General features: G+C 45.7%; 3 protein-coding genes across 3 annotated transcripts in view; 2 read left to right on the top strand and 1 right to left on the bottom strand.

Annotated features, from left to right (window-relative positions):
- Positions 1-24,716, top strand: part of pex5lb (peroxisomal biogenesis factor 5-like b) — a 41,279-nt gene extending 16,563 nt beyond the window's left edge. Inside the window, exons 2-13 of the mRNA XM_030751040.1 lie at positions 2,416-2,530; positions 4,105-4,323; positions 6,592-6,712; positions 7,139-7,226; positions 7,745-7,843; positions 14,666-14,785; positions 15,786-15,929; positions 16,396-16,466; positions 20,211-20,423; positions 20,645-20,810; positions 20,986-21,143; positions 21,230-24,716. Of these exons, the coding sequence (XP_030606900.1) occupies positions 2,416-2,530; positions 4,105-4,323; positions 6,592-6,712; positions 7,139-7,226; positions 7,745-7,843; positions 14,666-14,785; positions 15,786-15,929; positions 16,396-16,466; positions 20,211-20,423; positions 20,645-20,810; positions 20,986-21,143; positions 21,230-21,428 (1,713 nt within the window). The 3' untranslated portion in view covers positions 21,429-24,716. The remainder of the gene's footprint in view (positions 1-2,415; positions 2,531-4,104; positions 4,324-6,591; positions 6,713-7,138; positions 7,227-7,744; positions 7,844-14,665; positions 14,786-15,785; positions 15,930-16,395; positions 16,467-20,210; positions 20,424-20,644; positions 20,811-20,985; positions 21,144-21,229) is intronic.
- Positions 24,717-27,345: 2,629 nt separating this feature from the next.
- Positions 27,346-48,193, bottom strand: LOC115795283 (mitofusin-1). The gene is given in 18 exon segments (XM_075074435.1): positions 27,346-28,790; positions 29,634-29,768; positions 29,850-30,046; positions 30,478-30,579; positions 30,665-30,922; positions 30,979-31,068; positions 31,452-31,556; positions 36,092-36,218; positions 36,710-36,831; positions 36,952-37,019; positions 37,691-37,844; positions 39,785-39,910; positions 39,989-40,097; positions 43,883-44,007; positions 44,156-44,318; positions 46,539-46,674; positions 47,799-47,918; positions 48,082-48,193. Coding segments are annotated over 17 exon segments (2,199 nt in total). The 5' UTR covers positions 47,914-47,918; positions 48,082-48,193; the 3' UTR covers positions 27,346-28,723.
- Positions 48,194-57,964: 9,771 nt separating this feature from the next.
- On the top strand, positions 57,965-65,441 carry LOC115795243 (erythroferrone). The gene is made up of 8 exons (XM_030751073.1): positions 57,965-58,484; positions 58,666-58,782; positions 59,061-59,175; positions 61,376-61,503; positions 61,679-61,790; positions 63,137-63,218; positions 63,472-63,550; positions 64,709-65,441. Exons 1-8 carry the CDS (start codon positions 58,287-58,289, stop codon positions 64,805-64,807), a joined length of 930 nt encoding a protein of 309 aa, XP_030606933.1. The 5' UTR covers positions 57,965-58,286; the 3' UTR covers positions 64,808-65,441.
- Positions 65,442-70,893: the final 5,452 nt, after the last annotated feature.

Below are 70,893 nucleotides of genomic sequence, written 5' to 3'. Positions count from 1 at the left end.
CTCATTTCCACACCTTCATACACACCTGGGGAGCCGTCATCATCCACGCTGTCATTGGCTGTTTAAGCCAGCACCAAAGTCATTGAGCTCCGGCTGCTTTCCTTGTTCGTCGAATCGGAGGCGCTGAGAAAGCTCAGAGGAGCAGTCTGCTGCTGTCAGAGGCTTCCTGAAGTTTAGCACGTTTTACTGGATGTCCACTGTAACCTTTGGACCGATGTCAGCAAAAACAAAGATGATTTAGTGATGTCAGCGTGTTTGTTGTGTTTTCAGTCTTCAAAAAGCTGAAAGACTCTTAAACAGGTCAGAGAAGAAGATTTCCTCCTTTTCCTGGGCACAAAGAGGGAAATGAATATCAGGCTGGAATTTCACAGTCCAAACGTTCCTGCTGACGTTTGGAAGCATTTTTTTGTGTTGGACTTTTTGAGACTTTGTCCTCTCAGACGCTGAAACCAATAAAGCTAAAGCAGCTGAATTAACTGTGTTCATGTTTCCACCCAAGAAGATTCATGACTGCCCACACAAGTTAGTCTGAGAAACGTTCGTGCCCGCGCTGCTGTGAGCCAGCAACAGGAAAGCGATGGAGGTGGATGGAAGCGATGTGCGATGGTGTCGGGCTGTAACCTCTGGTTAGATTCATGTCTAACAATAAATGTAATAAAACACATTGACAAAGAAAATGAAGATCGTAAACGCTGAAACGGGAAACTGTCAGTGTGTGTCTTTGCTGGTCGCACACAGCGGTGTGTTCAGTAAATCTGGTGTGTGATGATAAAGATTCGTCTCTTATGAACGTTGAATCCAGCTCATCTCCGGATAACTTCCTCTTATTCCCAAATCCCTCCCATCTCATTCTGGATTTATGAAGTGTTCTGGATCCACGCTGCGTTCATCTCCAGCTTCTGTTTCATATTCTCGTTTCCTTTGTTAGGTCTTTTATTTTGAAGTGACCCTCCTCTCTGTGACCGCTGGTTTTCCTCCTCAGTGGGACTCTGGGCAGCGGTGCTGCTGTTCTCTTCACAGGATTAAACACGAGCGTATTCCAGCTAACATGTGGGCGCACACAGCGCTGTGGATTAGGATTAGCAAGGTGCATACACTGATCTGTGATCAGGATAAATCTGGCATCGGACACGGAATTAAAGCCTGTGCTTTGTCCTTCATTTCCCAGAATGCCTCAGAGCTGGTGGCCACAGGAGAGGGCTGTTCAGCAGTCTGTCCATCCATCCATCCAGCTGTTTTTCTGGATTCTTCAGCAGTGTTTCAACACAAAGACGCAGCAGCTCAACTCCGAGCTCCTCTGGAAGTCTCTAACAGAGTCCAGACTCCCATCAGATTAGGATCCAGTTCTTCCAGCCTCTCCCAAAGCTCAGGACCAGATGAGGGCTTTGCCTTCAGGCTCAGCTCCCTCTGACCCCCTACAGCACCTCCCTGACTGCTGATGCTGCACTGACATGCAAACCCAGGCAGCGTTGAAGGTTTGATAACACCACTAGAAAATCTCTGCTGAAATCCAGGTCCACTGAAACACACTGAAGTGCACGTGTGTGTGTGTGTGAGGTTAAATTTCTTGGAGTTTGGCGATGTCTTTGGAGGGTCTGAAAGTTTGTGGGCTGTTTCCAGAGCTCTCTTTTTGGTTCGGCCCCCTCAGCAGCAGCAGCTCGATGAATGAAACATTTAAAGGGATTGTAACGGTGGAATCAGCGGCAGCTGTGAACATGAATGGATTTAAGAATTCATTTGTATCACTGCTGCTCTGAAGAGGCTTCGCCGCCGCCACACAACGATGCTGCGGCTTTTAACTATACATGAAATGAATTTGAGGAGGATTACATGCTTGTGCTTCATTTAGAAACATTCATTACCTTTGGACCAGTTGCCACATTATGCTTTTATAATGTGACAGGCACGTTCTGCTTATTTCTGCCTCTGCAGCCGTTTTTCACCAGCTTCATTTAATCCGATTCACTTCAGGACCCACGAACGGGGTTCAGCCTCCTGCTGCTTTGTTCTTTCACTCTGAGTGACGTGCACGGATGCATTCATTTAAAAAAACATCCGTCATAACTTTCCAAAAACCTGCCAGTCTGTTGATAAAGACGCTTGCATCGTGACTTTAGGCTCCTGCAGCCAAGAGCTGCTCGCTCAGCTGCTCTGAAAGGCGACTGCTGTTCGGGTGGGCGGGTGCATGGTCGATATTTCTGCATCTGAAAGAAACAGGTGCCTGAAGGGTTGATTGTTGAGTGCAGCCCTGTTTTTTCTGGCAGTGAGCAGCTTTGGTGTGATTTTTATTTTCCCAGGAGCAGCAGAGTACAGATTCTAATGCATCACCTGTTAAGTCAGAGGTCGGTTGCTGTGAAACGCTTTTATTCGTTCCTCCTCTTCAGTCTGGTCTAACTGGGTGTTTCTGCCCTCCAGCTGGTCGGGGAGCAGCAGGAGAGCCGGCCCCTGCTGAGCCCCTCCATCGATGACTTCCTGTTGGAGAGCCGGAGCGACGCCCCCTCCGCCCGACCGCTCACCTCTAACACAGCAGGTAGACTCCCTCTAATTATCGCCTCCTCCCGTCCTTCCCCTCCCCTCGTCTTCCACAGCTCAGCGGGGTCCTCCTCCTCCTCCTCCTGCTCAGGAAGTTAGATGTCTTTTATTCAGACATCTGAGGAGGAACACATGGAAAACATTATTGATCAAATTATTCATGTTTTATTAATTTCTGTCCTGTTTCTGTTCTGTTATCATTTTCCAATTTTGACTCTGAGCTGTGAAAAGGCAGAAGGACAGAAACCTGCCCCCCCCCACCTCGTCCTGCACGTTCTCTCTGACTCTTTAACTTCCTGTCCCTTTGTCTCCTCTTCATCTCCCCCTTTCCTCTGTTTTCTCCCAAACCTCTTTGTTCTCCTCTCTTTTCCTGCCCTCCTCTAACTTTCCGTCCTTGGCCGTCCTCCTTCCTCCTCTGCTAACCATCTGTCACCTCCGACTCAGCAGGTACACCGGCCATTAATTAGCACCTCTGACCTCCTCTGTCCTCCTGTCTGCTCCGTCCTCCTCCTCACATTCATTAAGCTCTCGGGCTGCTGTGCTGCTTGTTTCTGTATTTACATAAAAACTGTCCACATGTCAGGAAGAGGAGCCACAGCTGAAATTTCATCTGCAGACCGGATCAGACTGCAGGATCAGGGCTTCAGAGAGAGACGCTTAAAGGTCACAGAGAGTCAAACATTTTGTCCACTTATTCTGTTATTGATTATTGAGCTGTGACACGGCAGCAGCGGGCCCTAGTCTTTGCCACACTGAGAGAATCCATTCAAACTTTATTAGTGTGTGAGTGCAGCAACGAGCACAGGGCTGAACTCTAAAGAAGCAAAGGGAGAAACGCTGCTGCTGAACCTGCTGAAGCTCCCAAACCCGCTGTAAGATGATGGGCTGGGCGCTCATTTGGTGGTTAGGTAGCTTAACTTTACAGTCAAAGCCTAGATTATACTCCCTGCTGAGTGTGGACACAGACAGCTGCAGCCATCACGAGGCCTCCCTCTCCTCCCAGCCACCTACTCCAGCTCTTCTCTGGGGACCCTGTGGTAAACAGAGAGACATGACCTCTCCAGCGTGTCCCGGGGCTGGCCCAGGGTCTCAGTCCCAGCTGGACATGCATCAAACACCTCACGTAGGAGGTCTCTGTGGAAGGAGGAGCAGCAGTGGCTCTACTCTCACCCCCCTACAAATTCTGTCCATAAAAACACAAAGAAGGACACAAGCAGATTTTTGATGGAAGAGGAGGGCAGGTGGGTATCCACATGCAGCACTGCACTCACCTTCTGATGACCAAATTGACCTCACTGTGAACTGAGCAGACCCTCAAATGGTCTGAGATTGGAGAGGAGTTTAACCATCATGAATCACTGAGCCATGTGTTTCTGGTATTTTGCTTGTTGTTTATGATGAGAATAATTAAATAACAGGAAAGCCTCTCTGGCCACGTGAGTTTCTCTCAGATGGAGGTTGAATCTGGATTTTCAGGTTAACTTGAGGCAGACCTCCAGTTGAGGTCTCCCACAGACACACTGAACTGTTACTGGTTAGGTTTAACGGGTCCACCTGTCCCACTGTCTGCAGTTCTGTCCACAGCTCTGGATCTGGTGGACCTCAGCGAGCTGGGGGAGAGCAGCGGGGGGGGCAACAAGGACCGGAGGAAGAGGAGCCCTCTGAGGAGGAAGGGCAGCTCGAAGAGTCCCCGACGCCGAGTCAAACCCGAGGAGACGGAGCTGATCCAGGTGCAGGTGGAACACCTGCCTGCTAGTCCCAGAACACCTGAGAGAATCTCACTGGACTCAGGTGAGTCACAGGGAGCTGCCTGATAATGAAGCGAGGAGCAGCTCTGCCTGCACGCTGCTGCAGCCTCTGCTCTGTGTTACTACATTTAGACTGAGAATCCAACCACGGTCATCTGATCTGATTCGAGTTTGGACAAAGCTCAGCAGTTAACACTGATTGGATTAAATCTGATTCTAAATTGCCCAAAGATGTGAATGGTCGTCCGTCTCTGTGTGTTGGCCCTGCGACAGGCTGGTGACCTGTACAGAATAGAAGAGAATCATCCGAGTGACCAAAAAAATGAAACCCGTCCTCCACAGTTTCATCTGTTTTTGGCCATACTGTATGTCTCAGGTATTTTCAGAGTCAACATGAGTAAACTGAGTATTCAGATGAGCCGTTCAGCTTCATCAGCGCTCGCCGTCTTTGGATTTAGCGTTTAGGATGTTTGGCCGGCTCGTCTCTGCCGAAGCGCTTTAATTCAGTCTGTTGATTAAAGCCTTTAACCAAAGCATTCACATTTGGTTCAAACCAGAACTTTCACGAAGAACTCTCTCTGTGTTTCTTTGGAGCTCCTCGGGTCTGGATTTGCTCCTCCTGCACACTGAAAGCTTCTCACACTGATCCAGGTGCTGAACCATAAATGAACCCATCACTCTGCTCACTCGTGGTCTTTGCCTCACCACGTTCAGGACCTGAAATTATTAGGAGAAAGAAAAGTGATTTTTATCAGACGAGAGGGCGAGTCAGCAGAGGCGTGTTAGGTCTGCTTCAGCCTGCTTCTGATTGATGCTCCACAGCAGAACTGCACGCAATCCCGATTCAAAGAAGCCCTGCGAGAAAAGCTGATTACAACATGTAGTTGGATTTATTACTGAAAGTGCGCGCTGTCATCCGCAACTGCAGCAACATCTGGTTCTGAGAGTGCCGAGGTCAGAGGTCGCAGTTCAGACTGTGACAGTGGGGAGGAGCTGTACTGAAGATGGTTTTTAAAGATGCGACTAAAAAGATGTGAAATGCTGCTGAAGAGTAACATCACAAGCTCGAATGTGTCTGCTGCTGGTCTGCTGTGGCCCAAGAAAGTCATTTTTGTGTCGTAAAAGCTTCCAAATCGACAGAATATGAAGAAAAACTGCTGCAGCTTTGTCATTATTTCTGCAGGTATTGAGCTGGAGTCACAAACACAAACAAACCAAAGGCTGAAAAACTGTGTGTGTGTGTGTGTGTGTGTGTGTGTGTGTGTGTGTGTGTGTGTGTGTGTGTGTGTGTGTGTGTGTGTGTATCTCCTCATGCTGGACCTTTAAAATCAGGAGGATAGTTCTGAACTTTCACTGCTGAGCAGCTCACAGTATGAGCCTGTTTTTGCCCTCAGAGGTTCTCAGAGTTACCCAGAGGTGCAGTTTTTAAGCCTGAAGGCTGCATTTGTGTAGCCTGAACCTGCAGGTACGTTTCAGTGTCTCAGGTGGTGTCAAACATCCACAGAGCAGCAGCTTACTGTGCCCACTGGTTTTTAGTCTGCTGCTAATGAATAAATCCAATCAAATCAGTCACATTAAACTAAAGCAGCGCTGCCTCTGATCTAAAATGAACTAAAGCTCCATAAATGCTCACTCAGGCCCTCATCGCTTTGTTTTTCACTGCTTCATTTCATTAAAAGCTCTGAAGTCACGAGTCGTGAGAAAAAGCGACTTTAATCTGAGCTTTTACTGCGATGAGCGTCGGACTTCCTGTTTACCTTTAACACCCGGCTGCAGCTGCACTTTCCATTTTATAAATGTGTGTTTTTAGTGCCTGAAGCTTAAAAATGTCACTTTCATCAGTGATGATCGCACACACAGACCTGAGAGGGAGCAGCTCAGCCTGTGGGAGGGTTTGTATCCATATGAATATGTTTAATATAAAAGGAAAAAGGGTGCTTCTGCTTTATGATGATGGAAAGATGAAAATGATGAAGCTGGTGTTTGGGTGGAGATGTTTAAAGCAAATACAGAACTGTGTTGATACTGCTGATGGATGATGTATGGCTCTTTGTAAGAACAATGATGTTGTATCATATATAATGATAGCAGTAAACGCTCTCAGAGGAATCCAGCACACACCCACAGAAATGAATTCTTTTTGCTCGTGTTTGCATTTAAAGCCACTGAAAGCCTCATCATGCTTCGGGGGGGGGGGGAGCTTTGTGCCTGCTCTTTTGCTGACCTCCTCCTTTGAACCTGAAACATCTGGAACAGCTGCAGCTGTCAGACTGCTGTGAGTTCAGGTGTTGTGTTGTTGCTGTGTTTGCAGTCAGTCTGTCGTCTCCTTTGGACAAATGGGACGAGGTGAGCCTAGACGTGGAGGACGGGGGACGGAGGAGGAGATACGAGAAGAGATGCACCTCCCATCACTCGTCCAGTGAACTGCTGTGGTAATGAGAGCTTCACTCACACCGAGCTCATCCTCCTCATCATCACTCTTCACATTAGATTCAGCAGCTAGCAGCACAAAGTCTCTTTTCTGCGAGCGGAGACGCCGCCATCGATAAAACTTCCAGCATTTATTTAAATTCAAACTTTAGCTTTGCATGATTCACAGCTAATCTGTCTCACACTGGGCTTCCGTCTCACAGCTCATCATCACTGAAACAAGCTGCTGTAGCTCCTCCCACTTTGAACCACCTGTAGGTCGGTGGGCGGGGTTTCTGTACCTGAGATATCGACAGAAGGATATCTCCTCTCTTTGACATCATACAGATCCAAGAGTGGAAAACAGCAGCTGGAGCTTCTGGCTCACCTGAAGTGGCAGAAAATAAGGAACAGCAGGTCCCCGTTAACACTGTGCTGTTCTTCTTCAGGTCTGCCGAGTTCAAAACCGATCCACTGACGAAGAACAACTTCGACATCCGCAGCTTCGACGATCTCGACTTCATTTCTTCAACACAGGTCAGCTGCTGACTCGTACTGCAGGACTGCTGCACGTACTACTCCAAATACTGCACTACTATCCAGTGTCAGAATAAAACCTATCAGTCAGAAATATGCATGCTTGTTCTGCCCTGGAAAAGAATGAATCCAGAGTCAGATGGTGATTTTTGGCCCTGAGGCGGCCCACATGCTGTAAGTCAGTCCACCTAATCCTGCTGTAAAAACCTCATGGCTGCTGAACCATGTCTAGCCTACATGCCAGCTCTCTGAGCAGTAAGTGCCAAAAGTAACTGAGATCAGGCCCAGATGTGCCTGCCATCTGTAGTGACAGTGTCAGTTCAGGGAGCCTGGGAGAAAGGAGTGTTGTCTGCAGACAGCTGGAGGTTAGTTGAGAAGTTTTTTAGATACAGCTTTGACTTTGTTCACAAGTTTTTTGGCGTGCGTTGGTTTGTTTTCCTTCATGCTGACGGCTGCTGGCTGACCTTTCCGTGTGTGTGTGTGTGTGTGTGTGTGTGTGTGTGTGTGTGTGCTTTCAGGACTGTGGGCCATCCAGACAGCGCAGACGGACTCGCTCTCTGCTGGTCAGAAACGAGTCTCTGGAGGACGAGTTTGTCAGAGCGAAGGCTGCTGTCGAGGTAAAAACACGCTGACAAAAATGTCCTCTTCTCACAAAAGTCAAGAACAAAGTCTTCACACTAACTCCGTCTCAGCGTCTCCTCTTCTGATCTGCTGACAGTAAGAAACTCTCAGCTGTTCGTCCTCGTGTTTGCAGCTCAGCGTTTATCTGATGTTCAGAAACAGATCCATGCTTCCTGTCACCTGAGCATCCTCAGGTGTGCTCAGATCAGTTTTCATGTCTGATGCTGAACTTCGTCAGACCCAGCTGGAGTTTCAGCTGCAGCTTCATCAGCACATGTGGTCCTGGAAGTGCTAACATGCTCGTACTTGTACGTCCAGGTTTGTTAGTGAGTCCGTTTCCACTGAGGCTGAGGATGATGATGGTGTGATGATGATGATGATTTTTAGTGGGACTCTGCAGGTACTGAGGCGGACTAACCTCCCGGTGATTAAAGTGCAGATTTTCTCTGTCAGATATTTAATTTCGAGGCAGCGTGTCGATGACTTTCTGCCGCTCTGCTCTTCAATCCTGTCAGCTCGGCTCACTGAACCAATCACGGTGTCTCAGATTGACGAGGCGCTGATTAAATGCTCTTCCTCGTCACAGCTTCTGAATTTGGCTGCAGCTGTTCAAAAGCACGCAGAGGTCAGCGAAGCTCCGACGCACTGGTGTGCGGTCAGAGGGCAGACGTGGTGAGCTGCTTACTGAAACAGGAGTGCTCTGAATCGCTGATAAAAGCTAAAAAAGAAGAAGAAACATCAGCTGAGGCCTTCGACGTTTCCCCTCAGAGCAGCGTGACCTCACAGCCTGGTGCGGGTCGGGGCGCTCCAGTCCTTTTAGTGTCTCAGGGCGAAACCTCAGAATTAACTGGCCAACAGACACAGTGTTTAACATTGCAGATGTCTTTAGATTGGGTCTCAACCTTAAGTGCGGGGCCCAGCGGTGGGACATAAAGCTCCTGTAGGAGGACGTGGCTGACCGGGGGGGGAAACTATGGAGTGAAAGTAAGCTGTTCCTCACAGTGATAGCGAGGTTATTCAGGGGTGGGTGGAGGTGTGGATTGTGTTTCATAGAAAAAGTCAAAAGACAAGCAAAACTTTTCTTTGAAGTCATGTTTTGAAAAATGGCCACAAAATTACACAGAAATTCAGAATAAGGGACTTCCTGTTGGGTTTAAGGTTTGGAGGCTCTGTTGTGCATCATGTGTGTACATGTGTGAGCTCCATACATGCAGGTGAGACACGGTGCCGCTGCCGTTTGTTTCTTGGGGGGTGCCACCCATGTAGGAAAGCCATAAAATTATTACCACTTCTGACATGTGTGCAGACTGTAGTTGGAATAAAAAAGATCAGTTACAGAATTCCAGCTCAGTCACAGAACAGGAAAAACCTCCTCGTAACTGGGAACAATGAATGTGAATGCACTGAATTCTTCTTCTTTGGCTGCTCCCTTTAGGGGTCACAACAGCAGATCATCTGCCTCCATCTCCCCCATCCCAGCATCCTCCTCTGTCACCCCAACCCTCTGCACGTCTCTCTGGCTCTGAGCCGTCCCTCTGGTGCCCTCATTACTAATCCCATCCATCCTGATACATCCATGAACCTGCATCCTGTCTTTGAGTCAGAGCCACCATCTCCAAACCATCCATCACAGCAGGTCTCACTAGCATTCAGTAAACCTTCCCTTTCACTCTGGCCGCTCTCCTTCACTCTTTTCACATTTAGTGACCGACGCACCAAAGAAAAGCTTTGAAGACCGCAGCTGACTGCGAGCGGTCGCAGGGCTGATCCCCGTCTTTCAATGCACATGATGGCAGTTATTCTGGTCATGCTGCAGTCTGCAACCACTGTTTTCCCTACTGTGGCTGTAGCATTAACAGCCTTAAGTTGTGTCACATGCCACACAGTTGCAGGAGCATCTGAACAGCTGAACAACAGCCCTGAAAGAAGCAGTTTGGTGGGAGCCTCGCTCGTGGTGACCTCCACAGTGCAGCAGAAAGCACAGATAACTCAGTGCTTGTAACAAAATGTCTCAAACAGGTCTGAGTGAAGTTAAAAGCATTCATCTTAGGACATTGTTTGCATTCACAGTGTTGAATCTTCCATCATCCAGACTAAGAGCAGCTCAGCTTTTTGTCCTGCGGTGACACTGACGTCCCTCCTGCGGGACGCTCCACATGCTAACGGCCGCGCTGTCGGTTTCTGCTGCGCCGCCTCCTCTTTGAAGCTGATTGGCTCTGACAGCACTGATGTTTACAGCGGCTAGAGATGCTCCGGTCCGACAAACAGCACAGAGAGATGCAGCTTTTATATTCGTGGCCCAAGACTGAGCTGGGAGCTGATTTTGTGAGTCTTTAATGATGGAAGCTGTTGAAGGTCCTGATCCAGTATTTATAGGATGTTGCACTCTGAATGAGACTCAGCACAGACAACACTAAATATCTACCTGTGATCTGTAAAAACAGGACTAAGACTCTCATAATGTGGAGAATCTCCCCATTTATCTCACTTTTCTCTTTATTGGTTTATTTCTGTATTATTGTCTCTTTGCATTTGCTGCCTATTTCTGTCTGTTTTAATTCTTTTACTTATGGATTTCTAGTTTATTATGCAAATGAGGCTGCTGGTATTCATCTGTTGGTCAGGCAGCATCAGACTCACAACAGAAATGCCTGCAGCGAGGCGGGCGGGGAGCCCATCAGGTTTCAGGTCACACTCAGTCAGTTCTCTTTAAGGTGAGTTCAGACACGATTCAATGAGCGTGAATAATGACGGCGTGCGTCGTTCTCATTCAGGGGTTAAAGTGGCGAAAGTGTTTGACCTCGCAGTAACCTGTGGGCTCACCTGTACCGTGAGCTTGCATGTGATTGGCTGAGCTGTGCTGCTGCTGTGTCCTTTGAGCCGTCATGGCTGCTTTCCAAAGCGCTCTCTGTAGTATAAAAGAGGAATTTAGCATGCGATACCAAAGAACATCATCAGCTTACATTTAAAGTGTGACCTTTGACCTGCCTGTGAGCATAAATACCACAGCTGCTCTGCACACATTACTGTAACCCACCATTCTGCAACATACAGTAAACAGCCTCTGAATAACACACAGATGATAGTTATTGATTTTATTCTTTTTTTACAACTTTATCATTTTTGCATATTAAAAACATTGACTTCAGTAGTTAAGTATTTCTTACACGTTGTAAACCCCCCATCTCCCGTCCAAGTGCCATCCCCATAAGCGCACACACACACACACACACACACACACACACACACACACACACACACACACACACACACACACACACACACACACACACACACACACACACACATCAAAAAGGCACCAGCAAAATGACAAAATAAATAAATAAATAAAATGAAAAGCACAAAAATTAAAAATAAATAAAAATAAAGACTCAAACTAATCTTGACCACTATGATCATAGCACCAATGACAGTCTTGGCATTAAAGGCACCAGGACATCACTCAAAGACAGGCAAAGGGCAGGCTCCTGATGTGAGTTATGAACTGTGACCAAGTTTTGTCATATTTATCCTCCAACCCACATATTGTATACCTAAGTGTTTTTTTTAGGTCCAATCCCAACATCACCTCCCTAATCCAATATATGTAGGCAGGGGGGTTCTTCCCCTTCAGTTGAACAATATCAGACGGCGGGCCTGCAGTCAAGCATAAGCGATTGCACTTCTATGGGAGCAGGAGAAGTTCAGCTCAACCCCAACTATGCCAGAGATAGATGTTAAAGGGTTAGGCTGCAGTATTTCAACAGGTATTGCTGAGAGTGATTGGAAGACTGAAGCCCAGAAACCGTACAAGGACGTGACCAAAACACACGTCCTAAGCTGACAGGTGAATACTGACATCTAGGACAATGTGAAGCAACATCAGGGTACAATTTAGACAGCCTGTCACTGGAGTAATGCAATCTGTGGACAACCTTAAATTGAGTCAAGCCATGTCTGATACAGAAGGAAGACGTGTGTGTACGCTGTTTAATATTTTTCCAGGTATCTTCTGATATCGTTTCACAGACTTCTCCCTCCCATCCTGCCTTGGCTTTACTCCAGATATGAGAACAACTATTCAGAATGAGTGTGTATATTTTGGATATTGAGAACCGAATATATTAGATCCATGGAGGGTAAGGATGGATAGTTTGGAAAGTGTTTGGAGGCAACACTCCGAACCTGAAGCTACCTGAAATAATGAGAATTTGGCACATTATGATTTTATTGATTTTATTCTTAAAGGCAATAAAAAAATCAGAATTAACCTGCTAACTTTTAACATCACATCATGTTCACGACAGCGGGACTCCAATATTTATATTGATGAAATATCTAAAACCTCATCTCTCTGTGATCATCACACCTCAGGTCACCTCACCGCTGCTAATTAGCAAAAGTCTTCATCAAGAATTTAGGATCAATATTTCTAAAATAGAAACATCCTTTCTCAGAGTGATGCTGAAAAGCTAATTCATGCATTTATTACTTCTAGGCTGGACTATTGTCATTCATTATTATCAGGCTGTCCTAAAAGCTCCCTGAAAAGCCTTCAGCTGATCAGTGTTAATTTTGACAGCAAATTTTGATTTTGTTTTAGTCATAATTTATTCATCTGAATAGTTTTAGTTTTAGTCGATGAATTATCGTAAGAATATAGTCGACTGAATCTACAGTCGATTTAGTCGACTAAAATATAAAGGGTGTAAAATGTAAATGCTTTTTCTTCACTTCCCTTGAATTAGTCATTATACACACTTACACAAAATTAAAATTTTTTAAAAGTTATGGAATATTATTAATAATATTAACATTAGCATTTCACCTGCTTCCCACACACCTGATCATTAACACCACCTCACTGAGATAATCCGAGTGTTTTACAGCAGGATGCTCTGAAAGGTACAGGGCAGTGTTCAGGACTGAGATTATAAAGGCTAATCCACCGCGGTGTGGAGATTTTCTCTAAACACAAACTGGGAAAAACACTTTACCCTGCGTGACATTAAAATGCTGACCTTTTCATGGAGATCCGGGTGACTGGTTTGCAGATGTTGTCGTGTTTTTACCCGAGATAGTCGTCCCACATGGTTTACACATCGTTTTGTTTGTCACGGTATCAAAGGACAAATGTGTCCATAGATCGGCTCTTCTGTTTCTCCCTGTTTACATAACTTAGTTCTATTGGAAGTAAAGACAAATCACAGGCTAGTTTGTCCTTCCCGGGTTTAGAGCAAATTTGCACAACTGTGCGTTTGATTGGATGTTTTCCTAACTTGTCCCGCCCTGTCACAAAATTAAATAAGTTCTGATTGGATTTCGTCCCCGCCAAGCATTTTCGTCTCATTTTAATTCATTTCAGTTCGTCTGCCTGTATTTTATTTAGAAGTCCCACAGGATCTTAGCTCTGTTATTCTTGACCACCCTTGGAGGTGTATCCCAGTTTGACCTCGGGACTTCCAGGTCATACTCGGCACAGATGTTTCTGTATACTCTGCCGGCCACTTGGTTATGTATGCCCTGCCTGCTAGCATCTTGCACCCTGCTGTTAGGTGCTGGATTGTCTCAGGGGCATCTCTGCATAGCCTGCACCTGGGGTCTTGCCTTGTGTGGTAGACCCCAGCCTCTATCGATCTTGTGCTCAGAGCTTGTTCCTGTGCTGCCATGATTAGTGTCTCTGTGCTGTCTGTCAGTCCAGCTTTGTCCAGCCATTGTGGGATTTTGCTACATCAGCGACTTCTTCTATCTGCCGGTGGTAAATGCCGTGCAGAGGCCTGTCCTTCCATGATGGTTCCTGTTCTTCCTCCTCTTCTTTCTCAGGTTTCTGCTGCCTGAGGTACTCACTAAGCACATCAATTGTTGTCTTCTTCCTGATGTATTCATGGATCTTTTGTTGTTTCATCTAGGATAGTGGTTCTGACACTCACTCGTCCTTGGCCACCTTCCTTCCGCTTAGCGTACAGTCTCAGGGTGCTGGATTTGGGGTGAAACACTCCATCCATGGTGAGGAGCTTTCTTGTCCTGACATCAGTGGCTTCTATCTCCTCCTTTGGCCGGCTTATTATCCCAGCAGGGTATCTGATGACTGGCAGGGCGTAGGTGTTGATGGCCCAGATCTTGTTCTTTCCATTCAGCTGACTCTTCAGGACTTACTCTTTGCAGATACTTGGCAGTTGCAGCTTTCCTAGCGGCCTCTTCATGATTCCCATTTGCCGGTGGGATCCCAAGGTACTTGTAGTCTTCTAGTCCCCTGTTGGGGATGAGTTTAAGTACCTCAGGGTTTAGGTCACAGTTGAGGGGAGGAGGGAGCAGGACACACATTGATTGGTGCAGTGCCTGCAGTGATGTTCACACTGTATCAGTCTGTTGTGGAGAAGAGAGAGCTGAGCATTAAAGCGAGGCTGTTGATTTATAGGTCGATCTGTTCCTGCCCTTACCTGTGATCAAGAGCTCTGGGTTAGAGACCAAAAGAATGAGTTTGTGGATACAAGCATCAGAGATGAGCTTCCTCTGAAGGGTGGGCTGACCTGTTCCCTAGAGATAGGATGAGGAGCTCAGAGTAGCACTGTTACTCATCCACATCAAAATGAGATAGTTGAAGTGGTTCGAGAGTCTGATTACAATGTTCCTACAAGGAGGAGGCCCTGAGACAGACCCAGGACACACTGGAGAAGTTATGTCTCTTGGCTGGCTTCAAAAGCTTCTGTATCTCCCTGGAAGAGCTGGAGGAGGAGGCTGGAGTCATTTATTTTTGATTTGGTGGTTTTAGGCCAATTTATAGATTTAGTTTTTATTGTCTGTTTGCTGTGTGACAGTCAGACACCGAGTTCTGGGACAAGATGCAGGCAGAGTGGGAGGAGCTCGCTCGGAGGAACTGGCTGGAGGACTCTGAGGACCAGCGGCCAATCCCGCCCACCGTCTCACCTGCAGAGAAGGTGAGCTCAGAACAAACAATGAAGCCTGTTTTTGTTTTTTTTTTTAATAGAAAGAAACTATTAAATATGTACTAAACTCATCAGCATGAAGTCAGACATGAAACATTTTACTGCAGCTTTGGAGAGACTCACTAATGTGACATCCACAGACACACATCCTGTGTCCAGCCTCCACACCAGCTCAGGGGTGGAGGCTTGGGGGGTTTGGGGGGGGGGGGGGGGGGGGGGGGGTGGTGGAGGCTGACGGTTTTTAATATTGTGGCTGATTCAGTTCAGTAGACTTGAATTAATGGTGGATATCTTCTTAATCATTTCTGTTTAAATGCTCTGAGGCTGTTTCTTGACGGGCTCTGACATCAGTGAAGGAGCCGCGGCTCCAGCTGAAAGTTTTCCTTCTGAATCAAAGCTGAAGGAAAACCAGCGAAGAAGAAAATGGCAGCAAACATCTGCGACGTGTTCCGCATGTGTGAGCGGATGTCTGATAACGTGTCGGCATCACCTCCATCGCCATGGTGATGTAACACCTGAGCGGAGGAATTAGCGTAGGATTACCGAGGTGCCCACATCTGATCTCAGGCCAGCTGCAGATTAAAGCTGCAGATTAAAGCTGCCAAACATCCATCACAGCAGTAATCCGACATTATTAATAACTGCCTCAGTGCATGCTGGGAAAGTGTTTTCAATAAAACGACAGGCAGGAAAGTGAAATGTTAGAGGGGCGCGTGTTAATATGCTGGCCCAGAAAGTGCAGCTCGCAGGTCTGCAGCAATGCAAGCGTCACTGGTACTTGCATGGGCTCAATTATTATGGTAATTTATTATTAATCATCAGTTAAACACTGATTGTGACTGGACGCTCACAGGAAGTGCTGGGATTCACCAAAGCCTTACTGTACTCAGCACCACAAGCATTAAAACCTGCAGGAGAATCCGAGTTCACACATCCTCAAACCTCTGAGTGATCCAGCTAAACTCAGTCTGCTCTCATATGTCTGCTGCAGGGTTACTATTTCAATACCAACAACCCGTACAGAGACTGGCCCAACGCCTTCGCTGAGGGTCAGGAGAAAGCTCGGGAGGGAGACCTGAACGCTGCCGTGCTGCTGCTGGAGGCCGCCATCTTACAGGACCCACAGGACTCAGAGGTGAGACGATATATCCAGCTGTTAATAATCTCGGGCAGTCGGGTCTGCAGCAGCAAACTGTCCCTGAATAATGTTTCAATAATCTCTGTTTGTCCCGGAAAACCTGGAATTCTCAGTCCTGGAGTTCTGCTCCTGACAGAAACAGTTTTGCAGAGGGTCCTGGAATTAGGAAACTAGACCCCAGAAACACTCTTACTGTGGCAGGTTTGGAGTTTGTCAGCCAACTCACTGTGTTGGACTTTGGTTATGTTAACAAGTAGATTGTGGTGCTGTGACTGGGGGGAAGCCACCAGGTAATTGCATCACGTGAAGGTTGTATTTTAATCCATCTCTGGAGTCTCAGCCTCTCTTGCTGTCATCTTCTTTGGTTTTTATTTCTGTTGAGGCTCAAATCTGTGAGTAACCAGCGACTGTGGGGCTGCACGTCATGTTTTTCACATAGTTTCTCTTCTTCATGTGTTTTCAGGCCTGGCAACTTCTGGGAATGACTCAGGCCGAGAATGAGAACGAACAGGCCGCCATCGTGTCGCTGCAGAGGTCAGACCTGCATTCATGCTGGAGAACATCCGGCTGCACGTCCTCTTCCTAATTTATTCATTATTATTGGCTTTATAATTAATCCTCTCTGAACTGGATAATTTAAGGCTTCATGTGTTCACTTCCTGTCAGGTTAATGGTCTTCATAAAGTCGGCACTGACATGAGATAAGCTTAGTGTTTATTTGTCACATGCACAGTTATACACAGAACAGTGCACAGTGAAATGTATTTTGTACCTGCATCCAATAATAAATAGAATATATAAATAAGTACTTCACACTATACAGAATATAATAATTTACATTGTGCATAATAGTGCATTTTAGGGCTCAGAGTTGAGCAGACGGATGGCTTGTGGATATAAATGAGTATAAACTGCTCCCATCAGGTCAGCATTACTGGCCTGATGGGATCCAGGGAGAAGAGAGAGTGTCCAGGGTGGCTGAGCTGTTTCAGGATCTTCATAGCCGTTAACCTGCTGTCCTGGTCTTGGACCCAGGATTTTTCTGTTTAATAATTTTTAATAAATCAAAGACATAAAAATACAATGTGCAAGACACGTACCTGCGCATGCTTCATCAGGAGCTTTAAATTTTCTCTTTCTTTCTTTCTTTCTTTCTTTCTTTCTTTCTTTCTTTCTTTCTTTTTTTCTTTCTTTCTTTCTTTCTTTCTTTTTTTCTTTCTTTCTCTTATCTTTTTAAAGCACACGCACCCACAGTAATAAAAAATAAAACAAACAAAAAAAGAAAAAAGAAACATATACGAAAGATAAAATGAAAATCAAAACAAGATCAACTACTGAACAATAATAAAATGATACTCAACAATCAGAAATCGTGGGGATTCAAATTTTATAAAGGGAATGTAATTAATGTACAATAAAACTAAAGACAAGGGAAGGAGGATTGGGACGGGAGTGGGGGGGGGGGTGTGAGGGGGTGGGTACCGGACTGGCTTCAAGCCGGTGCAAAAAAGTCCAGGAAACCTTGTCAGTTACAATTAAATTGGTTTGGTGAGCCACATCTTGAGTATCCAGGTTTCTCTATTTTCAGAAATGACATAACTTCATTAATCCAGTGTGCAGTGGAGGGGGGGGGGGGGGGGGGGTTTGGGCCGACCTCCAGTGCAAAAGCAAGTGGCGTCTAGCTGTTAGAGATGTAAATGCAATGACCTCCGATTGTAACACTGAGTACTGGGAATAATTAACAGGCAGACCAAAGACTGCTACATGCGGAGAGACATCAGCAGATTCAGAGAACACTTCAGACACTGTATCTAAATAAGCCTGCCAGACATCTACTAGAGCTGGACAGGAGAAGAGCGTGTGTGAGGTGACCGGGAGAACCACCACACTGGTCACAAATATCCACAGAGTCTGGACATATCTTTGACAATTTAGCCTTAGAATAATGGCATCTAAAAAGAACTTTGAACTGAATAAGCGTCAGACGAGCACATATGGAGGTCTTGTGGATGGTGCTTACGGGCGAATCCCACCAGCCATCAGCCAGAGTCAGACCCAGCTCTCGCTCCCAAGTGTCTTTAATCCTTGTAGTGTGATGAGCATCATAGGATGAAATTTTAGAGATGAGTGATTGCTGTTTCGGGTCTAGTTTGAGAAGATCATCCAGATTTGATTCATTGAGTTGAGGGAAGTTTGGAAACAGGGATTTAGCACAGTTCCTCACTTGAAAATATGGAAAAACATGAGAGGCATATTCCCTTGTAAGGTCTGCAAAGGTGCAAAAAGTGCCATGCATGTAGAGATCTCTGAAACATTTGATTCCCTTACTGTGCCACTGAGTAAAGGTCAGGTCAGAAAATGCTGGCTGGAACAAGTGGTTTTTTAAGCAGAGGAGTAAGAGGTGAGGCTGATGTGAACCTAAAGTGTTTTCTGAACTGGAACTTGCATCTTTCCAGTACTGTCCTGTGAATTCTGGGTACTTTACATTTCCATAAAAATTCTGATGTTATTACATTAATTGATTTAAAGAATGGCTGGGTTAAAGAAAAACAGGCAGGCACTGGAACAGGAACAAAAACTTGGGTAGAACTTAATCTTAATAACATTAATCTTAATCTTAATAACATTAATCCTTCCAAAGAAGGATAAGAGAAGGGAACTCCATCTTATAAAGTCTACTTTGACCTCAGCCAATAATGGAGAAAAGTTAGCGTAGGGGAGGCACTTCCAGGTCCTAGTTAAACCCCCAGATATCTGAACCCGGAGGTACTCAGTTTAAAAGTGATATCAGATTACAAGAGGTTATCAGATGAAGTGTTAACAGGGAAGCATTTGCTCTTAGCAATGTTGACCATTCCCAGGATTTTTGAGTTTGTGGTCATTTGAGGTTTTGTTGCTTTGTTAACCTTGGTTTTGCTTTTCAGTCCTTTGTATGATTATCACATTTAGTTCCTCCTTTTGTGTTGTCTTATGTGCCCGCCTCCCCTCGTTGTCAAGTTTGCATTTCTGTTTCCCTGTTTACTTCCTGTTTTATTTTCCTAGCCTCCTGTTCCTTGTGTGTCATGTTGAGTTTTGCTTCCTGCCTCATTAATGTGATTTCGTCCATCTGGTCTCTCCAGCTGTCTCTTGTTGTCTCGTGTATGTATTGTTCGCATTTTGCCTTTGTTCTTTGTCGCGTGCTCCTTTATGGACAGTGTGGCTTTTGTGCTAGCGTTCCTGTCTACCTGTCAGTTAGCTTTTGTTAAAGTGCTCCTTGTGTGTGTGTGTGTGTGTTTTGAAGTATAAGCAATAAAGCTAAGTTCAGTTTGCCTTCGGAGCCCTGCATTGTGGGTCCATTCTCCATGTCCCGCACAGCCGTACATCACACTTGCACTGCTTGGTGTAAATGTCCTGCAGGTTGGGGAGGGTGGCTCTGATGGTCCGTTCAGCTGACCGAACCACCCTTTTCAGGGCCATGAAGTCCTGCTTGGTGCAGTTTCCCATCCAGGTGGTGATGCTCCCACGCATGATGCTCTCGATGGTGCAGGTGTAAAAGTTCCTGAGCACCTTGAGTGGGAGCTTGAAGTCTCTCAGCCGCCTGAGGAGGTAGAGACGCTGTCTGGCCTTCTTCACAGTGATGTTAATGTGATGAGTCCAGGACAGGTCCCATGAGATGGTCATTCCCAGGTACTTGAAAGTGTCCATTCATTCCACCTCAGCACCACTGATGAGAAGTGGATGGTAGTCCCTCTGCTGCTTCCTGCTGAAGTCCACAATGAGCTCTTTCGTTTTGCTGACATTAAGCAGAGGGTGGTTCTCCCGGCAGCAGTTCTCCAGGCAGGAGACCTCTCTCCTGTAGGCGGGCTCTTCATTGTGGGCGATCAGTCCCACAACAGCAGTGTCGTCAGCAAACTTTATGATGACGTTGGACTCTGATGTAGCCTCGCAGTCACAGGTGTACAGCGAGTACAGCAGAGGGCTGAGCACACAGCCCTGGGGGGATCCGGTGTTGAGGGTGAGGGGGGGGGTGAGGTGACCACCTGTGGTCTGCTGGTCAGGAAGCTGTAAACCCACCTGCACAGGGATGGGCCCAGGCCCAGGTCCAGCAGCTTAGAGACCAGCCTGGAGGGAACTATGGTGTTGAATGCTGAGCTGTAATCTACAAACAGCACTCTCACATAGTTCCCTTTACCAGTGTCCACGTGGGAAAGGGTCTTATGGAGGAGGAAGGTTATGGCGTCGTCTGTGGATCTGTCATGCTAAAAGTTAGCTGCAGCTAATCTGCTTCACCTGCTGTAGGTGCCTGGAGCTCCGCCCCAACAACCTGCCGGCCCTCATGGCACTCGCTGTCAGCTTCACCAACACAGGCATGCAGCGGGAGGCCTGTGACGCGCTGCGCCGCTGGATCCGCCACAACCCCCGATACAAACACCTGGTCCAGGAGAGCGGGAGCTCACTACAGGGCTCCCCAGCCATGCCACGCAGGGGCCCCCGCTCCTCCACACCGGCCAGGTATGACCTACAATCTGCAGGTTCTTCTAAATCTCTCCACCAATGAGAACAAAATCCCCTTCAACCTTTCTGATTGGATGGTACTAAGAGCAGTGCACTGTGGGAGTCAACTTTAAACTGTAAGAGACTCCATCTCTGAAGCAGATAAAGATCAGGTGTGTGTGTGTGTGTGTGTGTGTGTGTGTGTGTGTGTGTGTGTGTGTGTGTGCGCCCACGCCCAGGTCTGAGCTGCAGGACGTGCTGCTCCTCTTCCAGGATGCGGCTCTGCTGAATCTGGATTGTGTGGATCCAGACCTGCAGACCGGTCTGGGAGTCCTCTTCAACCTCAGCTCAGACTTTGACAAAGCGGTGGAGGCTTTCAGTGCAGCACTGTCTGTCAGACCACAGGTAACACACACACACACACACACACACACACACTCACAGAGAAACAAAAGAAAACAGCAACCCTCGAAGTCCTCGGAGGAAACCCAACTATTGTCTGCGTGAACTTGTTGGAGCTTTGGTCTGTCAGCATAAACAGTGATGATGTCATGATGATGTCAGACTTTTCCCTCTGCAGGACTACCTGCTGTGGAACCGGCTGGGAGCCACGCTTGCGAATGGAAACCGCAGTGAGGAGGCGGTGGAAGCGTACACAAGAGCTCTGGAGCTGCAGCCCGGATTCATCCGCTCCAGATACAACCTGGGAATCAGCTGCATCAACCTGGGAGCTCACAGGTAACACCCAGCACTGACCTCTGACCTCACACAAATAGGTCGTACTGTAGTGGTATATTTCTGTAACCCTGGTCCTGGTCCTGCAGGGAGGCGGTCAGTAACTTCCTGACTGCTCTGAACCAGCAGAGGCGGAGTCAGCGCTGCAGCCAGCAGCAGATGTCTGCTAACATCTGGGCTGCCCTGCGAATTGCTATCTCCATGATGGACCGCCCAGAGCTGTTCCAGGCCGCCAATATGGGGGACCTGGACCTGCTGATGAGGGCCTTCGACATGAGCGACGTCTGACTGCGAGTCCGGGGAGGGCGGAGCGTTGCTCCCAGAGCCACAGGACCGGGTTTAAAACCAAAGACGAAGAAAGATCCTCCACAATGTAACAGCACAGCCCTTTAGCTTCCTGTTTGTAGCTCTGTAGTCTCAGCGCGACGGCGATTGCTGCCCTGTTTTCTCTGGGCATCTGCGGCTCCTTTAAAATGCTTAAATTCAGGCCTTAAAGCCATCAAAGCGTATCGCATGAGTTTAAAACGTCTTCATTTAAGAAGTCCTACCCTGAACTACACGCCCACATCACTGCAACAGGCAGAGGCTTCTAATGCAGCCAGATGCACAAACAGCTGCTGAAACCTGATCAGGTCAAGCATTTTCTCACCTTTAACGTGAAGTCTGATTGAATTCAACTCCTCTTCATCCTCCTCACTTGCAGAGGTCACCTGAGTTCACCTGCTGTCTCTGTAAACCTGCTGTAAGCTGGATTTTCTCTGTGCATCAGTCAGTTTTACTCAAACTTTAAAAGACAGATTTAAAAATTGATGCTTCACTGTTGGAGCTCAGAGAGGTGAGTGATGAAGAGGAGGAGGAAGTTATCAGAGGAAGAGTGGACCTGTTCTGCTCCATCTGTTTGCTCAGAGCAGCTTTGCATCATTCACAGTTCAAAATAATCTTTGTCTAATACTGAGCCTCGATGCAGCTGCGCAGTTCATCTTTTATCTGAAACAAGCTGTGTTAGCTCCTCCCACTTTAACACAACGTTCCTTTGATTGGCTGCCCCTCGTAAAAAGAATGTTTGAACATCAGGTGGGCGGAGCGTCTATGCTGACAGCCAGTGACTTCCATCTATGATTTAAAGGATTGAAGAAGCCACCGTGAGACCCTCTTTTTGAGCTTCAAGCTGAACTTTTTCAGCATTGTGGTTATCACACTCATGGTAGCCCCGCCCTCAGCCCTCCCCCACTTTCTGCTCTTTTCTGACCCTAATGGGACCTTCTTCTTTCAGCTGCTTCCTTTATGGGTCTCCACAGCAGATCATCTGCCTCCATCTGCCCCTATCCCAGCATCCTCCTGTCACACCAACCCTCTGCACGTCCTCCCTCACTACATTCATGAATCTTCTCTGTGGTCTTCCTCTTTTCCTCCTGCCTGGCAGCTCCATCTTCAGCATCCTTTGTCCAACATATCCACTCCTTCCTCTGCACGTCTCTCTGACTCTGAGCCGTCCCTCTGATGGACTCATTTCTAATCCTGTCCATCCTGGTACATCCATGAACCTACATCCTGTCTTTGTGTCAGAGCCACCTTGCTTTGAGAGATGAGCTGAGCAGGAGGCTGACTTCTTCTTAGACTTCTATACAATCAGCCGGGGGAGTCGCCCCCTGCTGGACATGCTCATGTCCTCTGCTATCATGTCCTCTGCTATCATGTCCTCTGCTATCATGTCTTCTGCGTTGGATGAGACTCATTATTTACTGCATATACTTGTCTTTTTCAGCTTTTTATCAGCTCTGTTCATGTGCAGCACGTATTTAAGCTCAGTTTTTAGAAACTCACAGTGTCCTGGAAATGCTCAGTGTGAACATGAAGCCTAGGATCAGGAATTTTTCCTAGTGAGTAATCCAAACCATGGAGCTGCTGACACGAGGAAAAGCAGAACAGGTCCCCTTTAAATACTCTTTTCCAACATGCTTCTTCACTTTGTTACCTTTAACTGTTTAAAGCCATAAAACAGCAGCAGATATGGGTGTAAAAGAGTCTCCGCCTCCTTTCAGGGCAACATGAAAAGGTAGAAACTCTCATCTGTGTGTCGCCTCCTGCAAGCAACAGCTGGTACTGCAGCAGCTTTTCTTTAAATCAATTAATTTCTAATGTAAACGAGGCCTAAAGATGATGGAGCAGCAAGTGTTAGGGGATATCTTACTGATGCAGCTTCAGAATAAACCTGCCCCATGCATCACCTGGAGGTGGTGCTCATCATCCAGTTTACAACTGCTGCTTGTACGGTCTCTGCCTGCAGGAGGTGCCTGTGATTGGGCGATTTGTCATCATGTTATAGTCTGAAACTGATGTTTTTTTTTAACGTTATTGTTTCTGTGTTTAGTTTTATTCTGAAAAGTTGTGTTTATGCTCTGTCACTTCCTTCCTGTGGCTGGCTCTCAGGTGAGTCTTTTCTGGTTTCAGTTTGAAAACCTGCAGCAGCTGATCCTCTGATAACGTTCGCTCGTTTGGAGCGATTTTCTTCAGCAGCAGCTCAGAGATCAGCAGGCTGAACGCTGTTCGGTTTGTGCCCATCGATTCAGGGACAGCAGTCGAAACGTTAAAAAATAATCTCACTGTTTGGATCCTGAAGATGCTCGTGTATCACAGAGGAGCGTCCTCTTCCTGTTTCAGAGCGCCGTCACTCAGCTGGAGTTTTGAGCCAAAAACCACGAGTTGTATCGCAGTTAGAGGCAAAAAGCCTTTTAGAGTTTATATTTTTCATATAGAGGACCAGCTTTAACCAGCTTTTTGCATCTTGTCAGACTGGTGCAACTAATATTTAATTCTTTAATAATTCAGTGTTCTTACTCTTTTTTTTAATTTTTTATAAATTGTTCTAATTTCCTTTTAAATTATTCAGCTGATTCCATGAACTCAGAAACCTGAAAAGTTTCACAATTTACAGAAATCAAATGCACGGGAAATCAAACCGGGAATAAAAGCAGTAAAATATTAAAAGAAAAAGCATGAATATGAAAAAGATCCAAACAAACTGACGAAAGGGAAGCAGGGAAGATTTCAGTCCCCCCCTCCAGCAGCCTAGGCCTATAGCAGCATAACTAACGGCGGGTTCAGGGTCACCTGATCCAGCCCTAACTAAAAGTTTTACCAAACAAGAAAGTTCTAAGACTAATCTTAAAAATGGAAAAGGTGGGACGCCTGGGTGGCTCAGTGGAAGAGCGGGTGACCATGTATGTCACTCTCTACTGTCAATAAAGCCGCTGCGGCCAAAAAATAACTAGAGAGGGTGTCTGTCTCCTGAATCCAAACTGGGAGCTGGTTCCACAGAAGAGGGGCCTGAAAGCTGAGCTTTCCGTCTGCTGAACCATCTGAGCTGCTGTTCAAATGTTTGGAAGCTTCGGGTTTAAAGGGAAGATTCATAAACTTCAGCAGGCGCTCCTGCTCTTGTCGATCGGCGTGACGATGCAGAGTGTGAATCTTCCTCCTCGCAGCTTCCTATGAATCCTGGTGTAAATGACTGTACAGGCAGTAACCACATGAAAACTGATATTTTAGAAATTAAACAGGTGATACAGAAAAACAAAACGACTCTGTGTGTTCAATGCAGGAATATTAGTGAAGGTTAGGCTAAACCTTAAAGGAACTTTATTATTTTAAATTATCAATGACAGCTGGACTGCAGCACAGATGCGGTCTTCTCCTGGATTGTCGGCTTCTACAGATGTACCCAGTGGCGCAAAAAGGGGGTATGCACTATATGCAATGCGTAGGGGCGCCACACACGAGGGGGGCGCCAAAACGATGTGGAAAAATATTTCTCTTGTTGCATTTTCTGTATTTAACAGCTGTGCATATGACATGATCAATAACAGGCGCTGCGCTGATTAGGCGCCCCTGTGCTCCTTCACCTCCCCTCCTCCTGTCCCATTTAAAGACAGTCGGTAAGTTATGTCATAGAAGTCTTGTATTTTATAAGTCCATGAATAAGTGATCTGCACACATGAACATAGTAAACGTTGAGAGGATGCGGATGGTGCGTTTTGTGTGTGTAGTGTTCTAGCTAGCGGTTGATCGCAAGGCGCCGCGCCGGGCTGAGACGCTTCACTTTCGAGCTCTGCTGTCTCTGCATTTAGCAAACAGGAGCCAACCCCGCGGACTCCGCACCGGCTAGATCGCTGCTTTTATCGCTACTTGCGCCTCTATTATTTCACTGCAATTTACAATCTACCACAGCGCAGGGAAAGTTCACAGTGTGCACGTTTGGTGTCCCTAAGGTCATGCGCACTTGATTTCACGGCTTCAGAAATCGAAATGACAACCAGCATGAAGAACAGAGAACTTTGTAGCTGCTCTATCCACCGCTGTTTGTTTCACGTAGAGTAAGGCTGTCAATCACAGGACGGGCCAAAATTGAAGACACATTCTGAGTCGCGGGCCGAACAGGATTAAAAATAATTATTTAAATCAGTAAAATAAATTTGAATGGCCAGAATACAGCAGCTTTTTCCTCAACAAATTAAATAAAATAAATAAAAATATTCTTCAAAAATCACATCAGGAAACATGAATATATTTCAAACTGATGAAAAGTTGCAAATTTTTCAGGTTAAAAACTGTAATGTGAATTTCTGCGGTTCACATTCGGAAAAACGCTGCATAAACTGCGCAGTGTGTCCACAGCAAATAGCGCAGCTGCAAACACAGCGGTAGAGACTCGTAATCACGCGGTCCAGTCCCCAAAGCTGCAGGGACGCGTTATGATGCTTTATGAGAAAAGCGACTCTCAGCCACCTTTCATCCCGGAGCCCTGCTGAGGCTTTTCGATCACTTTTTGTGAACTGACAGATTTCCTCAGGCAGCTCATCACACCTGTGTAATAAGGCACGTCACCAAATTCAGAAACTATTTACTCCAGAAAGACTGAAACTGCCGCGATTTAAACCTTTGCCTCTTACAAAGTTCCCTGTCTGTATTACGGTGTTTATGACGCGTTCTGTCTTCAGGACTTTGCTGCAGCGTTTCCTGCTGTGTGACGCAGTGATGCTCTGTCAGCTCACCTGTGCAGGTCTCCTCTTCATCTTTTCCCGTATCTGTCCCACCAATCCGCTCTATTCCCCGTAGCGCAAGTAAGGAAAGGACAGAGCTGGTTTACCTCCTATGTCAGTGTTCAGATCTTTTGCCTCCCACCTGTTTGGAAAATCCCTGTTTTCCACTTTTCGTTGGGTCATTTTAGGGGTGTCAGGCAGCTTAAATGTCACTGTAAAAAGTGCTGACCGATGTTTTCTCCGCTGATCACTGATCAATCGGCAATACGGAAAACGGGTTAGCACACAGTTCTTGGCCTGCAAGCAGCTGTTGCAGTGCGTGTAATTTGTAGTATAAGTGGTGGGAGCACATTTACCCGCGGACTATTAATAATAGCTATGAAATCATCTTGCTGGCCGTATAAAATTAGATCGTGGGCCGGAAGTGGCCCGCAGACCTTGAGTCTGACACATGTGACATAGAGAAAAACTGCAGTACGGAAGTTAAAATGTGCAGATGAATTGACAGTATGAAAAATTATTTCTTATCCGATTACTTGATTAATTGATGGAATAATCGATACAATACTCGATTCCTAAAATAATCGATAGTTGTATTCAGAAAGCCATAGTCAAACATTAGGTTTCAGCACCAGCGGAGCTGTGAATGGCCTTCAAGGAAAAATGACATGAACCTCTAGAAATATAACTACAGGTACACAAAGACTGTTATTAAGCTTTAGATGTGCTTTCTGGTTACATGTGTAGGCCCCTTCACTCAATTAACAAGCAGGAGCAGCTTTTAGCGGTTAGTATTAGCTTGCTAATTAGCATTACCAGCATTAGGCACCAGCATTACCAGCATTAGGCGCCCTCCCACCCCCACCCCTGGGGGGGTGGGGGTGGGGGCGCCTAAAAATGTGTCCGCATACACCTCAGAAAGTATATAGCTGCGCCCCTGGATGTACCTGGACAGGTATTTACTGTATAAGGGGCTTTTCTACTCTAATTGAGCATTCAAAGCACTTTTTTCTACAGATGTGTCATCATATCAGTTTTTACCTCCTGAGGAGGAAGAACGGTTTATGGCAGGTAGAAGGTTTTCCTACCTGCTCACCCACCCCTCTCTTCTCTCACTGTGCAGCAGTGACCTCTGGTGGCAGCAAGAAGCACAGCAGAGAGAAATCAGCTTGTGTTTGAGTCCATCACAACATTTATTAACCTGTTTGTCTCATTCTTACATATTATGATAATTATTAATAACTATTTTTAAAAAAAATCAGTTTACTAATTTCAGCATCTGTGCAGGTTTCAGGAATTAAACTTAGATAAACTTAGAATAGATTAAATGACTAGAACAGAGTAAACTGTGTTAAAGTGACCCGATCAAAGTGTGTTAGCTGCTTTCAGTGTGAGCAGCAAGAAGGAGAGGAAACCTTCGGGATAACAAGCTTCTGATTGGCTGGGCAAGTCGGGAAAGCATTTTTCATTTAAAGACTTTCACCTAAATAACCTTTCTTTTTGCCCAGGCTCATTAGCTGCATAAACATGTTAAAAATGCTTGTGCCATGAGGGGAACAAGTTCTTTGATGACCGAGCTTACCTAATCCAAAGAGCACAAAGGTGAAAATGTTCAAAAATCAACTGAATCCAGGAAGTGCTTCTTCGATCCTGAAACATGAAGTTTGACTTCAGGCGAGCTTCAGAAGGAACTTCCTGTTTTCATGATCATTCCAAGTTTGGATTTACAGCTGAAGAGCGCTTCCTGTTTGCAAAGCAACAAAACACAACAAATGTCTGAGTTATGAATTCTATAAAGGATCAAAACATTTAGTCACAGTCACGTGATGAGAAGACAGCGTCAGCTTCACGCTGAGGTCGGTTCAGATTTGCAGCTTCATCTGATCAGACCGCAGCCAAGCAGGACGGCCGAAGACGCCGTGAATGTTTCATGTGTTTCAGTGTCCGAACACAGGGAACTGTCACCTTTGTACGTGGAGGGTTTGTTTGATGATTACAAGATGATTTAAACAGTTTGTCAGCAGTAAAAACTCTCCTCAGCTGTTTGCGTGTTACATCACAGTGAAGGTGGCGTTTTCATCAGCACAGATCAGGTTCTGCAGCTGCTGCAGCTGTGAAACACGGAGGCATCGCTCCGGAGATCCTAACGGCCTGGAGGTCAGAGTCAGCAGCTTGTTCTCATCCTTGTGGCTCCTCACAGCTGCTGTTCATGGAGGATAGATTTTACACTGAAGCTGAACTTTGACCTTTCAGTTTAGGTGTTTCAGAAGGAGATTTTGCAGTGAGCTTTGACTTGTCTGGGAGATCGTTACCTGGAGATCTCCTCCTGCTTCCTGTTCAGCACCCAGTGGACGTGATACGTGAAACATCGTGAAAAGTGGTCATCTGTCCTTTGTGTTGGTTAATGATGCAAATGGTGTGATGTGGGGACCTGAGGGGGGCGCTGTCTTGAATTTACATGTTAAGTGATTGTGCATGTGTGACGGTTTCACGGTGTCTGATCTGATGTTCTGGTTTCAGTTTCACCGCAGCAGCAGGTCTTCTGCTTTAGTTTTCCTGCAGGTACTGAACAGAAAAGGCCTCCAGCTGAGTCTCCAGCTCCGTCGCTCTGTTCCTGCACAAACAGAAAACAGATTCATTTTAATGTGTCAGAGATTTAATAACGTTCAGCTTTCACTGCCTCACTGATACGAGAAACTGACGCTTTCTTCAAGGCGACCTGAGCAGGGACACACTGCTCTACGACACATTTGATCTGAGAAAAGAGCCATTGGATATGAGATTTTACTTGCAGGATGTAGAAGGAGCTGCTGTTAACCAGTTTGACAAGAAGTAAACAGCAGCAGCGCTTCCACACCTCCACAGCGGACCAACCCCGCTGTGGCTCAGGAAGCATCCCCTAATCTGGGACGCGTTGGGAGGCAGAGACTCGGTGTTTGGAGGAGAGATGGAACGCAGCAAATCCTGAACAGAAACTTATGGGATCATGGCGGTTTCCCACCCCGCCCCGTTCGGTCAGTTGGCAGTCCGAGTTGTGCGCCACACTGCTTGTTATCATAGTGAAGACAGAGGTAAGGGCACTTTCTGTTTTTCTTCATATCTCCATAACCTGAATTTGTGTGGGGCTTGTTCTGCTGCCTGATGGGAGGAGCCAGAGGTGTTGATGATGCTGTGATGAAGTCATGTAACTCTGTGCACATGCAGAAGTCAACGCTGCATAGAAAAAAAGCTTCTCAAACCTTATTCTGACTCAAAGTCGACCAACCTTTGAAGACCAGATTTGACTTGCGATTACCGAACTGGAAGTTCAGTGGTCTAAAATTCCAGTTCGCTGAGAGGTTGCGTTTTTTTTTTCCCAACTTGAGTGGGTGTTCCTGTGAATTTTCCTAGCCTGCAATTCTGAAATCTGAATATTCTGGCATGACAAAAATGATCCATAAGAACTGAGCAGCCTGACCTGAAGGCCTTGGACCTCCTCTGGATGTTCTCCAGTCTCTGGATCCTGAAGCTCAGCTGGCGAATGCTTCCCTCCAACTCTGCGTCACTCAGTTCGACTCTCTGAGTCAGACGGCTGAAGGTCGACAACAGCTCCCTCAAACACAAACAGGTCAAAGTCAGAGCCTTCAAGTGTTCACTCTGTGGCCACGTGAGTCAAGAGTGGGCGGGGTCTTACTTGCACACCTGCTGGCTGCAGGCGGTGCTGGTGACGGGGACGATGGTTCTAAGGCGGTGTGCGGCGTGCTCGACAAACTGTTGCTTCAGAACGCGCTCCCTGCTGGCGTCAGTCCAGGTGAGTTTCTCGTACAGGTAGAGGAGACCGTACACAGAGACGGAGAGAGCGATGATCCGCCAGCCCACTGAGCGCCACACCTGCAGCAAGAACGACACGAGAGACAAAAATCTGTGTCTCTGATTTTAAGCGAAGCTGTTCTGGGAAAAGCTAAGAAGTGGAAATGAGTCTGGATAATTCCAGGATAATTCCTAGATAATTCCAGGATAAAGAGACAATCATGAGGTCAGAACCAACACCGACACTCTGATGGTTTAAAGCGCATCTATTCATTTCTACTTCTGTGTGTTTATTCTCTATCAGAGAAGCTTTGCATCATTCACAGTTTCATATTTGTCTTATAATGCGCCACAGTGCAACCCTTCAGTCCCCCCCCCCCCCCCCCCTTTAAAGCCCACTTTATTCTGATTGGCCACCTTTTGGAAGCTTATCGAGGGGCAGTACACAGGCACTGAATCTATTCTTCTCTTCTAAACTACTGAAAAACAACAAAGCAACATTTCATGCTCACCACTCCTCCGATAACCAGCACCGTCATGGATGCCCTGGAGGTGACGGAGACCAGACCTGTTGCTATGGAAACCACCATTTCATCCTTAAAGGTGGAGCCTTCCTGCAGGAAGGAAACCGTTTCCATGAACACTCAGTTTTCACAAACAGCTCAAAGTTTTACAAATGTGACGCTGCGGTGAGCTCGCCTTCTGCGTGCGTTCAGAGCCACTCAGCGCTCGCTTGGCATTGGCGACTCCGATGAAGCGGGTGACGAGGGCGGTCCAGCCCAGAGAAAACTGGAAGTCAATGTTCTCCTGAAAGTCTGCGCAGAGAGCGGCGAGACCAAGGTCATAGGTCAACTCGAAGGAGGTGGAGGGAGTGGAGAGCTGCTCCTGCAGGGTTGGTGACAGCAGAGGGCGGACGGTGTCTGAGGACAAACAACCAGAGGAAACACTGCATCACCACTTCCTGTCAGCGAGGGGTACAGCTGTGAAACAATGAGGTGTTACCATCATGTGACTTGGGCATCTCTGATGTCTCTGAGGACATCGATGGAGCAGCGATGAGCCAAACAGCCGACGAGTCTCTCCTCAACGTGCTGCAGCAGCTTCTGAACAGAAAATGACAGGAAACACAATCAGGTGGGAAATCGAGCTTTTCTTCATTGTAAGAGACACAAAGCGTGCCACCGAGGGCATCTTTAAGAAAACGCTGTGACCTCTAAATTATCAACATCTTTGTTTTTTTGTTTCTGGAGGTTTCATGGCCATTGCCCAGTGTTAATGTTGTCATATGGAGTCGTTGCACTGAAACTGCTGACTTTCAGAAGGTTCCAGCTTCCCTTTAACCGTCGAGCTTTTGATGAGCACAAAACGAGCTGAAAGAGGCGAACGCCTCACCGACTGAACGTCTCCTCAGACATGCTAAGCTGCTTTACTTTAAATCTTGTTTACAGCAGTGTGTATGTGTGTGTGTGTGTGTGTGTAAAATCACAGTTTTATAGAGCTGCAGAGTTTCCTGTGTTGGGTTGAAGTCGGCTCTGAACTCGTCCACCAGAACAGGAAGAGATCGGATCTGATCCGACAGTGCTGAGGACACCTGCAGGAATCAGAATCATGGAATCAGACACAGGAAGCTTTTCCAACGTCTGAGAGAACATCATCAGAAATAAAAGAACAAAACACTCCTGACCTGGATGATAATGACCCCTCCGTCTCCCTGAAACACCATCTTACTCCTAATGAGGGTCACCCTGAGGAATTTTCCATGTTCCTATTTTTTCTATTCATGTTTTTATTATTTTCTCTCCTTCTTCTCATTATTAAGATTTTAAGATTAAGATTAAGATAGTGTTTATTTGTCACATGCACAGTTATACACAGTACAATGCACAGTGAAATGTATTTTGTACCTGCAACCTTATATACACACACATATAAATAAAAGAATAAAAGTAAAAAAAGTAATTCACACTATACACTATACTCTATATACTATACACTATACACACTTTTATAAATTATAATATTTACATTGTGCAATAATGGTCCAGTTAGGGCTCAGAGTTGAGCAGACGGATGGCTTGTGGGTAAAAACTCTTCTTCAACCTTTCAGTCTTAGCCCTCAGGCAGCGGTAACGCCGGCCTGATGGGAGCAGGGAGAAGAGAGAGTGTCTGGGGTGGCTGGGCTGTTTTAGGATCTTCATGGCCCTCAGCCTGCACTGCTTGGTGTAAATGTCCTGCAGGTTGGGGAGGGTGGTTCTGATGGTCCGTTCAGCTGAACGAACCACCCTTTTTAGGGCCATGAAGTCCTGCTTGGTGCAGTTTCCCATCCAGGTGGTGATGCTCCCACGCATGATGCTCTCGATGGTGCAGGTGTAAAAGTTCCTGAGCACCTTGAGTGGGAGCTTGAAGTCTCTCAGCCGCCTGAGGAGGTAGAGACGCTGTCTGGCCTTCTTCACAGTGATGTTTATGTGATGAGTCCAGGACAGGTCCTGTGAGATGGTCACTCCCAGGTATTTGAAGGTGTCCACTCTTTCCACCTCAGCACCACTGATGACAAGTGGATGGTAGTCCCTCTGCTGCTTCCTGCTGAAGTCCACGATCAGTTCCTTTGTTTTGCTGACGTTGAGCAGGAGGTGGTTCTCCTGGCACCAGTTCTCCAGGCGGGAGACCTCTCTCCTGTAGGCTGTCTCCTCATTGTGAGAGATTAGTCCCACAACAGCAGTGTCGTCAGCAAACTTGATGATGACGTTGGACTCTGACGTGGCCTCGCAGTCATGGGTGTACAGTGAGTACAGCAGAGGGCTGAGCACACAGCCTTGGGGGGATCCAGTGTTGAGGGTGAGGGAGGATGAGGTGAGGTGACCCACTCGTACCACCTGTGGTCTGCTGGTCAGGAAGCTGTGAACCCACCTGCACAGGGATGGGCCCAGGCCCAGGTCCAGCAGCTTAGAGACCAGCCTGGAGGGAACTATGGTGTTGAATGCTGAGCTGTAATCTACAAACAGCACTCTCACATAGTTCCCCTTACCAGTGTCTATGTGTGAAAGGGTCTTGTGGAGGAGGAAGGATATGGCGTCATCTGTGGATCTGTCTGGCCGGTATGCAAACTGTAGTGGGTCGAGGGTGGTGGGCAGTGAGGAGGTGATGAATGTCTTGATGAGTCTCTCAAAACACTTCATCACCACAGAGGTGAGTGCTATGGGCCTGAAGTCATTGGGGCTGCTGGGGTGTGGTTTCTTTGGGACAGGGACTATGATGGACTTTTTAAAGCAGGTGGGAATCACACACAGTTTCAGTGAGAGGTTGAATATCAGCGTAAACACAGGTGCCAGCTGGTCAGCGCAGGTCTTAAGGACACGTCCACTAATACCGTCTGGTCCAGCCGCTTTCCTGGTGTTTACACGTCTAAACGCCCTCCTCACGTCGCGCTCCGTCACAGTGAGTGTCTCCGCCCCTCCGGCCGGGAGCGCAGCGGGCTGTCGGCTTCCCGACTCAAAGCGCGCAAAGAAGATGTTGAGTTCATCAGCCAGAGAAGCGTCGGCACTCACCGGGTGTGTGTGTGGTGCTTTGTAGTCCGTGATGGTGCGTAGTCCCTGCCACAGTCCCCTGGGGTCAGACTGTTGTAGTTGCTGTTCCAGTCTGCGGCCGTAGCGATGTTTAGCCTCTTTCACCGCTCTGCGGACGTTGTATGATGCAACCTTGTAGTCCTCCATGTTCCCAGAGGCGAGGCCGGAGTTGTAGGCAACGGTGCGGGACCTCAGGGCGTCGCGGACAGCTTTATCCACCCACGGCTTCTGGTTGGGAAAAGTCCTGATGGTCCTCCTAAATGAAGTGTCTTCAACAACTTTCCCAATAAATCCCACAACAGTTTCCGTAAACTCCTCGATGTCTCCGCCCGCGCTGCTGCGAAACATGTCCCAGTCGGTTGAATCCAACGCACCCTGCAGTGCGGCCTCTGTTTGATCAGACCACCGTGTCACTTCTCTCACAGCAGGGGGTTCCTGCCTGAGCCGTTGTTTGTATTTCGGCATGAGAAGCACAGAGGTGTGGTCAGACTTCCCAAAAGGCGGAAGAGGCTTTGCTTTGTAGCCATCTTTGAATGCAGAGTAGAAGTGGTCTAGGGTCCTCTCTCCTCTGGTGGGGCAGTCGATGTGTTGAATCAATTCCGGTATCAGCTTTTTCAAGTTTGCACTGTTAAAGTCCCCGGCTACGATGAGAGCCGCATCACGCTGGTTAGCCTGATAGGTGGAAATCGCCTCATGTAGCTCGGATAGTGCAGTGTTTGTGTCCGCCTGAGGTGGAATATAGACGGCGCTGAAGATGGCCGAAGTAAACTCGCGGGACAGGTAGTGGGGACGGCATTTCAGGGTTAGGAGCTCCAGGTTAGGTGAACATGATTGTTTCAGAAGGACAACATTCCTACTGTCACACCAGTTGTTATTAATCATTAGGCACACACCTCCTCCTCTTGATTTTCCAGACTCACTCGTTCTGTCCGTGCGATGAACACTGAAGAACTCCGACGGCTGTACGGCGTGGTCCGGTATGAGGGGAGTCAGCCATGTCTCCGTGAGACAGATGATGTTGCAGTCCCTTATGTCCCTCTGAAACTGTATCCTGGCCCTGAGTTCGTCCAGCTTGTTATCCAGTGACTGGACATTAGCCAACAGGATGCTCGGCAGTGGCGTTTGGTGCGCTCTGCGCCTCAGCCTCTCTCTTACGCCGGCTCTTTTCCCTCGGGGCCTTGTCCGTGACCTGGGTCCTTTGTTTGAGCTGGCCCACTGGAAACGCAGTATTTCCTGAGGCCAAGTCGGGTCGGGAGAAAAAGGTGTCAGAATACAGCCAGAGTGCTGTATTCTGATATTAAAAAGAGTCTGTCTGTCATACGTGATATGACACAGAGCAGGCGGAATTATAAAGTCCAAAATTAGAGCTAAACCTAATATATACAAACAAAGCGTAGGAGCAGGTACGACGGCTGCTGACCTCACCAGCGCCATCTTGGAAAATTATTATTATTATTATTATTATTATCATCATCAGTAGTGGTAGTAGCAGTGGTGGTGGTGGAGTTATTAGACTGATGCATGTGCTCACTCACTGACACACAATTTTTTAATAGAATTTGAAAAATGTACAGTTGTTTTCTCTCTTTTTCACTTGTTTTATGTTTACATCAGTGAACATCATGTAAGTAAAAAGTAAAAAAATGATGAGGTGATATAAAACTAATAAAGGTGTGGGGAGGTAAAACAAACTTGACTTCAAACTTTCAGACCACGCAGGATGTGATTCAGGTTCCATTCTGGTCCAAGAATACAAGAATTACAGTAAGTACACACACTCGTAGATGATTAATCAGGTATTAAAACCACATTTCATACATAATATTGGGCATGAAGGTTTTTGGGAGTTCTCTGAAGGGGACCAAGAAAACAGAACCTTGAAAAACGTGGCAACCAGAAGCTTTGTGTAACCCCGAGTCCTTTTTGTGACCTTAACTGGCTGCACAGCACCACGAGCAAGAGAAGCCGTTAATATGTGCTAACCACCAAAGGTGAGGACTGCTCAACAGATATTTGATAAAGTGGAAATTTTTTCATCGGTGCATCTTTGTTACTTTTTTAGAGCTGATGAGTTTGTGTTGCTGGGCAGCACGGTGGTGTGGTGGTTAGCACTGCTGCCTCACAGCTACAATAACATCTAGAAGGTCTGGGTTCGATTCTACACAGGCCTTTCTGTGTGGAGTTTGCATGTTCTCTCTGTGTCTGTGTGGGTTTCCTCCCACAGGTCAAAGACATGCAGTTACTGGGGTTAGGTTAATTGGTGATTCTAAATTGCCCATAGGTGTGAGTGTGAATGGTTGTCTACTGGCTGGGGGTTGGAAAGCAGCCACAATGTCACTCATATGACATCATCTGCTTATTTATTGTAGGACACAGAAAGAGCAGGAAACCTGAGAGCAGCAGATCACAGTCTGCTGTCCACTCATAATACCGGTTATTACAAATCCTACGTTAACCCCTGTGTGAGCGGAGGGAGAGGGAGTAGCTTCAGTCTCACCTGGTTCACACAGCTGCTGTATCAACCAGGTGAGACTGAAGCCACTCCCGCTACCTGAGTGTTTACCTTGGCTGCGACGTCATCGCTCAGAGTCTTTATCCTCTCTTTGACGCTGGCGCTCAGACGGTTAATCTGTCCTCGAACAAAGTCCAACCGGTCTCTCAGGTCCTCCCGCTCCTCCAGGCAGCAGATCCTGTGAGAGGTCAAAGGTCACACTGAGTCTGCCTTTTGTTAAACAAAAGCTGTGTCCTAATTTAGGGGCTGCATCCTTCAAAGACCCCATTTGTCGGCCGATTACGTCACAGCTGTCTAAATCCAGAGACTCCTCCAACTGTGGCTGATGAATGCATCCTTCTTTTCTCCGAATTTGAAGTACGGGTCCGGTGTATCCTTCGTGATTCATTGCGCAGCAAAACTCAAACGCGGCAATGGTGGAGGAGAACGTCCAAAAAGTTTTAAATATGACTGTTTTGTGACACAAAAAAAATTTTAGGATGTTTTCAGGTGAGAATGTAAATGTGTAAACCTCAAATATCAGCTTGTTTTATCAAGATATCGCTTAGTTACAAAAGTGCTCCGATGTTGGTTCCTGCTGCTCTACCAGCTCGCCTTGCCAGCTGCATCCTTCGATGCAGTCCCTGAATTTGGACACAGCTAAAGTCAAGGTGAGTGTGTTTGGCTCACTTCCTGTCAGCAGAGGTGATGTTGATGGCGTCCATCACGCCTTTGATGGCCTCAGTGATCTGCCACGCTCTCACCGTGTGCTGCTCAAACTTCGTCTTCACCGCAGACTGAGAGATGAACTCCTGCAGGGGTCAAAGGTCACACAGAGTCACATCCTAACCATCTGATCGGCCGCTGGTTTGGCAGTCGGCCATAATGTTTTGGTAAATGAGTGAATCTTTGCATGTGTTCAGAATTCAAACCTCAAACGTCCTCTCAAACCGCTGGAACTCCCTCAGCCTCTCGTGGAAACCTTCAGCCAGAGCGCCACCTGCAGGAAGAAGAAGCAGGGGGTTCAGGAGAGCTGCAGGTCTGAAAGAAGCTGGACCTTCAGTGGACCTGCACACAAATGATTGAACCTATCCTGTTCATTCACAGCTCCACATTTTCATTTTTGGACTCCACCAGAGCAGCTTTGCATGATTCGGTCCATCTGAAACAAGCAGTTTTAGCTCCTCCCCCTTTGAGGGATGTTGCCAATCACAAGCAGAAGGTTTGACTGGAAAAATAGGCATCAAGGTGACAACCCTCAGCACACAGGTTATTCTACCAAAGAAGAAGAAAGATCAAAGTCAAAGTCCTGACCTTAAATGCAACAGAGTTGAGGCTGAAGCGGCAAATTCATCCATTAGATCATCCGGGGATAAAGAACCAGGTTTACCTGCCTTTGCTTTTCCTAGTTTTAGGACTAGATTTGGATGATGATGATGATTTAGGTCATATTTATGCAGAACTAATGAGAATTCAAAGCTTCACAAGCTTTCCAGGTTATCCATGAAAGAACTTTTCCACCTCATTGTTTCTTTCAGGTGGATGGAAACACCTGTCCCTGCGGTAAAACCCAAACTGAAGCTCAACATCTGGAGCATTTTTCTGATGTGCAGGTGCTGCGTGGAGGTGAAATGAGAGGAGACTCCTCCTGTTGTCCCTCACCTGTCTCACCTGTCTCAGGCATGCCCTGCACTCGCTGCATCCTGGCGCTCAGCACCTCTTTTGCTGAGACGAAGAAGATCCTCCCCGCAGCCTCATCCAGACCGACCACCTTCAACTCGTCAGCCAGGAAACTGACGCAGCGGTCCAGGTGCTGCTTCCTCACCTGGACAGCAGGGGGAGCAATGTGTTTCTATTGTTTGTATTGACATGTACATGTGCAGCATACAGGCTTGTGAGTGGAGAAGTTACTTTAAGATATTTTCCTGCTACCAGTGTGCTTAATTTGATACAACACAATAAATAATTCTTCTTTAAATCTGACTTAAATTAATCCAGCACTCACATCACTGCAGTGTTTCGTGTCCCTGATCCAACACACCTGATTTAAATGGCTGAATTACCTCCTCATATGCAGTCAGGTTCTGCAGAGTCCTGCTAATGACTTAGAAGTCATTAGCAGGACTCTGCAGAATGGTAATTCAGCCATATTTGACCCAGGTGTGTTGAAGCAGAGACACATCTAAAACCTGCAGGACACCGGGCCATGAGGCCTGGATTTGAGAACCACTGCCCTAAGGTGACGCACAGTAACAGGTAACCTGCGAATTTGCCTGAGTGCAGCTGCAGAAACCTGTAGAGCTGCGCAGTGTCATTCACCTGGACGTGTTTCAATAAAGTTAAGAGACAGTGATGGAGTGAAATATGCATTGTAAATATCCCGGATCAAAATAAAGTTCTAATATTTGGAACAAACCCAAGTGCTTGGAAATTGTTTGAAATCTCGAGGAGTAATTTTCAGCTGTTGGTAAATCTTCTGCTTCCACAGATGTTCATGCATCAGGGGCAGCAGCCGTCATCTATGATATCACAGTATCAGAGATTAAAGCGTTCATACTGCTCATGTTTCTTTTCTGTGGTTTCTCATTTCCATAAAGCTCTCTGACCCTGTGAATAAAGTTATTAACATAACTGCTGCAGGAGAGCAGTGTGAGAGCTGGAGTTACACCTGTAATCTGAAACCGTTTCAGCTGCAGGAACAGAGGAGCCTGAACACCATCTGGACCTGAAGAATCTGCCTGTCAGCTTTAGTCTCAGGTTCCTCCTGCTCTGCCTGAGCCACAGGTCGCCTCACACTTCCTGTTGTTTACATTTCTTCATTAGGAATATGAAAGAGAACTTTGAGTTTTCAAAAACATCTTTTCTCTAAGTTAGACCACGCTGTTATTGTTCATGTCATCACATGAAGCAGATTCTTGTTTTTTGTAACTGCAGTGCTGGGAGGTGTGTGTGTGTGTGTGTGTGTGTGTGTGTGTGTGTGTGTGGTGTGTGTGTGTGTGTGTGTGTGTGTGTGAGATCGCAGAGGTTTCTACAGTTTTATTTTCAGGGAACATTTCTCCCAGGAAGTGGATCACGAATCATCAAAATTCTCTGAATGTTGGACTTCCTGATCCCAATCACTGGGAGGAAATCCTGCAGCGTGCACGCCTTCTGGAGCTGAGCACACTCAGTGCTGGGTGCTTTTAATCATATGGCTGATCATGCACAGAGATCCTGTCTGTAAAAATAAGTTTTTTTTTTTCCATCATTGGTTAAAAAAACATTAATTTGCTCGTTCATATTTCTGATCAAGTCAGAGAGCAGTCATGTGACCGAGCAGATCAATTTCAATTTTTCTGCATTCCTGGAGACAAAACTCAGACTAGCTATCATTCCTCATTAACATCTCTCATGGGGTGGCTGCAGCTCAGTAGGTAGAGCAGGTCACCTACTGATCGGAAGGTCAGCGGTTCGATTCCTGGCTACTCCAGGCTACATGCCAATGTATCCTTGGGCAAGATACTTAATCCCAAGTTGCTCTCTGACCATCCCATCGGAGTATGAATGTGTGTGAGTGTTAGCTAATTAAAAGCACTTTGAGTGCTCATACTGAGTAGAAAAGTGCTATATAAGAACTAGTCCATTTACCATTCATATCAACAAAGTAGGAAATATTTCTCAGGAGGAAAGAGTGCTGAATAATTGATATTTAAACAGAATGTGGAATATTATCATTTACTAAAATGTCTGTGAGGTCCTTATCAGCATGCACAAACACACACACACCTCTTCGATGTAGTCTGGCTCAGTCACTGAAGCGTCCCATCTGTTGTGGAGGATGAAGATTGTTGGTTTGGAGATTCTCTCACTGACTTTGTGGAAGAAAAGTTTTCCTACAGAAAAAAATTAATTCTTTGTTAAATATTAATGAAGATAGCCAATCACATGCAGCCAATCACATGCAGCTGATCTGATGAGTCCTTTCCTCACCGTGTTCATCAGAGTTGACTCTGCGTTTCCCACCAGAACAAAGACATCTGCATCCAAACAAAACTTATCGATCCAGCTGTCCAACTCCAGGGTGACGTCAGTCCCTGGGCTGGGTCAAAGGTCAAAGGTAGAAATTATTATTATTAGTCTGTCCTCAAATTTTGTTGAGTCCCAAATGAGCCTTACTTTGAAATGCAGATGAATTTAAACCTTCTAATTATGAGTAATGACTTGAATTAATGAATTTATTCACAAATAAAAGTTTAAGTATCATAGAAAAAAATATTCATAACCATCCCACAGATGTATTTTATGTTCAACTGCTTTCAGCACTGCTGATATTTGTTTAGACTCTCTCGCTCTAATTGATCTTTCTGAGCTAACTTCAATAGTTAACTCAGAAAATCTTCCGGGGGGCTGTAGCTCAGGAGGAAGAGCAGGTCACCTACTGATCGGAAGGTCAATGGTTTGATTCCTGGCTAGTCCAGGTTGCGTGCCAATGTAAGTATCTTGGGTAAGATACTTAACCCCAAATTGCTCTCCGACGCAAGTGTGTGAGTGTGAATGTTACATAATAAAAGCACTTAGCTTAGTTAATCATGGAAGTGTTTGCATGAAAGGGTAAATGTAAACATGTTGTATAAGTGCTTTGAGTGCCCAGAGTAGAAAAGCGCTATATAAGAACTAGTGCATTTTCCATTTTACCAATAGGTACTTCTTCCAAACCATCAACATGTTTATTAGATCCCATTCCTTCTAGACTGCTCAAAGAAGCCGGACAATTAATTATCTTATCTTAAATATCATCAATCTGTCTTTATTAGTTGGATATGTAGTACAGACTTATAAGATTGCTGTAATTAAACCTCTACTTAAAAAGCCATCACTGACCCAGCTGTCTTAGCTAATTATAGGCCAATCTCCAACCTTCCTTTTCCCTCAAAGATTCTTGAAATAGTAGTTGTAAAACAGCTAACTGATCATCTGCAGAGGAACGGTTTATTTGAAGAGTTTCAGTCAGGTTTCAGAATTCATCCTGTTGGACCTCAGTGCAGCTTTTGATACTGTTGACCATAACATTTTATTACAGAGATTAGAGCTTACTATAGGTATTAAAGGTACTGCACTGCAGTGGTTTGAATCATATTTATCTCATAGACTCCAATTTGTTCATGTAAATGGGGAGTCTTCTTCACACACTAAGGTTAATTATGGAGTTCCACAGGGTTCTGTGCTAGGACCAATTTTATTTACATTAGACATGCTTCCCTTAGGCAGTATTATTAGAAAGCACTGCATCAATTTTCATTGTTATGCAGATGATACTCAGCTTTATCTATCCATGAAGCCAGATGACACACATCAATTAGTTAAACTGCAGGAATGTCTTAAAGACATTAAGGCCTGGACGACCTCTAATTTCCTGCTTCTAAATTCAGATAAAACTGAAGTTCTTGTTCTCGGCCCCACAAATCTTAGAAACATGGTGTCTAACCAGATACTTACTCTGGATGGCATTACTTTGGCCTCCAGTAACACTGTGAGAAATCTTGAAGTCATTTTTGACCAGGATATGTCCTTCAATGCACATATTAAACAAATATGTAGAACAGCTTTTTTGCATTTGCGCAATATTTCTAAAATTAGAAACATCCTTTCTCAGAGTGATGCTGAAAAGCTAATTCATGCATTTATTACTTCTAGGGTGGACTATTGTAATTCATTATTATCAGGCTGTCCTAAAAGCTCCGTGAAAAGTCTTCAGCTGATCCAAAATGCTGCAGCTAGAGTATTGACAGGGACTAGAAAGAGAGAGCAGATTTCTCCCATATTGGCTTCTCTTCATTGGCTCCCTGTTAAATCTAGAATAGCTTCCATTTAAACGCACTTTTATCAGAGAGCGAACCCTGAAACAGTGCTGCTGTCTCAACTGCAAATAATACAATGCAGTGATTTGTGAAGCTCATATTTTATTCACAGTAGAACATTAAAAACATAACATATAGAATTTAAAATCCTTCTCCTCACCTACAAGGTCTTGAATAATCAGGCACCATCTTATCTCAAAGACCTTATAGTCCCATATCACCCCAACAGAGCACTTCACTCTCAGGCTGCTGGCTTACTTGTGGTTCCTAGGATACTTAAGAGTAGAATGGGAGGCAGAGCCTTCAGCTTTCAGGCGCCTCTTCTGTGGAACCAGCTCCCAGCTTGGATTCAGGAGACAGACACCCTCTTCATTTTTAATATGGTAAATGGACTAGTTCTTATATAGTGCTTTTGTACTCTAATTTAACACTCAGAGTGCTTATACAACTTTGCATTCACCCATTCCTACAAAGCACTTCCATGTGTAACTAAGCTAAGTGCTTACCGTCTAACATTCACGCTCCAATGCTTGCATCAGAGAGTAACTTGGAGTTCAGTACCTTGCCCAAGGATACTTTGGAATGCAGCCCGGAGCAGCCAGAAATCAAACCGCCACCCTTCCGATTAGTAGGTGACCTGCTCTACCTCCTGAGCTACAGCCACCCCATTGCAGCTGACCCAAGATTAGGCTTAAAACTTTCCTTTTTGATAAAGCTTATAGTTAGGGCTGGATCAGGTGACCCATCCCTCAGTTATGCTGCTATAGGCCTAGACTGCTGGGGGGTTTCTTCTTCATTCACCTCTTTTTACTCTGTTTATACCCTACTCTGCATTTAATCATTAGTTATTATTAATCTCTGGCTCCTGCCCCTCCCTGAGCCTGGTTCTGCTGGAGGTTTCTTCCTGTTAAAAGGGAGATTTTCCTTCCCACTGTTGCCAAGTGCTGCTCATAGAGGGTTGTTTTGATAGTTTGTTTTCTCTGTAATTATTGTAGGGTCTTTATCTTATAGTCTAAAGCACCTTGAGGTGACTGTTTGCTGTGATTTGGCCCTATATAAATCAAATTGAATTGAACTGAATTTCAATTCATGGCAGGCCTGGGCCTTGATAGTTTCTGGGTTGCTCCTGAACATCCAAACCATCTTCCTCTCAGGCAGGAGTGACAGTTTGGGTCTTTTTCAGCTCTTGACAATAATTGTTTGTACAACTGGCTTGGACAAATAATCTTTTTTCAAAATGCTGAGACCAGATTATTAACACATTCTAGCAAGCGAACTCACATCACTCCTATTTTACACTGGCTCCCATGTAGATTTTAGGATTTGTTTTAAAATTCATACATAATGGCACTAAATGGCCAGGGTCCAGATTCTATTCACTATATTGCCAAAAGTCGCCCATCCAAATCACTGAATTCAGGTGTTCTAGTCACTTCCACGGCCACAGGTGTATAAACCAAGCACCTAGCCATGCAGACTGCTTCTACAAACATTAGTGAAAGAATGGGTCGCTCTCAGGAGCTCAGTGAATTCCAGTGTGGTACCATGATAGGATGATACCTGTGCAACACGTCCAGTCGTGAAATTTCTTCACTACTAAATATTCCTCAGTCAGCTGTTAGTGGGATTATAACAAAGTGGAAGAAATTGGGAATAACAGCAACTTGCTTTCTTTTGAGAATTTTATTGAATTGTTGTTATTTATTTTTGACCCATTTATTCCAGGTGTCTTTTTTTTTCCCTATCATAGTGCTTAATTTGAGCATTTGTTTTATTCTTTTTGTGTACAGTGCTTTGCGACTGTGAAAACTTTACTTTAACTGACACAGAATATAATTTCTGAGCTTGAAAATTAATCATTGCTGTGGGAGAACAGTGTGAGAGAACAGGTTGGACTTTGATTGATTTGTTTCAGTTGTGCCTGCACTGGCTGAACACAGGGAGGATTTAGAAAGTAATCGGTGGGGTAGGGCTCAAATGTAAAGGGCCAAAGGTTTAAAGTGGAAACACCTGGAGGGAGAGTTACCTGTCCATGAGCACCAGGTCGTCTCTCAGGAGAGTGCAGCGACTTTTAGGCCAGAAGACTTTGACCAGAGTACCAGAGTCCAGAGTGGGGTCCATGTGGAGAGCATGAGCCAGCTGGTTCACCGTCTGAGGAGGCAGGAGTCACAGACAGGTTCGACATGGTCTCAGCAACATCAACATCAACTAACAGCTCCAGAAACACAAAACGAGGGGCACGAACAAACAGAATAATCCCAGCACAACACTTGTGTTTGTTTTATGTTCCTTTACTTACAGTCACATTCCTCCTCTCATTGGATGCTTCGGTGCTGAGGTAAGCCTCGTCTTCGTCGGTTCCTTCGACACTCAGGAAGCAGTTGGTGGTGTGACCGATGCCGCTGGGTAACACTCGGTCTCTCAGCATGGCATTGATCACTGTGCTCTTCCCATTACTCGTCCTGATGAACAACATATTTGTGATGATTATTATTATTAACACCATAAAACACCAAAACACCTCCGCAGTGCAGTGCTAAAACTGCACAAGCTGAAAGCACCCCTTCCACAGGTTCACCCACAGAAACGGTTAACCACGTTTACCTACGCTACACAGATCTCGCTGCCCAAAGACGCTTTCTGCATCTCAGCTCAGAGTGGATTAAATAGTCTTGGTTTGGACTTTTAGAGACAGGAAGGAAGCTTTAAAGAGCGCGTGGGAGCTTTCATACCCCCAACACACACCAACACAATCTCCAAACGGCACCACAGGCCAGAGGACTACATCATCTTAGGGTTCTTCAGTGAGAGCTGACGAGTTATTACATCATCCAGTTTACTGCATCGCAGGAGCATCATTACATCATGAGTTTCTGCAGATATGCACATGACAAAGTTTGAGTGTATTTCAGATGAAGGTCAGTTTGTCAGTCGTAGATAAACTTTATCAGCTTGTTCCGCTCTGGTTTCTCAGCAGAGCGATTCAGCAGAAGAAACTTCGGTTAGCTGATCAGGTTTTATCAGAAACACACAGCTGCTGCTGGAATCAGAGCTGAGGACAAACGGCCCTAACTGTGCCGAACATTTTAAAGCAGCATCCTCCGACCGCGGCTGCAGTTATTTTTAGGACCTCATCGCAGCCTTGAAGTTTTTACAACTTATGTTGAAGTTCATTTCTGAGCAGAAGTCTGAACTATGACTTGCTGTCAGCCTCTCATGTGATGCTTTTCATCACATTTAATGTAACCTGAATTTATTTGTTTAACCCTTTTAGTGCCAGATAGAATTAAATGTAATCAGAAACAGGAGGATTAGCAGGAGGTGCACTGTGTGTATGCATGTGCACTTGTGTCCTGCACACAGTTTCTGTCATGGCGGGCGGTGCAAAAATCCTTCCAGGGAAAAACAAGGCAAATAATCCAGAACTTCTTGGTGAGACATGGAACTAACAGACACAACACCACACAGGGAGCAAATGACGGCGCCCTGACAAAGAACTGACGAGAACACAGACAATATATACACACCAGGTAATGGTCTAATGAGAAACAGCTGGCTGGGGAACACAGGAAGCAAAACGTAACCCAAAGCACAAGGAGACAGACCAACACAGTAATACAAAACACCTGCTCAACCAGAAACACAAAGGGAAAATACAAAACTGCAAAACAATAACTCAAAACACCAGGCCAACGCTCCAGGACCATGACAGTTTAAACTGCAGTTCCTCTGCAGTCCAGCAGAGGCTCCAGCAGTGAGTCAGTCCCCATAGACTCCATAGCTACTTTCCCCCTTCATATGACTGTATGGAGTGGGTGTGTGGGGGGGGTTAATAGTCACTCATAGAAAGTATAAATCTGTCGGGTTCTGTCAGGTTCTGGAGCATTTCCCCCCATCACCATCTTGGTGAATAAATACGAAAAACGGGGCGGGTCTGAAGGACTGCATGCTTATTGGCATTAGCTTGTGACTCACAAGTCATTAGCAAATGAGCATGCAGTTTCATATCACAGCTAATCCTCCATTTTAAAACATGGTGTAACCAAAGATTTATAAAATAACCTTAATTTAACTCAAAATGAGTGACTGTGCCCATAAATGCAGCACAGAGGTCAGAAAACATTGAATTCTATTGGACCACAGTTATCTACACCAGGTGGTCTTGAGGCAAACTGAAGATTTAAGCCCTCACCCACCCAGATACTGGAGTCTGACTGATGTGTACCAATGGGAGTCTGCTAGGCTTCACCTCAGCTAACTGGAGTCCCTGAACTGTCCCTCTGGACGCTGTTTGTGCTGTTGGAGCCTTTTTAATGCAATTATCTAACCAATAATATGGCTGCTGTGTGCTTCATTAGACTAACAGACTGTCCAATAAGGCAGCGCTCCAGTTCTGCTCAATCTGGGATCTGATTGGATGTTAGTGATTAGCAGGTATCTGTGTGTGTGATGCAGACTAATGACCAAGTAAGCTAAAGGTAGCTGCACCCTCTCATCCCAATACGGTCACTTCAGGAAACAAAACACCCATACAGACTGTGAGTGTTTCACATTAAATAGCATTTCCATATCTGAATGTATTAAACCATGCAGTCAACATAATTTTCTCCCTAAGGCCACTCTCAGGATCTTTACGTTTAAACCAATTTCTTCTGAACACCAGATGAGCTGCAGATTCTCACCTTCCGAAAAACGCCACCTTCATGTGTCTCCTGAGCAGAACGTCTCTGATGGTCGTCAGTTTGGTGGCACAGCTGTGCATCTCCAGACTCTGCTCCTCCACGGCCACCTGACCCAGATCCTCGCTCTGCCACGCCTCTGACATCACAGCAAGCAAACGAACGAGTAAACAGTTGTTTAGCTGACCCACAGTACCGGGAAGTCCCTGTAATCACTTCAGACACAGGGGTTACTGCTGCTCACATCACAGCCAGTAAGACACAAAGTTTGGTTGATGTCATTCAGCTGTGGGATCAGCGCTGCTCTGTGACAGGCGCCCGGCATCACAGAGATGTGCACGAGGTTTCCTGTGACATCACTGCCCTGATACACCTTCACTAACTGACCGGAAACTGAGAAATGTAAAGTCCAGGTTAGGACATGAGGAGGTGGAGGTGGGGTCATGTCCTGCTTGCTGGTGAGATTTAGAAGAAGATGAGATTGAATCTTCATTCATCGGTTCAGAGTGATGCTGTAGTCTCACCTGCAGGCTGCTTCAGAGACCTGAGGGGATGTTTCAGGGCTCAGCAAAACCCAAACACTTCAGAACTTTAATTTCACTCTTACTTTTGTTGTATCAGGAATGTGAAGCACTTCATTTTCTAACACAGTTCATTTTTTTTCTTCTTGAATTTTATCTGTCTGTTTTCAAGCCTTAATTCAATCTCACCAGATTTAAGGCCCTATATAACTTCATGGAGATGTTGCTCGTGTCCTGTATGTGAAGTGGTTCTCATGGCGGCTTCTTGCACAGCGTGTCTGCACCGGACACCAAGAGTAAACAGCTGTTATTTCAACACACAGTTGGAGGTGCACGCTGGTCAGCAGAGAGGCTGCAGTTTACGCCCAGCATGTGACTTTGTTTCACTTTGATGGTTAGGGTTAGGTACAGGCTGTGGTTTGGGGAAAACACACAGATACACAGCAAGCTTACCCGGTGTGTCTAAAGGTAAGGTAACAACCTTTACAGCATCAGCGGCAGACCCATGGCTTTGACTAAATGCCACTATTTAAGACCCTGGTAAAGAGAACGGTTCTGCACGGGTCCCAGCTGTGACACAGTCCAGCTCCACGAAGCACTCACACAGGTGTGTCTTTGAGTTTGAGCATACATGTTGGACTCGTGAAGACATTTACACAATACACACTGAAACAACCATCACAGCACCTACAGCTCCGAGTGTGTGTGTGTGTGTGTGCGTGCGTACGTGTGTGTGTCTGACCGTCCACAAAGGCGGAGCCATCCTTCACAAAGTCCAGCAGCTGGTCAAAGATGGAGGTGATCGACTGCTTTGCTATGACAAAATGTCGCAGAGGAGAAGAATCTACGGCATCCATGACGCCTACACACACAAACTTAATTCAGCCTTAAAAGAGGTGGAGGTGCCTCGCTGAGGCTCGGTCAAAATCAGTGATCCAAGCATACACACACACACACACACACACACACACACACACACCTACACACACACACACACACACACACTTAGCAGGATGTGTATTTACCAGGCTCTCTGCGTGTCTCTTGGGTTCAGAGGTCAGTTGTGTTTTTAGGGTTTGTCCCTGTTGATTTAGTGCCTGCTCCCATCATGCCTCTGTTCAACTCACCGGACACACAACAACTGAACTGATTCTCCGCACGCAAAGCCCAGCTTACATTCTGTGTGTGTGTGTGTGTGTGTGTGTGTGTGTGTGTGTGTGTGTGTGTGTGTGTGTGTGTGTGTGTGTGTGTGTGTGTGTGTGCAGACTGATCCTCTTACCAGGACTTAGAGCTGCTTCACCTGTCACACATGCAGCCACCTGCTCACTCTCCCAGGTGTGTGTGTGTGTGTGTGTGCGTGCTTTATTTATTTGATTTCATCAGTTTCTTCTTGTTAACATTTGTATTCACACTCTGCATGAAATACAGCCTCAAATGCAGGATTTTTAGATGTTGTAGTCTAAATGCAGTGGAATTTAATATTTACTAGCATCATCTTTAAACTGATGACTGAAGCCAGAATGAGGAGATGTGAGTCCTGAAGGCTCATTCACAGCTGTTAAGTGAGTTTGCATTCATTCACTGCACTTTCAAAACACCACATTTTGAAGCCTCAATGTGCATTTTGGCCGCTGCCATGTTGGTTTTTGTTTCCTGAAGTGACCATATTTTTGGATGAGAGAGTGGAGTTACCAGCTAGCCTACACTAGCTAGATACCTTCATTAGCCCGGACTGTGTGGGAGCATCACAAACAGACAGGTGATCAGTAACATCCAATAAAATCCCAGATGTTTCACTCAGCAGAACTGGAGCTCCGCCTTCTTGGACGGACTGTTAGTCCAATGAATCACACAGCAGCGATATTATTGGTCAGATAATTGCATTAAAAATGCTCCAAAAGGCTCCAACAGCACAAACAGAGCCCAGAGATCCAGTTCAGGGAATCAATATAGCTGAGGTAAAGCCTAGCAGACAGCTAGCAGCTGCAGCCACCTGTGTCACCATCCACCTGTCAGTCACAGAGGCCACGCCCCTAAGCCTGTAAGCATATCATACCTGATGCAAGTCTTTGAGACCTCTGCAACATCAGCGTGAGTTTTCTTTTTCCCTGAAAAATCTGATGTACACAACCGGACTTATGCAGTGCTCCTGCGCAATACAAATGTAGCAAAAATGATACAAATTAAAACTGATATATGTAAATTGATATTTCATTTATTGATGTTTTAATTTGTTGGAATAAACACTGTTTTCTGGCAATTATTTCATTATTTTACCTTCTCCCCCCCCCCACCCCTATCTTTTCTTTTTTGCTCTCCTCTTGCTAATCTGCCCCTTCCCGCCTGTCAGTTCTGCCATTGTAACACTATACATAGAGTACCAGTCAAAAGTTTGGACATAAAAAGAAATTGACTAAAAAAACAAACCTATCAATAGAGTGGGGTGAAGTCTCATATGCTGGGTTTCCATTAGTATCTACTCAAAGCGGGTCAACTCGACTCGGCAGGTCTCGCCATGGTCGTGCTGTGTTTCCACTGCAGTTGAGTGCCAACTTGATATGGGTGGAGTCGATAAAGCAGTGCGGGCAGTAGTTTCTTGACATAATTTGTATGCGGCTCAAAACACAACACAACAATGGATGAGATAGACGCAAGCTAACATTGATAATGCCAGTTTAACCCCTTAACTGGCAGCAAAAAAATCACCTGACAAAAACTACATAACGCCTTCTGGTTATTATTGGCTCTGAAAAACCCATTTCATAGCCTATTAATCGGCTGCGTCTGGTCCGCGGGCCGAATGAAGTGCATTTATATGGCAGGCTAGACCCGCCCATTTTGACTGACACCTCATTCGGCCAATAATGTTAAGAAATGGGTTTCCCAGAGCCAATAATACTCAGAGGGCGTCACGTAGCTTTGTCAGGTGATTTGGTGCAGCCAGTTACATGATTGGCCGAATGACGTGTCAATAAAAATGGGAGGGTCTAGCCTGCCATATAAAAGGGACTACAAACGGCCCGTCACCGGGCCCTTGCCAGTTAAGGGGCTACTATCATCATCACGCATAAGTCCCCATTACAACATTTTAATGGATGAAGGTTATCATTGTTAAGTATTAATCCTATACCACTGAACATTTCTCAATGGACTCAATGTACTTCAAAAGTGCCACTGTTCATGTACTTCCATTGGTTGTGAAGTGCAGTTTCTCAGCTTTCAGAAACCGTTTGAATTTTTCCGATAGGACAAATGGTCACATAATTACGGTAATTCAAAGTTCCTTTGATAAGCCGTGTTAACCAGGTGTTCATGGCTTGTAGGGGCAGGTAACAGGTGCTTCAGTGGCGACGGCCCAGCAGTATAGGGTTAAAATATATATGCTGTGTGCACGTTTCAGATGGCTCTCAAAACTACCACTGCAATCTGTTGGTCTGGGCATTCAACCTGTGCTTTGTGTGCCTACATTTTCTCACTGTTGGGTTTTAAAAATGGCACGCTTGATTCTGGTGAAGGAGTCATTCTCATGACTCAACTAGTGATGACACTCCCTGGCCAAGCATTGGCATGCTGTTCTTCTGTGTCACATTTTCGGATCGCCTTGGATCACTTGGAACCCTGGCTGAGTGAGTACTAAAAACGTACCTGGTGCCAGGTACTAATGGAAATACCTTCAAACCACGCAGAGTCGAGTTAAGCTGTGCTGAGTAGGTACTAATGGAAACGCGGCTATAGTGGTTTCATCCAAACCACTGACTGTAATGACCCAGGCCTTTTTTAACACCTTGACACATGTGGTGCTAGGGTGTTCAGGGTGGCTGTGGCTCGGTTGGTAGAGCAGGTCACCTACTAATCAGAAAGTTGGTGGTTTGATTCCCAGCTCCTCTGGGCTGCATGCCAAAGTATGCTTGGCTTGGGCAAGATACTGAACCCCAAGTTGCTCTCACTAGCGCTGGAGTGTGAATTCAATTCAATTCAATTCAATTTTATTTATATAGCGCCAAATCACAACAAACAGTCGCCTCAAGGCACTTTGTATTGTGGGTAAAGACCCTACAATAATACAGAGAAAACCCAACAGTCAAAACGACCCCCTATGAGCAGCACTTGGCGACAGTGGAAAGGAAAAACTCCCTTTTAACAGGAAGAAACCTCCAGCAGAACCAGGATCAGGGAGGGGCAGTCATCTACCGCAACCGGTTGGGTTGAGGGGAGAGAAAAGACATGCTGTGGAAGAGAGCCAGAGATTAATATCAATTAATGATTAAATGCAGAGTGGAGTATAAACAAAGTAAATAAGGTGAATGAGAGTGAATGTGCGTGAAACATCTTCACAAACTTAAAGAAGTCCAGTTGCTTTTTTCAAGTTACAGAAACTAGCCTGTTGAGAGTTTATAGAGCTCCTCTTGGCAAAGCAAATGTGTTTCGAACAGCAGTAAATTGAGACCATGACTGTGCTTGCTAAAGCTGCCAGACTGGACAGGTTTGAAAAAAAAAGATGCAAACTTCAAGCCCTCCTGTAAGCCCACCACCCACAGGAGGGATTGTAGGGATCAGGTGCAATGTTTGTTGGGCGGCAGCCAAGGGCAGAGGTCCAGGCAGACCAATCCCCGGCTATTGAGGCTGGCTATTGGGACATGGAACATCACCTTTCAGTGGAGAAGGAGTCTGAGCTAGTACATGAGGCTGAGAGATACCAGCTAGATATAGTCGGCCTCATGTCAGAGGGGCTGTTCCAGTCTGGAGTTGCCCTCAGTGAGAGGCAGCGAGCTGGGGTGGACACCGTTGTATCCCTTCAGCTCACTGCCTGCACATCGGAGGTCTATGACAGGGTGCTGGAAAGGAGAGTTCGTCTGTTAGTCCAACCTCAGATTTATGAAGAACAATGTGGTTTTTGTCCTGTCACGGAACGCTGGACCAGCTCTTTATCATCTCCAGGATATTCAGATGTGTTTGGGAGTTTGTCCATCCAGTCTACATACACTTTGTGGACCTGGAGAACGCATTCAACCACGTCCTTGGGTGTATCCCATGGGGAGTGTTGCGGGAGCATGGGGTGTCTGCACACCCGTCGCTATGGGTGGGCCCTAGGGGGCTGTGCCCGCCCACTGATACGCTTGGGCCCGCCCTGGCCCGCCCACCCAAGCCAGATCACTAATCAAGCTAATAATAGTGGTGCCCCCCTGTTGGATTTCATAAGCCCCCCTTAAGACTGAGATCTGGCGACGGGACTGGGTGTCTGGCTCATTGTTATGGGACATTCTGTTCCTGTATAACTGCGGCAAGAGCTTGGGCTGCATTGTTGACAAAAAGCCATGCTAGTTTCCTGTGGGTGTTGGATTTTGCCAGGGCTGCTCTTTGTCACCAATTCAGTTAATAATTTTATATATAGAATTTCTAGGTGAAGCCAAGTGGTGGAAGGCTTCTGCCTTTGTGGCCTCAGAATCTCATCTCTGCATTTTGTGGATGATGCGGTCCTGTTGGCTTCATCAGGTGGTGGCCTCCAGCTCGCACTGGAGAGGTTCGCAGCCGAGTGTGAAACAGCTAGCATGAGAATTAGCTGAGGTCATGGTCCTCAACTGGAAAAGGGTGCAGTGCCCACTCTGGGTCAAGGACGAGTTGCTGCCCCAAGTGGAAGAGTTTAAGTATCTCGAGGTCTTGTTCATCAGTGACAAGAGAAGGGAGCGGGAGATTGACATACGGATCAGGGCTGCGTCTGCAGTGATGTGAGTGCTCCACTGGTCTATTGTGGTAAAGAAGGAGCTGAGTGTAAAAGCGAAACTGTCGAGTTACTGGTCAATCTACGTACCTACCCACAAGCTTTGGATAGTGACCAAAAGAATGGGATAGTGAATACAAGCGGCAGAAAATAGCTTCCTCTGAAGGGTGGCTGACCTCTCCTTTAGAGCTAGGGTGAGGAGTGCGACCATTCAGCAGGGGCACAGAGTAGAGCTGCTGCTCCTCCACATTGAAAAGAGCCAGTTAAGGTGGTTCAGGTGTCTGAATAGGATGCCTCCTGGGCGCCTCTTGGGTGAAGTGTTTTGGGAACAGATCCAGGACACGCTGGAGAGATTATATCTTTCGCCTTGCCTGGAAATGCCAAATGAGTTGGGGGAGGTGGCTGGGGAGAGGTAGGTCTGGGTTTCTCTGTTTAGGCTGCTGCCCTCGCAACCTGAGCCCTGGATATAAAAGATGGAGCCCACATATTACCTTATTGTAAAAATGGGCCCTGAGTTCTTATCCAACTTTAACAGATTATTGACCCTTGAGTTCCTGAATTACACAGTATGACTTTGTACATTATAACATCACACACACTCAGACACTGTAAAGTTTAAAATCATTATTTCCCCACTTTAATTAGAAAATAAACCAATATTTTGTTCCTTCAGGTCTGTTAACAATTCAACATATATATAATCAATAGTCCATAATAATATGCTGCCAAAAAAAAAATAAACATATTGCAGGCCTGAATGCTGCTCTGGAACGCTGTAGCATAAAACAAATGGCTGCTTCATCTTGAGTGCAAAAAATAAAAACCAGGACCTTTCCTGATGGTGCTAAACACACAGAGTCAAGGATGGCAGGAGAAGATGATGAGAAGAGGCGATTCATGTGGATAGAGAGAGGATTCACACAGCAGACAATGCAGGCACAGTCCTCACACACAGCGCTGTCCGGCAAGCTTTTTAGCAAGGCACAGGCAAAAGCACCGGCCACAGTAACAACTCACTCAGCTAAACTTAGTCTTCCGTTGAGTTGTCCAGTCAAACTCACAAGCACCACTGATAATTAAGAGGAATTTAAAAGAATTTGTGAAGATGACCAGCAGACTCCAAACACTGAAGCCCTTTCACAGAAATGATGATAGAAGCTGTTGTAAAAGTCTGTGTTTCACTCCCACATCTCCTTCGCTCTTCGCTCTTCTCTCTCAAACTTTCTCTCTCTCTACAGTGTGTTCCCCACATCCTTAATCATCACTCACTTCCTGTCCTTTGACCCGAGCTGTGATTGGTTCTTTCACAGAGGTTACAGGTTATGAAAATTAAATAAATACACAAAACTTTTCCTATTCTAATGACACCACCGCTGTGGACTTTGGTCTAGCTAATTATAGGACCTGTGGGCTCTCTGGGATTCACACAAAGTCTTCTTTGGGCAGAATATTATCCCTGTCCAATGTCCTGAACCTGCCAGTTTGGTGACATAGGAAGAATGCTAATGTTCTCCCTCTTCATTGAGATTTGTCCCAAAACACACATCCACTGGAAGTCTAGCTTCTCTTCCAAAGATCAAGAAGTACAGGGAATATCCTGTGGCATCACATTTAGTACTGTTCTAAGCATGTACAAGGGTCCCTAGCATTGATAATAGGGTCCTGTTAAATCATTCTGGCTGAGGATAATCTTGAGGGTGATCCAGAGTAGTCCGCAACTTCCATATGCCAAGTATGTTGAGCATTTCTCTTAACGAGTCTCGACTAAAAGGCTTGTCCCTGATCAGAATTTGTCGTGGTCCTGGGTCCTTTTGACCCATTGTTTTTTGTTTATGCTTTGTTTTGGTATTGCACATATCTTTTCTGGGTTTTTTTGTTGCGGGGTTTGATTATGTTTTGATTTCTAGTTCCTTGTGTTCCCCAGTGTTCAGTGTCTAGTCTGTGCCTTTGTTCCCTGTGTTTTCTCTGCCTGTTGTCTAGTCCGTATTCACGTCATTGTCTAAGTCATCATTGTTTCAGTCCTCAGTATTAGTTTCTCGCTGTATGCCATCTGCCTTGGATTATTTCTGCCTGCCTGTTCAGCACTCCCAAATAAAGCTGAGTTTAAGTTTTACCTCTGCCTGGCGTATCCTGCATTGGGTTCCTTTTCCTTGGCTGCCACATGATACATGACAGAATTAATCCAGGCTGGCAAACCGTAGTGTACTTCTTCACCAAGACTCTGGCAACCGCGAGGGCTTCTGGTTTTTGCTTGGGAATGCTTGGGCATATCTCGTGAAATAGTCTGTGATCTCGAGATTTTCCTGGCTTGTTATGTTAACCTCGCCACTGCTTTCACTGACCTTTTGGGCCTAGTCAGCTTTGGAGATAGGACTACTAGACTTTCTCACACTTTCATCACTGCTCCTATTTATTTCTAAATATTTATCTATTTCCTACAGGGTTACAGATGGATGGATGGCAAACTTCAAGTATTCATCCAATTTAAACAGTTGCAATCAGAAGTCATTCTGTCCCTGCTCAGCTGTTATGAAGGGGGAAATTAGCTACAGAGACCAAAGCAGTTTCTGTATCAGGCTGTAAAGATGTTTATTTCTGCTGGAAAGGTGTAACATGGGAGTCTATGGGGACTGAATCACTGCTGGCGCCTCTGCTGGACTGCAGAGGAACTGCAGCTTTTGGGAGCTTCAGTGTTTGGAGTCTACTGGTCATCTTCACAAAATCTTTTAAATTCCTCTTAATTATCAGTAAGAATTATTATAAGAGTGATTGACTGGTTAGTTGATTGAATGTTTTATTTTGAACATGTTAAATATAAATAAAGTAACAAAAAAGTTCATTGTACACAAGGTAAGAAAACCCCCCAAATTGTCATGAATATCTCTATATATCACAGTCTACATGCTGGAGCAGGAGTAGGATGAAGTTCACACTTATTTAATCTTACCTTCCCTTAATACAATTTAATAATTTACAAATGAATATGAATTGTAATGAATATGTTATTACAGCTGGTTCTTCTTGAAACCCACGAGTGTGCAGAGTAAAGTCACACAAATCTTTTTCCTCTATAACCTCGGCCATATAAACTCATGCTGGGTAGCCAAACGTTGAAGTCTATTCGTCATTTTAGTGGAGATCTCAAACATCAAACTTCAGTTTAAATTTCTCCAGATTTTTTTTTTTATTCTGTGGAAATGAATGTGTGTGTGTGTGTGTGTGTGTGTGTGTGTGTGTGTGTGTGTGTGTGTGTGTGTCTATCAGCCTCAGTCAGATTCAGGGTAAACGGTCGCTGCTGTTTCATCACACAGACGCCAACAACCAAACAAACTTTCATCATCCTGTCAGAGCAAAGACCACACCCACCTTATCTGAGGGGCAGCAGGGCGGGGCTCGGCCTCAGTGCCCAGCCCGATCATTATGAGGACATGGCACACTGATCCTCACAGTGGGCGTGCTGGCCTCAGATGGCAGCAAACAGCAGACTGAAGAACAGGGCCTGTATTAATCAGGCACAGAAACAGACCTCCACGTCCAAACTGAGGACGCATCCATGAAGAGTGATTCAGTCAAGCTCAGCCTGACAGTTTCTCCTCTTCATACTACATGATATGCTTTTAATGCAGGTGAAGAATCCATGCCCTTCTCTCTGTATAGCTGCAGTTTATCGGCTTGACTGCAGAGCGAGTCTGATTATAAAGACCTTTCGGACAGATCACAGGAGAAAACATGAGGACAGGAAACAGTTTAAGTTCTTCCTGTAGGGAAAGTTTCCCTAGGAGAGTCTTCATCACATCAGACCCACGTCAGTGTTTCCGCCCTCTCAGACTGCGGCTCTGTTTGAACTGTGCTCTCCATAAAGAGTCGGGCACTTTGTAGCGCTTTCTGAAATCTTCCATCCATCCAGCCATTTTCTTCTGTGTATCTGATTCAGGAATGTGGGAGGTTAGCCTATACAGTCATGTATAGGCTATGAGGCCGTACACTGCTGGTCTGACTGAGACCTCTGAGGCCTAAAACTCTTTAAATGTCTCGGTTTCCCTGCAACGGCCCATCTTCTCTGCACCATGAGCAGGATGTAAAAAAAAAAGCTACAAGAAGCACATTTGAGAGACTGGAGCTGGGTCTGCGCTGTAAATTCTCTGTGAAGCATGGAGATGTGACAGAGGCCTGAATTCATAAAATTATCATATGTAAGTGCACATTTGCAGTTATAGCTGCAGCTTAAAAGGAGCTTTTACTGGTTAGTTTGTTAGGCCACTATGGAGCAAACATGCAGTGACAGTTCAAACTATTTCAATAAAACCTGATTAAACCAAACACCCTGAACACGGCAGACTTTCAAACGCTACCCCGGCTGTCTGATACCGTGCCCATTCCTTCACTCTGGACACCACAGACTGCTGAAGGTCTCCTGTGAGGTGTCAGCAGCACATCGATAAAGCCCCGTTAGCTGTGATGTGGCGCCTTCATGGATCAAATGTTTGATCAGATTAAAATCTGGGGAATCTGGAGGCTGAGATGACACCGTGAAATCGTTTTCATGTCCCTCAAACTGTCCCTGAATCCTGTTTGCAGTGTGACAGAAAATATCATTCTGTTTAAAGGAGGCCACAGCCATCTGTGGGACCATGTGGACATGTTACTGAAGCTTTGTCACTATCTGCAGCACGATGGACCAATCATTGATGAGCTGTGTGTTCGGCCTGCAGTGCAGACAGGTGTGTCTCTCACTGCAGGATCATCACCTGGCAGTGGTTTTAATGTTGTGGCTCACTGCTGTGCATCTAATGTAAGATTTCAAACTTTTTCAAGCTGCAGAATAAATGTCCTCACAGAAATGTTGTCCCTCTGACATTCAATATGTTCTCTATATGAATGGCCATGTATCAGAAACATTAGGACCCAGGAGAGGGTTGATGTGAAGGAAGAGGAGGAGGAGGTGGAGTGTGGGGAAGAAGGAGAAAAACACGGCAAAGAGAGACAAATGATGGGAGAGGAGATAAAACAAAGAGAGAGACAGAGAGACGCTGGGGAGACAGTCAGGAAAAGAGTGCAGACAGACAGTGACAGCTTCAGATCCACAGAGAGATAGGGAGAAAAGAGGAAGAGTGGGAGGAGGAGGAGCTGAGGAGGAGGGGCAGGAGGAGGAGGAGTTGGGGAGACATAAAAAGCAGAGGCAGCAGCAGAGGGAGCAGAAACTGAAAAGTGGCCTCCAGGAATAAACGCCATCACTCATCTGCAGCGTAAGACAAGAAAGGAAGAGCTGGAAAAAAAAGGAGGAGGAGGAACAGGCAGCACCCAAACCACCCACCAAGAGAAAGTTCCCTACAGACGGACGCTGAGTTTATTCCTGTCTGACAGCAGCTCAGAGGAGGAAAGAAAAGACGAAGATTCCTCCAAGCTGATCTCTGCGCTGACTCAGAGAGGTGCACCATGGGAACGTCTTAGTCCAGTGAGGAAACCCACCTGAGCGCCTCCCTTCACTCTCTTCGTCCACACACACTCAGCATGCTGGCCAGGTTATACCCAAGAAAGAGCTTTACAGGAGGAGCAGGAGTGCTGCTGCTGCTCCCTCTGCTCCTAGGACTCACAATGATGATGATGGTGGTGGCGAAGGCAGCAAGTGTTGACGAGGTGGAGAGCGAGGAGAGTCAGGAGATCCTGGAGATCCTGGAGGATGAGGAGCCTGTCAGTGGCGAGATCCAGGTGAGAAATGAGTTCACTGAGCCAGAGGAGAGGTTTCTGGCACAGCTTCATCTATTTCTGGGGTGCACAGAGAAGAACATAGGTGAACGCAGAACATAGAACACGGAACAGGCGTGACTCTGAACTGGTGAATGAAGTGAAAACAGTCTGAACATGAACTGCTGTGGTTTGTGTCCTCCAGGAGCTGACATCCTCTGAGCTGGCCAGGGTTTCTCCTCTCAGCTCCTGGATCATCTTCAGAAGGAACTCCAACAAGGGGGACAACCGCAGAACCAAAGGGCCCAGGAGAACCTCCAAGGTCAGAAACACCTCCACCTAAAATCAACCAAACAGGGTTAAATATGAATAAATGAACATCGGTTCTCCCCTGCAGAGGAGACTGCTCCTGTTGATATTTTGTTCCACATTTTCGATGCTTCCATCAGATATTAGAGTATTATCTAATGTATATTTCAGCCAATCAAACTGCAGAGATTCAAACATTGTGCTGCTGGGCTCATTATTTAATATTTTAAGTGTTCCTAATATTTTGCCTCTCCTAACATTTACCTGGCTGATGTTTGCGTGTCCCTGCAGCATGGTCTTCCAGGACCTCCGGGCCCTCCGGGACCTCAGGGGCCTCCTGGTCCACCGGCACCCCTCCTGCCCCAGCAACAGGAGCTGATCCAGGAGCTGAAGCTGAAGTTAAAAGGTGAGACGCTGCTGAACATCAGCAGCAGTGAGTCAGTCCCCGCAGACTCCCATGTTAAAACTTTCCAGCAGAGATAAACATGTTACAGCCTGATAGAGAAACAGCTTTGGTCTCTGTGGCTACTTTCCCCCTTCATAACAGCTGTATAACTCACTTGTTTAAATTGGATTAAGGGGCGTGGTCTCTTTGACTGGCAGGTGGATGACAAGATTGGCATCCACCTGAGTGAAATTCCAGGATTTGATTTGGATTAGCAGGTATCTGCATTAGCTGATAGTTTAGTGCTCCACCCTCTCCTCCACATGTGAGTGCTTGTGGTTCAATTCAATTCAATTCAATTTTATTTATATAGCGCCAAATCACAACAAACTGTCGCCTCAAGGCGCTTGGTTCCAACAACACAAAACATGATGGAGGCCAAATATTTACACTGAGGGGTGGAAACCATTCATCACGAACTATTGGGTCATACTGGTCCCTTCCATTCTCTCCCCCCGGTTTGGGGCTGCAGGGGCAGCTAAGCTAGACCTAAACACATCCTGGAGCCATGAAGAAGCCACAGAACATGACATCATGTTTGTTTTTATTAATAATCACAACAACAAAACAGCCCATCAGCCGCGTCAGCTTATTTCTCTCAGAACAAATATTCCCTGATCCAGGCTGCAGTATCATTCCGCTTCAGTTTCTCACTTTCACTCTGTGTTTTCTGCATGTAGGTTATATAAATACTGGCGTGTGTGTGTGTGTGTGTGTGTGTGTGTGTGTGTGTGGAGGCAGGCTGTCTGAGTCCTTAATAGGGGTAATTTTCTGGAGCGTGGATGTGACTTGGCTCAGCTGCAGGATTCCTGACATTCCTGCTGACTGATGGTGTGTCTTTGTTACGCTCTGCGTGTGTGCGTGTGTGTGTGTGTGTGTGTGTGTGTATGTTGCTCGTTTCATCAGGTTTTCTTTTGTGTGTTTGTATTTTGGGAGGATTGCTGACTGTTTCCATCAGTTTCTTCTGTTGTTGTGTTGTCTCCACATCTCTGTGTCAGACATGACTTTTATATGGATTTATGCAGAAATCTGTCTTAAATTTCCACATCAAATTGAAACTGTGATTTATTTGAGCTCACTGCATGTGAACCACATTTATTCCAGCTCATAATGTTTGTGTCACCATGTGCCCCACCTGGAGTGATGGGTGACACTCTTCTATTCTATTTTATTCTTCTATTTATTGGTCAGATAATTGCATTCAAAAGGCTCCAACAGCACAAACACAGTCCAGAGATCCGATTCAGGGAATCCGGATAACTGAGGTGAAGCCTAGCAGACAAAGACCAGCACACATCAATCAGAGAGGCCACTCCCACAACGCCAGTATGTAGGTGTGTTAAAGTTCACTCCCCCCACAGCTGTTATGAAGGGGGAAATTAGCTACAGAGACCAAAGCAGTTTATGTATCAGGCTGTAAACATGTTAATTTCTGCTGGAAAGTTGTAGCATGGGAGTCTATGTGGATGGACTCACTGTGGTGCCTCTGCTGGACAGCTGAGGAACTGCAGCTTTTGGTGCTTTTGTCCTTCATTTTTCAGCACCAGAGGTCAATACTCGTTAAGAAGCTGCAGTCCAAAAATAATGAAGGCAGACCGAGGGTGACTCATGTTCAGTCTGAGCTCATACTTCTCTGTCATATTCATTTAAACACCCCCCCCCCCCCCCAACCCACTCCCATTCATACTCTCCCACCAATAAAACGGCGTTTTATACTCTCCAACCAATAAAACAGCGTTCTTCTTCCTCACTGTCACCAAGTTCAGCTCAGGATGAATCTGCTGGGTTTCTATGTGTAATCCTGGAAGACGTTTAAAGGTGAAATCTGAATTACCCAGAATTCACAGCAAATGACTCCTGTAAAGGGATTTGTCAGTGAATCAGACCTCTGAAGTCTGACCACAGTCTGAGCTTGTGTGTTTCAGGTATTTCTGACAGAAAACTGACTGCTATCCAAGCAGAGCCCTTCCCCCCCCCCAGCACACACACACACACACACACACACACTGGTTTTCCTTATGAAATCATTTAAAACCTTTTTTCCCCACCAAACTGTTCGTCTCATTCCTTCCTCTCCACTTTTCCATTTTTCTGTCCCTCTGCTTTTCTTTCTCCCCCTTCTCAACTTCTACCTCCTCCTTGTCTCTCCTCCTCCTCTCAGACATGGCAGGAGGAGTGCATTTGCAGTGTGATCATCCTCCTCGTGTCTCCACCTCCTTCTTCAGTCGCCTCCTGCAGTCCATCACCATCCCACGCCGCAGCTTGCTGGAGCTGCAGCCGTTTAGCAAAGTAACCACACACACACACACACACACACACACACACACACACACACACACACACACACACACACACACACATACACACACACACACACACACACTCAGATTGCTGTGTCTATTCTAGATTACTTTATCCATGCGAGCCTTAGGTGCGTCTTGATTTTGACCTTTGACCCTTGCAGCCCTCAGACTCTGAGCGAAGCCTCCAGAGGGGTCAGAGCTTCAACAGCAGCACTGGCCGGTACACGGCGCCCGTCTCCGGCTTTTACCAGCTCACCGCCAGCCTTCTCATAGGTTTGTCTCTTATTATGACTTCAGTGACTCCAAACCTTTAAGAACAGGCGGACACAAAACACCAGAACACCAGGTACACAGACTGTACATAAAAGGTGGACATAGCATTCTCTTTAATGTCCTGCAGGGGGAGACTCCTCTGGCTCTAAAAGTAAGTCTGATTGTGCAGAGGTCTATGAAGAAATGAGCCTCCCGCTCAGCTGATCTCTGATGAGTTTCTGAATAAAACATGAAATTCATTTTGGAAATGAAGGAAGGAGCAGAATGCAGGGAAGGGGTTAGGGTGGTGTAATCTGGTGTCTGACTGGCCTATGAGTATCACTCACGCAATATCACTGAGTATCACTCAGTCTCTCAACCAGGTTCACCCCATTTGGTCACACATGACTCCAAAAACACCAAGATGATGAGTGGCTCAGCTTGAGGCAGATGGGTGACATCATGCTGGCTAGGTTCATCTTTTAATTATGAATAATCAGCAATTTAAAGTGACATCACCCCGTCACCAGGGGCTTCTGTGCAGGACAAACAGGAAACCCATCCCTCTGTTTTGGACTCCAGTTTGGCAACTGTTTGTTTCATTAACCCCTTAACTGGCAGCAAAAAAATCACCTGACAAAAACTACATAACGCCTTCTGGTTATTATTGGCTCTGAAAAACCCATTTCATAGCCTATTAATCGGCTGCGTCTGGTCCGCCGGCCGAATGAAGTGCATTTATATGGCAGGCTAGACCCGCCCATTTTGACTGACACCTCATTCGGCCAATCATGTTAAGAAATGGGTTTCCCAGAGCCAATAATACTCAGAGGGCGTCACGTAGCTTTGTCAGGTGATTTGGTGCAGCCAGTTACATGATTGGCCGAATGACGTGTCAATAAAAATGGGAGGGTCTAGCCTGCCATATAAAAGGGACTACAAACGGCCCGTCACCGGGCCCTTGCCAGTTAAGGGGCTACGTCATTTTATTCTGTTAGACACACAAAACTAATGAATTTAGAACCCCAATAAGAGGAACAAGTCTGTTCGTCTGTAGACAGCAGGAATGCACCTCTGATCAAGCCTCAGTCAGCCACAGGAACAACCTACCAACAGCTGAACTTCATTCAGAAAACCAGCTGAAAACTCTGCTCCTGGTTAAAAATATCACGGGCCAGAAATGTCCAACACGCTCCTCCCTGCATTCACATGTCGAGAGCGTCCATGTACAGAAAACAGAGCACACATCAGCACTTTTATATTCATTCAGCTCATGCTGTGAGCCCTCTGCACTGCAGCTTTTTAATACTCAACAACAGAATGCAACCCCGTGTGTAGAGTAACACTTCTGTGTGTTTGTGCGTCAGAGTCTGGTGACAGAGTTCAGGTCCGGATCAGAGACAGCGTGAAAGCAGCGATCTGCATCGAGTCACTCTGCCAGAGCAACCTGTGAGTACCCCACCTCAGTCTGCCCGCTGTCACCCATCAGTCGCTGTTTGATGTGTTTGCACACTACAAATGAATTTATGACACACATATGACTGAGAGTCTTAGTCCCGCCCCTGGTGTTGATTGGATGCTTTTTGAAAGGGAAAAAAACAAAGATTAATTTGAGATATTTTGTAGAATCAGACACATTTGTATCTTTGCTGAGGTGTATTAATGCATTTGTTCTCTGTGTGTGTGTCTGTGTATGTGCTAGCTCTGTGGAGTCAGTGATGGGCGTGGCAGCTGCAGGAGGAACATTCAGCATGTTACTGACAGGAACGCTGTACCTGCAGGTAGGACACCATCCTGCAGCTGCTGTCACTGTGAAACTGTCACCCTGCCCCCGCCTCCAGAAGAGCCAGTCATATAAATATAAATATGCTGTCATGCTTGAGGCTCTTTAGTGTGTTTGAGTGATGTGTTCAAGAGAAAGTCAACACAATATTGAAAAATATTCATGTTCGTGTCGAGGGTGGCTGTGGCTCAGGAGGTAGAGCAGGTCATCTACTAATCAGAAGGTTGGTAGTTTGATTCCTGGCTGCTCCAGTCTGCATGTCAAAGTATCCTTGGGCAAGATACTGAACCCCAAGTTGCTCTCTGATGCAACTGTGAGAGTGTGGATGGGTAAATGCAAATGTATCTGAGTGCTCAGCTAGAGTGGAAAAGCACTGCTAGTCCATTTACCATGTTCAGGCCTCAAAAACCTAAAATTTGTGTTAAAGAGTAAATGATTCAGTCTGTTCTTCCTGGATGTCATACAAACCAGCAGAAACATTTAACACAAATAGGATTTTTGCAGCTCTCAACATGTTAAAGCTTTTAAACCTTTGTGGATGCAGTTTAGCTCTGATTTCAGGTCCATATCACAGTAAAAATGCTACAAAGGGTATGAAGAAAAATCAGAATCTTAAAGTCCAGAAAGGATTTGCTCTTAATGTTCTCGTGTTTCTCACTGCAGCTGCACAGTTAATGTTATTGGTGCACAGCTGGTGCTGCTCCAGATGTGAACACAGAGCTATACTGAGTCATGCCACTTGTTTTCATTGGGTGCCATTTAATCAAAGACACCAGCGCTGGTCTTTGACCTTGTTGACCTTGCTGACCTTTTCCCGAAACCTAACCAAGCAGATTTTAGTGTCTAAACTAAAAAAAAAAAAAAAAAAAATGGTGCATAAAAGCAGAACATATCAGCAACAGAGGAAAAGAAGAGTTCAACAAACAGAACTCAAACACAGGCCTCTGCAGTTTGCAGATCTCTATAAGGAGGTGGCATTCTCACTGCTGAGAGTGCAATAACATCAATGTCCCACCTGCATGTAGTACAGAGAGGTGTGCAGTCCAGGTGGGCGGGTTGCAGGTATTACCTGAATGAAGGCCCTACTGCGCTGTGGCACATATGAATTCATATTTGTCGATACTAATGGTGTGTGTTTGTGGTTGTGTGTGTGCAGGCTGGGGAGTACGTCTCGGTGTTTGTGGATAACGCCACCGGCTCGGCCATCAGCATTCTCCAGGACTCTCTGTTCTCTGGAATACTGCTGGGAATCTGACTGCATGGTCACATGACCTTTAATGCCACCAGAGGACACAAACACCCAGCAAGCGGACATTTTGTTCCTCTGTGATTTCTCTGTGAGGAAAGTGAGGCTCACCCGTGCATCTTCATCTTCACTCTTTAACCTGAATGGAAGAGCTGGACCCCACCTCCACCTGCTCGAACATCTTAATCTGTTTCATGAAGAGTAAAAATCTTCCTGCATCCACTCAGGTGTTTAAACATTCTGACCAGAGACCCACCTGCTCAGGTTTGGACCTGCACTCTTTGGTCCCGGGTCAGATTTACAGCTAACACGAGGACCAGAAAGACCTTAAGTTCCCAGGACATGTTCTGCCAGCCTTACATCAAACAACCTTTCCAGCAAAATCAGTGTGAAATTCTGCAATAAACTCTGTTCCCATGTTTAGTGTAACTCATTTTATCCATTAGAAAAGTTTGTGTGTGTGTCTCAGTACATGCCAAATAGTGACGTTCATGATGAACATGAATATGATCAGTGATCAGGAGGAGCGCTGTCTCCGTTCTCTGCACTCAGAGGTGTCTCCATCTCAGTTACAGACCCGCTCTGTCTCTTCACTGTCGGCTGAAAGGCTAAAATGACAATAAAAAAACCCCAAACTTTTTAAGTTGCTTTAACCTGTGCATCTGCAAGCTGCTTTGCAACACACCTCCACCACAGCACCTCCTTCTTCTGCAGTTTCTGACTTAAGGTCACGTCTGCGGGTGAGCGCCTACTGCTCTCAGAGGTCCCAGGACTCAGCGTACCTCCAAATATAAATGGATGCAGATGGAAATAATCTTCTTACGACTGTTGATCTGAATATAATGCTAGAAATGAGCAGAAAGTGTCCACTTCAAGGCAAAAATGTCCACCATGGAGTAAATATCAGCAAGGTGAACTGCTAACCTAGCTCCATGAAAGCCAAAATACTCCAGCGACACCAGTGCTGCCAGTTTCACAGGCTGTTAACTAAGCAGCTTATCAACACCTGGTCCAGCTGGCAGCAAAGCTAGGTTAGAGATCAGAGCAGTCAGATCACTGCTCAGAGATGCTGCATGAAGTCACTGATCATCTATAACAAGTATGCGTGTGCTGCTACACCACGCTGCTGCTGAAGGGAACATTGTATGTGGAAAAGACAACATTTAAAAAGTTCTAAAATTAAATGTGAAGCTTCACTGGAGTTTTTCCACAGTTTTTCCAGGCCTCGCAGACGCCCTGACAGTAAGGAGCCTGTGTTGAACTGGCTCTGGTTTATTTTTCCATCCACACTTCAGTGTTGGTTCTAGCTGACGTTTGTTCTGTAACAGTGATTCTTAAATTCCCCTCTGAGACTCTCACATGTAAATCCATCATTAAACAGCTGACATAACCTCACCGGGTGATCCTCACCTGGTGGCCATTAAAAGAACTGCAGCTGTGGTGGCTGCTTGTCATGTGGTTCATTCAGCTGATACATGGAAAACTGCTAATGATATACTTCATAATTATGACAAACTTGTGCCAGGATTCAGCTCTGAAAGGAGTCACATGACCAATGCCTAAAATAATAAATTAAAGCAGAAAGTGATGCCCTATAAGAACCCATTTCCTTTGACTAGCTAATTTGGAAGAACAGCAGTGTTTTCATTTTACTTTAATATGATATTTATCTTTAAAAATGTTTGTTAATAAAAGCTTCATACCTGCTGGCAGCATTTCTTATTGATCAGCTGCTGGATAAAAAGCTACGAGCTGGACTTCAGGTCTTTAAAGCAGAGTCTGCACAGTTTTTAATCACAGTCACAGATGTTCACATGAAACATTAAAAAGGCTTAAAAAATGAGAAAAAAATTTTCTACTGTACCACGAGCTGAAACTAGGTTTTTAACATTTCATGTTTAGTAGTTACAAATGAAACCATATCACATTTTCATTAATCACTACTGCTGATGAAACAATTAATGATGGTGAAATTATTGCAGGATTTTCTCATTTTGGATCTTTTCTGTAAAAATGGTTGTGTCGGAAAATCCCAGCAGATCAGCAGTATCTGAAATACTCGGACCAGCCCGTCACCTAAATCACCTTTCTTCTCCATTCTGGTGCTCGCGGCAGGTTGTCTTAACCATATTCACATGCCTAAATGTAAGGTCAAATGATGGGAGCAAATGATGTGTTTCTGTGACGGGCAGCGAGTAACAAAGAGTCTAAAGATACAGTCTAAAACTTGTTCTTTGCTACGTTGTCTGTTATGTGTCAACAACACTGTTTCATCTTGGAGTTTGGAGCATTTTTATGCTTGAATGATTCATAGGTCAGAGTTCAGAGGCTTAACAAACAAAAAGCATTCCTCTGAAAATGATCCGGCTCAAGGACTGGACTGAAAATGAGGGAAAAAGCAGCTGATGTCCAAAGATGAACTTTGAAAGGCTTTCAGAAAGCTGGAGAACTGTCTGGCTCGTTGGAAGCAAAATATAAAGAAACAAAGGGTGGCTCAAGACTTCTGCACAGTACTGTATCAATGTGGATTTTTGCCTCAAATGCAGGTTGAACTCAGGCCACAGAAAGGTCAATAAAAAGTTTTTACTGCTTGGTTTTAAATCAAGTTCGGCCAGGCCACAGGTGTGATCGTAGCACATCAGCTGATCTCATCCAGGCGGCAAATGGACGGGTACACTTCTGTCTGAGCATTTAAAATGAGTCTCATTCACTGTGTGACATGCACACTGGAGGAGCTGGGCATTGAACCTCCAGCCTATTAGTAGACCAGTCTCTCGAGCCACAGCTGCTCCATCAGCCAACACATTATCCTAGTAAATGCAGGGCGCAGTGTTGAATCTGCTTCAGCCCGTGTTCAGCTGTGAATCCTGCAAAGCCTCACTGCAATTTGCATCTTTCCTCTGTGTGTACACCTCACTGTGCTTACATTTATCTCCATTTATTTTGTACTCCTGCTACAGTCCATCTTTGTCTTTTCTGTCAAGCTAGAGGGTGTTTTGTGAGCAGTGATGAAGAAGTCTATTCTAGTGGTGCAGATATCAAAGTGTGATGATATTCATCACCTCTGTTGAGCCCAGCTGAGCACAAAAACTGCACAGGGTGAAACTGCTGGAAAATATTCACCTTCCAACAACCACAGCGCTGCTTGTTTTACATGTTGTGTCTTGTTAACTAAGCAGCTCATCAACAGTCCACGCTGCAGTCGACTGGTTTATAGCTGTCAGTGAAGTTGGGTCGGAGACCAAAGCACCCGGATCGCGCTGCATAAAGTCACTGCTCGTGTGTAAGAAATATCCATCTGCTGCTGCCACCCCCACTGTCTCTGAGACAAACTGTTCATTCAAAGCTGCACATGCACACACACTCTTATAAACACTCTTCAGGCTCACACACTGCTGAATGCACACTGTGTTTGGAGGAGGGTCGAGGTGAGATCATCATGCTCATAAAGTGGCGCCTTACGCTTGGCACTGGGCCACAAAGACACACACACTCACACAGGCTGAGTTACCGTACAAGGCGTGTCGACAGAATAATGAGGACTGCAATACGCAGCTGCTGACAGCTATTACACACACACACACAGTCTTGTAGACTGTAACTTTGCACTTATACCAAAATGAGTTTTGGTCCATCACATCTCATAAATGGAGAAGCTTCACACAGAAGCCACATAGCCCTCCAAAACAAGACTGGGAGCCTGCAGCCAGGGGCCCTCTATATACTTTTTGAGATGTATGCGGACACATTGTTAATCTGTTAATCTGTTATTGATCATATCACATGCACAGCTGTTAGATACAGAAAATGCAACTAGAGAAATATATTCCCCACATCGTTTTGGTGCCCCCCTGTTGTGCAGCGCCCCTATGCATTGCATATAGTGCATACCCCCTTTTCGCGCCACTGCCTGCAGCCATGCATGGTGAGGCTGTGTGCAGGTAATGCATGATAAATATAAAGAGAAGCACTTCAATACTATAATGTGGAAAGCCACTGAGGGCCACTGAGTGTTGAGTCAGTCCACGTCAGGCTGAAATGAGAAATGAGGCAACGCTAGCTGGAGCTGCCAGATGTAGTCAAAAACATACATACTGTAATGCCCATCATAGACATGCTTTTCATGGTAATATCAGGGATTTCTTTAAAATGTTTACTTTTTTGGATTTATAATTGCACAATGTACATCTGAAAGAGTTGATTTAAAAAAATCAAGAATTTGGTACTTTTTTTTTTAAAGGGTTTTCTGAAATCAACACAAAGACCTCATAGTACCATATCTCCCCAACAGAGCACTTTGCTCTCAGACTGCTGGCTTACTTGTGGTTCCTAGGATACTTAAGAGTAGAATGGGAGGCAGAGCCTTCAGCTTTCAGGCCCCTCTTCTGTGGAACCAGCTCCCAGCTTGGATTTGGGAGACAGGCACCCTCTCTATTTTTAAGATTAGGCTTAAAACTTTCTTTATTATCAAGCTTATAGTTAGGGCTGAACCACCCCTTAGTTATGCTGCTATAGGCCTAGGCTGCTGGGGGGTTCCCATAATGCACTGTTTCTTTTCATTCACCTTATTTACTTTGTTTATACTCCACTCTGCATTTAATCATTAATTGATATTAATCTCTGGCTCTCTTCCACAGCATGTCTTTTTTTTTTCTCCCCTCAGCCCAGCCGGTCGCAGCAGATGACTGCCCCTCCCTGAGCCTGGTTCTGCTGGAGGTTTCTTCCTGTTAAAAAGGGAGTTTTTACTTCCTACTGTCGCCAAGTGCTGCTCTTGGGGGGTCGTTTTGACTGTTGGGTTTTCTCTGTATTATTATAGGGTCTTTACCTACAATACAAAGCGCCTTGAGGTGACTGTTTGTTGTGATTTGGCTCTATATAAATAAAATTGAATTGAATTGAATTCATACTTAACAGTGATCTTCATAATCTTCATCCATTCAAACATTGTACCGGGGACTTATGCATGATGATGATAGTAAACTGCCATTAGTTACTGTTAGCTTGCCTCTATCTCATCTATTGTTATGTTGTGTTTTGAGCTGCATACAGATTCCATCAAGAGACTACTGCTCACATTGCTTTATCAACTCCACTCATTATGATGTGGTCCTTAACTGTATTGGAAACCAAACAAGACTGTGCTGAGTTGTGTCGACCTGCACTGATTAGGTACAAGAGGAATAGCAACAAAAGTGCACTCCAAAGTATCTGCAGTCCTCAACCACTTGAGGACAACCTGCTTCTAATGAGCACAATCAGTTCTTGGTCTTAGTGATGTTCTGCTGTAGATGGTTAACCCTTTATTTATCACTTTAATTTCAAAGGTTTACAATAATAACCCTACACTGGGTGTGAAGCACAATTTCTCAACTTTCAGAAACCGGTCGCGTAATTACCGTAAATCAAAGTGCATTTGATCAGACGTTTTAGCGGTGATATGCTCAGCATTACGTACTTACTTGCCAGCTGATCATGGCAAGTAAAGGCAGGTAACAGGTGCATCAGCGCTGATCGCTGCTGTTAAAGGGTTAATGGTGTAATGCTTACAGCAGGGGTAGGGAACTCCAGGCCTCGAGAGCCAGTGTCCTGCAGGTTTTAGATGTGTCCCTGATCCAGCACACCTGAATCAAATGACTGAATTACCTCCTCAGTCTGCAGTCAAGTTCTTCAGAGTCCTGCTAATGACTTCTATATGTGATTCAGGTGTGCTGGATCAGGAAAACATCTAAAACCTGCAGGACACTGGCTCTCAAGGCCTGGAGTTCCCTACCCCTGGCTTACAGGGTGAGATTCAGCATGTCAGAAGAGAGTACCTGGCTGTCACACTTATAAATAACATCAGCACCACTGGACTGTTTTAACACCCTTCTACACTTTAGACTTCAGGTACGGATCAGAGTCGTGCCACCTAAAGTGATTTTCACGACTCAAAACACACCTTTTAATACATGAGGAAACATCGCTCCGAATGCTACAACATAGTTCAATGTAAGATGCTACAATCACTTCTCAACTGATGATTATGTCCCATAATAACTCTTTTATGTAAGTAAGACAAGAGCATCTGCCTCTCCTTCTGAGTCCATCTGACAGAA

This window comes from Archocentrus centrarchus, chromosome 17 (assembly GCF_007364275.1).
Source record: "Archocentrus centrarchus isolate MPI-CPG fArcCen1 chromosome 17, fArcCen1, whole genome shotgun sequence".
In the NCBI taxonomy this organism is placed as follows: domain Eukaryota; kingdom Metazoa; phylum Chordata; class Actinopteri; order Cichliformes; family Cichlidae; genus Archocentrus; species Archocentrus centrarchus.
This window is presented reverse-complemented; position numbering and strand designations above follow the sequence as displayed.

What these genes read in the sequence shown, in the direction of transcription:
- LOC115795243 (XM_030751073.1), top strand. Translation starts at nt 58,287, where the DNA reads ATGCTGGCCAGGTTATACCCAAGAAAGAGCTTTACAGGAGGAGCAGGA. An exon ending in GGCCCAGGAGAACCTCCAAG is followed by an intron (nt 58,783 to 59,060) that starts GTCAGAAACACC and finishes GTGTCCCTGCAG; the next exon opens with CATGGTCTTCCAGGACCTCC. An exon ending in AGCTGCAGCCGTTTAGCAAA is followed by an intron (nt 61,504 to 61,678) that starts GTAACCACACAC and finishes TGACCCTTGCAG; the next exon opens with CCCTCAGACTCTGAGCGAAG.